General features: G+C 45.7%; 1 protein-coding gene across 1 annotated transcript; it reads right to left on the bottom strand.

Annotated features, from left to right (window-relative positions):
• Positions 1-579: 579 nt before the first annotated feature.
• On the bottom strand, positions 580-34,313 carry CCDC39 (coiled-coil domain containing 39). Its single transcript, XM_056850367.1, is given in 22 exon segments — positions 580-724; positions 825-901; positions 2,811-2,990; positions 3,172-3,312; positions 5,195-5,301; positions 7,367-7,526; positions 9,791-9,914; positions 13,388-13,596; positions 14,646-14,783; positions 16,203-16,367; positions 18,437-18,631; positions 22,268-22,400; positions 24,870-24,973; positions 25,468-25,659; positions 25,860-25,988; positions 26,578-26,670; positions 28,067-28,225; positions 29,988-30,134; positions 31,790-31,909; positions 33,447-33,638; positions 33,640-33,849; positions 34,263-34,313. Coding segments are annotated over 22 exon segments (3,171 nt in total).
• Between the last annotated feature and the right edge of the window lie 26,635 nt (positions 34,314-60,948).

Raw genomic sequence — 60,948 nt, 5'->3', positions numbered from 1 at the left:
CCAAGCTTTGTGGACCAAACCAACTATGGAAATTGTTTTATGCATTTCATCCCCACTCGTTTGGTTGTTTGAATGCAGCCATTATCTATAAAATATTCTCACATGAAGCTGCCTTCTACTGAATCAGACCCTTGATCCATCAAAGTCAGTATTGTCTATTCAGACTGGTTCTCCAGGGTCTCAGGCAGAGGTTTTTCACATCACCCACTTGCCTAGTCCCTTTAACTGGAGATGCCAGGGATTGAACCTGGGACCTTCTGCATGGCAAGCAGAGGCTCTACCACTGAGCCACAGTGAACAAGTGACACTGTCTTACAAATACTTAATCTGAATACATAATGAGTCTTTAAAAATTTGGGGGTTTTAACGCAGCTGCAATAATTTAGTTCAGCTTCCTCATTGAAGAGCTTTATTAAACCTTTACTTAGCTTGTTCAGCATAACCTAAAGTTGCCTACTTACCTACACAGATAAAATGTACCACAGTTTAACAGAAACAGTTCTAAGTAAAATGTAAGTTCTAACTCCTAATCTCTTAAAACTATTAACACATTCCTTTACTTGTTGCAACACTTGAACACTATTTTGAAGACCTGCTGTGCGAAGTTCTGGAGCTGCTGCTTCGGGTTGAAGGGCGTGAAGAAGCCACTGTAGTAGAGGGTAAAGTCAAAGAGACAACTTTAAGGTGCGATTGACTAGAAGATGAAGCAGAGCTCTTTGGGGAGCTGAAAGGCAATATATATATACATATATTTAGAAAGAAAAAAATTAGTGCTGTCCAGTAAGAAATTTTTTTAGTTTAAAACCTATCGTAGAAGCACTTACATGCTCGAGGACGATGAGCTGTGACCAGATAAGCGTGAACTCAGATGGCCACTGACAGTAGGAAAGGGTAAGTCAGCCTAAAAGTTTAAAAAAACAAAACAAGAATTGAGGAATGTGCCAGGCCTCCAACAGAAGTGAACAGAAATACTGACTCTATGGCAGGGGTGGGGAACCTCAGGCCCGGGGGCCGTATGCGGCCCCCGAGGACATTTTTTGCGGCCCTCAGGAGCTCCGGGACCCTGCTGCAGAGGCGGGGCGCAGGGCAGCCCTCCCAGAGGGTGTTCCTGGCGCCACGGCTTACAGTGGTGCTGCGGCGCCCTTTGGACCTCCTCTCACCGACTGTCGGCTGTTGAGCAGCGAGAGGGAGGGGGAAAGAGGCTGGCGGCTTCCAGCGGCAGAGAATGCATGCAGGAGCCAATTGGGCTTCGGGGGGGGGGGCTTTTGTGGACTCTGGGGAGGAAAGGGCATGGAGACTGGGGCCTGGTCGCGTGGGGCTCTGTGTGCCGCCGGGTGTGTGTGTGGGCAGGGGAGGCTGGGGCCCGGTCACGCGGGGCCGGTGTGTGTGTGGGGGGGAAGGCTTTTCTCTCTTTTCTTCCTTTTTCTGTCACTCCTTTCTCTCCCTCTTTTTCTGTCTCTTTCTTTGTCTCCCTCCGTCCTTTTGTCTCCCTTCATCCTTTTCTTTCTTTCTCCCTCTCTCTCCATTTCTTTCTCCCTTTCTCTCCCTCCCTTTTCCTCTTTCTCTGTTTTCCTTCCTCCCTTGCCGATCAACTGTGGGCTGTGCCCCCCTGGCACCTCATTTGCTCGGGCGCACTGCTGGCTGCCCTTCCGCCTGGGAGGGGGGAGTGGGGGCACCCTGCAGGCCTTCTCTGTGTGGCTTCCCCTGGGGTTGCCAACCTCCAGGTGGTGGCTGGAGACCTGGCAATCCTAGCCTCTTTCCCCCCCCCCACCGGGAGATCTACACCTGGTATGGCCCCTAAATGATGTCATAAATGTGCAAATGGCCCTTGGCAGGAAAAAGGTTCCCCACCCCTGCTCTATGGGATGTGATTTTGTACAGTGCGTGCAAATCTTGGACATAAATCCACTGGGTCGGAGCTGAGAAACCATGGATGGAATGAGCTGATGGAACAGATCTTTTCCCCATGCAGCCTCCTACATCCTCATCAAGTGCTGCTGAGGCTAAGGGAAACTTTAGTAACATCATGAGAAGTTCCCCCTCCCCCCATGAAGAGTGGTTTCTGCTCATTTTCCCTTGTGTTGGCTCACTCTAATTCACGGGTCCCCAACATGGTGCCTGTCGGTGCCGGCCAAGTGTTTTCAGATAGTGGATGGGGTTAGGTGGGGCTCTTGCCCAGTGCGGCTTCTGATTGGCCACTGGTGATCTGAGAGCTGGCGTGGTGTAGTGGTTAGGAGTGGTGGAGTCTAATCTGGAGGACCGGGTTGGTTTCCCCACTCCTCCACATGAAGCCAGCTGGGTGACCTTGGGGTAGTCACACACTCTCAGCCCCACCTGTCTCACAGGGTGTCTGTTGTGGAAAGGGGAAGGTGATTGTAAGCTGACTTGATTCTTCCTTAAGTGGTAGAGAAAGTTGGCACATAAAAACCAGCTCTTCTAGGATATGCAGATTAAAATAACATTGCTTTGGTGGCAGCTGCTATCAGTGCCGGTTTTATTCTCAAACTCTTTCCCATTGTATATTTTAAAGTTACCCCTTACCTGCCCTTGGACTTCCTCTGGGTGTGTGTGTGGGGGGGGGCTCTGCCTCCTGTGGCAGCCATTTTGTGGTTGTGCCCTTCACCTTAAGTCAGAGTTATGAAGATGTCGAAAGGCTCAAAAAGGCTGGGGACCCCCAGTAATTCCTGAGCAGCCCAGGAGACTGATGGGAAATGGGGAGGGGGGATCCATTCTGTGTCCCGGCTCCATTTACAATTCACTAGACTCAAGCCACACTGTCACTGAAATATCAAGTGGGCAAGAAATAGTACCTGTTCAAAGTAAGTCTGGAAGACTGTGCCTAACTCTGGATTTGCATCTGAAACGTCGAGCAGCATTTTATCAACAGTTTTGCTGAAGTCTTTCAGCTCACGGAAATCAATATCTTGTTCTTCCAGTGTTTCTGACTCGGTATTCTTTAGTGAGCGGAGGTCTCTGGATAATCGGGAAACCTTTATAGGCGTGAAATAGTTACACAGCTTTGTTGAATAAAAATGAATAGCTGTTGAGGTAACAATGTAAATACATTTTTGTATAGTGCATACTTTACTGATAGCTCCCAATGCTGACCTCTCATTTTAAAAGGCTCTACTTTCAGAACGCTGTACCTGTTCTGTATTAATTTAAACCAACCTGTTTTGCAACTCGTTGTAGTTTAGGCTTCTGGTAATCAATTTCTTTGGTCAGCTGCAAAAGGAGCGCATTTTTCTCCTTGGATTTTTCTTGCCAAACGGCCTCCTCTTTCAAAAGGTTATCGAGGGTATTTTGCATGGCCTGAAAAAATTAACAAGTTCACATGTAAGCTTGTTTGAAAACAGCATTTTAAAGATGCTTACAAAATAATGTGATCAAGGAAAAGGTAGTGTGTATGTATATTTTTTCTCTGTAGTCATTTTCCTTTTGGTAAAACATTCACAACCTGATGCCCCAAGGGGAAATTAGAGCAGAGATTGTGTGTTTGTGTGTAAAGTGCGGTCAAGTCACAGCTGACTCGGCAACCCCAGCAAGGGGCTTTCAAGGTGAATGAGAAGCAGAGGTGGTTGGCCATATGCCTTTTATGCAAGGACATTTCCCCGCGGTCACCCCCACTGACTGCTTTGGGGCTTCCTTTTGCTTATGCACGCCTTTTCTGCCTGTCAGAGGTCGCATTTTCCAGATTCTGGTTGAAACAGCATTTGGAGAACACAGGGAAAATGCACAGGGAGAGCAAGGTGACCTCTGACGGGCAGAAAAGACACGCTTAGTCAAAAGGAAGCCCAAAACAGTCGGCAGGGGTGACCATGGGGAAACGTCCCTGCACAAAAGGCCTTAGTTTTCAAGATCTGACGAGATTGGGCTGTACCATGCCGCCTTCCCTCCCCATTTCATCCAAGTAGACTTCATCAGCCTGTTAGCTTGAAAACATTTTGTTGCAATAAATGAGTTTGAATATAAGCAATACTCCTGAGTGTCGAAGCGTTAGTTTCATCTGGAGTAGTCCAGGACAGGGATTAAAAGGTAAATGGAGTCCCTAGGAATTTCCCAATCTAGACTTGGCAACCTCAGTACAGGGTGACATATTGCGGCCTTGATATGAAGAGCTAATGTGTTAGAACTACACAGGAGAAGTTAATTACAGGGTTGTGTGGGATCCTAAGTACATGCTACTTGGGATAATACCAGTAACACTGGAAAAGGCGTCCGAGGAATTGTAGATATGCGGTCACAGCTGCCAGAATGGTACTAGCCATGAAATGGAAATCGGAGAAAGGTCTCAACATAGACGAATGGAAGAATAAATTGGCAGAATATGCTGTCATGGTGACATTAATTTAGTAAACAAAAGACCTAGAGAAGATTTGTTTCTAAATTGGAGGTTTTATTATGCTTATGTGAAAACAGCTTAAGTTATGAGAAGCTCAATATGGATAATATAAAAATGTGTTTTTAAAGGTATTTTTGTTTAATATAACAAAAACATAGAAATAGAGAATAATATATCACATTTTAGAATGTTAGAGGTTAAATTGGGATAAAAGACATATTCCCACCCAGTGTATATACTTTTTCTTCTATATAATTGAACAGCAGATGTATTATTTTGATGCATTATTGTAATCCCCTATATTCCCCTTATCTTTTATGTTCACTCCTTACTCCTGGGGAAAAAAATTACAAGGGTGTGCAGTTATAAGGGGGAATCAGGAGGCTGTCTTGTCCCCTGAGTAAGAAAAGAGCCCCTATCCTCAACTTCTGCACCACCTAACAACTGATGGGCACTGCGAGACTCCCAGTTTGAAGATACACTTTCCATCTTGACATATTCGTCTTCACGTAATGTGCATTTATTTTGCATGTCAAAAGGGGACCTGTTCATTTTCAGCTCAGGTTGTGCCAAAAAGAAAAGCTTAAGAGCAGGGAACAATGAATCCATGCTCCTCGGAACCGAATTAAAATGCCTGAAATGTTGGATGAGGGCTAGGGGGGAAACATTTGATATTTATTCTGCCCCCACCCCATGGCTGTAGTCAATCCTGCTTAGTCAGAGCAGGAGAGTTTCATCAGAAAGAGAGAGAGAGTAGGTGGAGATGATGACAATGTTCTCCCAAAAGTTTAAATCTGGAGAAGGATTATGCGAGCACTGCCGCACCCGGTTAAAACCCAGAAGCCTCTTTACCTGGATATCTTCCTGGAGCTCCTTGATCTGCCTTCGCTTATATCTGTATTTCTCATCTGCGGCTCTTTTCTCCTTTTCTAGTTGCAGCTTTTCTTCGTATTCTTCACCTATAAAACACTTTGATTGAGGGCTTGATCTCGGACAAGGTAATATGCTCCCCAGGTTAAAAAAAAGGCTGCCTGACTCGTCGTTCTCATACAGCAGAATGGATGTATTTCAAAAACAAGCCCTTCGGTACCAACATATCGAGATTCTTTCAAAAGAAAAACCTACGCTGAAAGCGTGTGCCACTAGCTGAGTTGAATGATAGTGTGCTGCCCACTGAGGTGTTCAATACTTTTAACTAATCCGAGGCCTTTTATGCTTGACTGTTTCCGTTGCGGTCACCCCTCCGACAACTTCAGGTCTTTGTTTTGATTGTGCATGCCGTTTCCGAACGTCAGAGGTCACCTCGCTCTCCCCCTGCGTTTCCCTGTGTTTTGCCCTTGTTTCCAGAGACCTGTTTTATTTCTCATTTGAAAACTTGTATCCTGCCCTTACTCCAAAACCTCCTTCCTTATCCGTCCAACAATCCTTTGAGGAAGGCTGGGCTCATTATGAGGGTGACTTGCCCAAGGCCGTTCGGTGAGCTTCAGAGTTAAGCAGAGATTTCGGCTCGCTCTTCCGTGGGCACAAACCCAGCGCTTTACTGACTGCACTACACGATCGCTAGTCTTCCTAGTCTGATCCCAGAAAGATGACGTAAAATTACTGATGGATCTGATGAGAAAGTCTGATATTAAGGTCTAATCTACCCCCATACTCCAGTATCTATGTATGTACCCAGAATGCTTCGCGTGAACCAAAGAATATATCCATGAGCGTTCTAAGATATTCTGGTCTGTAACAATCCTTATAAAGATATCCTTGTTGGAACAATTATGAAAACATTTCTGGGAAATGTACTTGGCAGTACTGGCGAGAGCTAAAGGCCTGCTAGAGGGTCAGCTTGACATCTAGTTCTAAATGCTCTTAATTATGACTTTGGGGAGAGTCAAGAATTCCATGACAATGGAATGTTGTTTATCCATCTGTATAAGAAGCAAAGCTCTCTGTCATTGAGTAGAGGGAGAGGGAACTGAATTTAAATCCGCTTGGGATCTGTTCCTCTTCTTCCCACCTATAGGTGTATGTGTGCTTTATATGTTAACTGATGTCTTTCTTGGCGTTGCATTGTTCCTTTATTAAAGCTATTATGCCTAGACTTCAGAATTCTCTGATTCCAGTCTTAAGATCATGTTCAGCCTGGAGAATCCCACGACAGATCCAAGACCATTTGCTTTCCCCCTCCTTACTGGAAAGAACTCTGTCAACTGCTTGCAGAAGAGAAGCAAGAGGACGGGCTCCTATCAGTGGCCAGAGGAATGATGGCCACGGGGTGGTTCTGCTGCTTTCCTGCAAGCACCGTCGCCTTGGCAAAATCTGCCTGACCCAGCTGCGTATCGGTTCGAGCTATCAGACTGACCGCTGCCCTCTCCTTCCATTCCCCTTCCCTGGCATGGCTTGCCTTGTCAGTCTGTAATCCTGAGGGCACAGCCTGTCTCTTTTCGCTGCCGAAGTGAGCAGCTCTAGGAGATGACTGAAAACCGGGGTACAGATCTAACAGATAAGAACATTAAAAAAAAAAAAGTATCTTGCCCTCCGTTGCCCCAGATCTGTGCTGCCATTGCAGACTGCCCTGCAACAGCCTCACACATATGGTGCTGCTCTATGAATTCTATGATGAAAACCAGAACAAATACTATTTTCCCTCTGCTTTCTCGTATTAAGCATCTGAACTTTTTCCTGGGGTGTATGGAGTTAGCCCTGGTCAAACTATTGCTTGAGGATAGGGAGGGCTGCCGTATCCCAGGCAATGGCAAAGTTCTGCCTTTTAGCCATTAAGAAGAGAAACACAGTCATACATTATGAGGTGGATTAATGGTCTTATAAACACAGTATTGTAGCTGAGGTTCGCATAATTCACTTATGACAGCTATATAGCTATCCTTGGCTTATTTATTCAATCGGGATTTTTAGTTTTTGATTTTATACAGTTTTTCTCTTTATAACAATTGTAACTTGTACATATGCTGATCTTTGACTGTAACAAGAAAGATTGTCTTGCAACAGCCATCCGAATGTTCTGCTTACTGTTCTCTGTGACTTTCTTTAACGAGTTTCGGTAGTTGCTATTGCAATTATTAAGCACGTGCAGGGTATTTTTGAGGGCAGCACATTCTTTTTCAGCTTGCTGGATAGTGGCATCCAAAGCATCCCCTTCACGCTGCAAGTCCTCCTTTTCCTGAGCAGCCTGAAAATAAAAAGAGATTGCAGTAATCACGCCCCACCATATTGTGGGAATGCTTAGCAGTTAGGGATCTGTTAATAAAACAAATGTAAGGAGGAGGGAAGTCACGTGCAGTTAGATTCCACCATCTCCTAAGCAATACTTCATTTTTTTAAAATAAATTTTTTATTCAGTAAAAAGATAGTTGCATACAATGCTTTACAAGTTTATCTTCAATTCTATAAACAAATCATATCAACTTTAAGTTCAGTTCACTATCTGAGTCAGAATACCATTCTATTTATCAAACTTCTCTTTTTTACCATGCAACATATACAGGTTAGTTTGCTCAACTGTACACATTCCTTTTGTTTCTCCAACCATTCCTCTTTATTTGGAGTTATGTTCCTTTTCCTGTATCTAGCAAAGATAATCTTGTGGAGGTTATGGCATTTAAAACAAGCCCTTGAGTTATCCTTGGGAAGAACGTCTACATAATTCAACAGGAAACATTTAGGAAAGAAAGGTGTTTGTATATTCCTTGAGAAATCGCTCTAGAAATCATTTTCCAATATTATTCGGCTCTATGTCATCTCCCCCGCATATGTATGAAGGTTGCATCCTAAGCAATCCTTCAAAAGAATGCTTCAGTTCAATCCAGGGTCACAACCTGATCACAAGGTCATAGGTTACGCCTACTAGGCTTATGTGAAGCAACGGGGGCTAATATTCTGAGCAGTGGGGTACCTGCGTGCCTCAGCAATCAGATGCTTCTGTCAATCACCCGTACGCATTCTTAAGCTTGAAAAGGATCGCGCACAGCAACAGGGCTTTCCTCGCGAAATGATTACAACCCTTTATAAAACTTGCTCGCAGCTGGAAGAGAAGGCAATTTGGAAAGTTTGCGAGGCGCCCCAGGAGGCCGCCAAACCAAAGAAGTGGGAAGGACTGCAATTACTCAACCTGTGCTTCAGCAAGAGATTAATTTTGTGTTCCAAGCCTGTTCGACATGAAAGAATGGGGGGGAAAAACAAACTGAGAGAAAAGTGGTACATGCTTTCTGAAACGCCTTTACCGAATGACTGGCAGAGGTACCTGGAGCCAGAGCCCAACCAGCAGTGCCCAGTATGGTCTAAATGAGGCACATTAGAAAAGTCGGAGCAAGAGGGCAGACCCAAGGCTAGACAGCCTGAATGGGAAAATAGGGGTTGACAAGATATGGTTAGTATAGCCAATTCAGGAGGCCATTGGATGGATCAGGAAGTTCTAACAGCTCCCAGAGCAATTTTATTGGTCTCCTAGCTAATTTTAATCACAATAGACACCCCACAGTTTCACACCTAAGATGCAAAGGCTGTATTCCCCTCCACATTGTGATGTTAACTCTCTCTCACACACACACATTTTGTGATGACTCTCAGGTAGTGCTGAAAGAATGATCGATCCTGACCACTTGCGAATGGGGGCCAGAAGATGGTGAAATACCCTCCTGCAGCATTAGAGGGTGATTTCTGCAGACTCTCCCCTCTGTGGCAGCCCCTCACTACAAATCCCATGAAATTCCTGGAGGGGCTGCTGATAAGAACATAAGAAAAGCCCTGCTGGATCAGACCAAGGTCCATTGAGTCCAGCAGTCTGTCCACACAGTGGCCAACCAGGTGCCTCTAGGAAGCCCACAAACAAGACGACTGCAGCAGCACCATCCTGCCTGTGTTCCACAGCACCTAATATAATAGGCATGCTCCTCTGATCCTGGAGAAACTAGGTATGCATCATGACTAGTATCCATTTTGACTAGTAGCCATGGATCGCCCTCTCCTCTATGAACATGTCCACTCCCCTCTTAAAGCCTTAAGGACATAAGAAAAGCCATGCTAGCATTCCCCTGTGTTCCACAGCACCTAATATAATAGGCATGCTCCTCTGATCCTGGAGAGAATATGCATGCATCATGACTAGTATTCATGTTAACTAATAGCCATGGATAGCCCCTCTCCTTCATGAACATGTCCACTCCCCTTTTAAAGCCTTCCAAGTCGGCAGCCATCACTGCATCCTGGGGCAGGGAGTGCCACAATTTAACGATGCCTTGTATGAAGAAATACTTCCTTTTATCTGTTTTGATGTAGAAGGACACAATTTTGGTGGGTACAAAGACTGGTGTGGTGGGGAGGGTATTGCTGTTTATGCACTGCAGCTATGTCACAATGGGGTGAATCAGGAGGGAAGGCAGATAATCCTACAGGGAGCTTTCAAGCTGTTGGGCAGCATCAGGGTGGGAAAGTTACCTTAATGACATAATAGACCTGATTTTTGTCCTCCTCTCCTTCTGGGGGCATCATGACGATGGTGATGATCTCGTACCTGCTCTTCAGCTTATCGATTTTACTCAGTCGCTCGTGAAACTCGGTGCTGATAGAGAGAGAAATTCAAAGAGAATCTGTTTGGGGGGGAGAGAACTGGGGTTCTTGTAGCGTGAGGTGTGCCACTGAAAAGGGGACACTGGTTCCGGATTTCTGTCCAAACCAACTGTGAGACAGTTTGTTCTTCTTCAATGAGGCAGGTATTATTTGTGGGGAAAGTAGCAGACTGCTAAACAGGAGTGATACGTGATCGATCCTGGCAGGCGGAACAATCTTCACCCCTTGGTACAAATCAATATTTATTATTTCTTAACATTGTTCATTTATACTCAGCCTTTCTGCCCAATTAGGGTCACCTAATATATAGTATATATCAATATTAGGGGTGTATATATCAATATTATAGTATAGTATATATCAATATTAGGGATGCCAACTCTGGGTTGGGAAATACCTGGAGATTTGGGGAGTGGAGCCTGGGGAGGGCAGTGTTTATTGAGGGGAGGAGGAAGAAGAAGAGTTGGTTTTTATATGCCGACTTTCTCTACCACTTAAGGGAGAATCAAACCAGCTTACAATCACCTCCCCCCCTCCACAACAGACACCCTGTGAGGTAGGTGGGGCTGAGAGAACTGTAAGAGCTGTGACTAGCCCAAGGTCTCCCAGCTGGCTTTATGCGTAGGAGTGGGGAAACCAATCCAGTACCCCAGATCAGCATCCGCTGCTCATGTGTAGGAGTGGGGAATCAAACCCGGTTCTCCAGATCAGAGTCCACCACTGCAAACCACCGCTCTTAACCACTACACCACGCTGGAGGGAGGGACCTCAGCAGGGTGTAATGCTACAGAGTGCCCCCCCCAAGGCAGCCCCTTTCTCCAGGGGAACTGATGCAGATCAGTTGTTATTCTGGGGGAAACTCCAGGCCCCACCCGGAGGTTGGCAACAAGAGGGTTCTTCTCTCCTAAGAAGTCAATTTGCAACCCCCTGCCCTACAGAGAGTCTGGTAACGTTTCATGGGTGGGATGCCTTGCCTCTTTCTGCCCATGACTGCAGCGCTTGGCACTTTATGTCTTTTGGCACCTGGTGTCCCCCCTCCCAGCTCAGGGGGGGGGGCTCTCAAATCCTCCATTGAAGGATGCAAAAGATGGCAATGTGTTGCAATGCAAATGCCTGAATCATGGGGAGCAGCAAGCCAAGGAGCCTCACCAAAATATTGAAAGGTCTGGCATTTCCGTATTCCAGCTGCAGAAGCTGCCCCCTGCTGCTTGTATCTTAATATTGCCACTGGTGGAAGAGAATACGCAACAGCGGGAAACAACCCCCAAATCAAATTATATGCAAGTGCCAATTAGTCATGTAATTATCGAAGGAAAAACATAAGAGTCGGCTCACTTGGCGAGAGGTTAAGCTCCAGTCACGCTAAATCACTCTAATTTCCCGTTGCGTGGGTCGTAGATGGAAGAGGGGGGCGGGAAGGAAAGGCTGCCAAATCCGCCGGGCGAGAACTCATTTCCCAGTTGGGTTGAACCACCCGCTGTACCGAGAAGTCGTCGAAAACAGGCCTTTGCAGTTGCTCCCTGAGTGTTCAGTGTTCTTTTTCTCTGTACACATGAACACATGAAGCTGCCTTGTACTGAATCAGACCCTTGGTCCATCCAAGTCAGTATTGCCTACTCAGACCGGCAGCGGCTCTCCAGGGTCTCAGGCAGAGGTCTTTCACATCACCTCCTTGCCTAGTCCCTTTAACTGGAGATGCTGGGGATTGAACCTTGGGCCTTCTGCATGCCAAGCAGATGCTCTGCCACTGAGCCACGGCCCCTCACAATACTATTTGACTAGCAAGGAGTTCTGGGACCCACTTCTGCTAATGGTAGAAATTGGCTCCGGATAGCAGACCTCCCCTGGAGAAACACGGGAAGCATCAGCTCAGGTCTGCCACTCTTACAGGAGGAGATTCCAAGCATGAACTTGAGTAGCAGCAATGTGAAGCAACTCTGAACACTGAAGGAGGGCTTCATTGTTTGCAGACACCTCCTGGGCAAACAGCACTAAGTATAGAAATTGCAGAAGAAGCTGTAGAAGTGCCTTCACAGTTAACATAAGAAAAGCCATGCTGGATCAGACCGAGGCCCGTGGCCAACTAGGTGCCTCTAGGAAGCCCACAAACTGACTATTCTGAAACATAACAACAGCCAGAATGTTAAATGCCTCTATGCCCTTTTCAGGACAGGGAGGGAACATGGCTCTCCAGGGTCTCAGGCAAACATCTTTCACATCACCTACTTGCCTAGTCCCCTTAACTGGAGATGCCGGGATTGATCCTGGGACCTTCTGCATGCCAAGCAGAGGCTCTACCACAGAGCAACGGCCCCTCCCCGTGTTCATGTGACTTCAGAGGAAAGTGGGCTGGACAAGACCAGCAACAAGGCTCCATGGGAAGTGGACTGCAGGGCAGGGATATGTGGCTCAGTGGCAGATAGGGTTGTCAACTCTAGGCTGGAAAATTCCTGGAGATTTGGGGCTGGAGCCTAGGGAGGGTTGGGTTGGGGCATAATGTCATAGCAGCCTTTTTCTCCTGGGAAATTGATCTCTGTGGCCTGAAGATCAGTTATAATTCCCAGATATATCCAGGCTCCACCTGGAGGTTGGCAATCCTTACCTGGACTCTGGAGAGAAACTGCCAGTCTGGGTAGATAATAGTGAGCTCGATGGACCGATGATCTGATTCAGTATGTGTGTTGTAAACAAAGAGATCTTCTAACCAATTTCAAGGCACATTTGGGCCCCTGAAACATTTTGGTCCTTTATGCATGGGAGTTTTACCTGAGGTTCGTTGCTCGCTGGACCCACACTTTCCTGTTGGGAACCTATGCAACAGCAGTCTCCAAGGTCAAATCAAGTCCCCACCCCTTTAAATGCTGCTTTGTAATTGGCTTACATTGTAGTCTTTACTGTGGAAGAAAATCCCCCCCAAACCCAATTGCTGCATAAAAAAGCATTTTAAGAACATAAAACAAAAAATGGAGCAATCTGAAAGGAGGGGGGAAGAAATCCAAGCCTCAGTTTTAAAAAGCTGTTCTTCTGCTCAGAAGGAGCTCTGAGGAAGCAGGAAGTATTTGAATCCCCGCCTGTGGACATGCAGCTTGGTAACTGGCTGTGAGCAAAACTAAGCTTGCGTATCCCGAACTTTGCCTTATGCATGGAGATTTCACCCGGGCTGAGCTCAGGGGAGCGGGAAGAATTGGGTTAACAGAGGAACGGGAAGGTCCGAGATTTGTGAGGGCTGGCAGCGAGGTCATCACTAATGGAGGGAAAACTCATGCATAACTCCAAGGAATAACCGAGACAGATGGGGGGCGAGCATGAGTGAAAGTACCCATGCATAAACGACCTCACTATGAGCTAGGTGAGGCGGCAAGAATGAAGCCAGCTCTGTGGCTGGGGCCGATTCCTTCAGCAACAGATACGACCTTGCAAAGACAGGCACACCCAGCATCCCACGGCACACACGGGGGCCATTACCTCATCGTCAGACGCTCCTGCTCTGCAATTCTGATCTGGCTCTCAAGCATGGCCTTGTGAACTTTGATCTCAGCCGTCCTTTCTTCCATTGCTGTTCTCAGCTGCTGCTTGCGTTTCTCGAGAGACAAAACTTTCTCTGCCCTGTTGTACAGCGTATTCCTGACACGCTTCAGTTCCAGCTTCAAGAGGTTATCTTCAATCATCAAATCCTTCAGTGGACAAAAACGGCAAGATTATGTTGGGCTGAACCAAGCATCTTAATAAATGTAATAGAAGCTCTGACAATTTGGTTTCCGAAAGAAGAAGAGTTGGTTTTTATATGCCGACTTTCTCTACCACTTAAGAATCATACTAGCTTACAATCACCTTCCCTTCCCCTCCCCACAAGAGACACCCTGTGAGGTAGGTGGGGCTGAAAGAGTGTGACTAGTCCAAGGTCACTCAGCGGGCTTCATGTGCAGGAGAGGGGAAACCAACCCGGTTCACCAGATTAGAGTCTGCCGCTCATGTGGAGGAGTGGGGATTCAAGCCTGGTTCTCCACATCAGAGTCCACCGTTTGCACTGGGATCCTTGTACGGGCAGCATCTGACCACACAAACCCATCAAGCTCCCGCCTGGGTGGTTAGCACCAGTTCAGAGCCACTGATAAGGAAGTGCGCCGCCTGAGAAGTGTGCCCCAGGATTCCTTGCACCATCTCAGAAGATGCCAGCGGCTACTCTCACCCATTACTACAGCTATTTCTACATGCAATCTGAGAGTTGCACCCATCATTCCAACAATGCAAAACAGAGGGAAAATTCACTCATGGCTAGGGTTGCCAGGTTCCTCTTCGCAACCGGTGGGAGGTTTTTGGGGTGGAGCCTGAGGAGGGCGGGGTTTGGGGAGGGGATGGACTTCAATGCCATAGAGTCCAATTGCCAAAGAGGCCATTTTCTCCAGGTGAACTGACCTCTATCAGCTGGAGATCAGTTGTAATAGCAGGAGATCTCCAGCTAGTACCTGGAGGCTGGCAACCCTACTTATGGCTGTACTTTAGTCAACAGTGGCATTTCCTCACTTTCAAATGTGGCACAGGAGAGCTGCGCTTGTGGCCGGCCAATGGGAAGGCACGAGGGAGAGGCTTATAAGCAGGCTCCGCCCTCCTCAAGCGGGGAAGGGCTGCAGATATAATAGTTCAACCCCGATTATTTAACCCGTTTCTTCTTTCTTTCAACAAAGAAGGCTCTCGCTTAAGAGGGGGGAAATCCTCACCCTACCTGCTTATCTGCTCTGGCTTTTTTTAGCAACTTCTCCGATTTGTCGGTGAAAAGGTTTAGTTCATCCACTCTGGTATTCAGGCCAGCCATTTCTTCTCCAGTCTTACTCATAGCCAACTTGGTAAAGTGAATATCGCTCTGGAAGGAAAACAGAAAGGCCCGTGAGGTCACACAAGAATGCTGCTCTGTTGTTGGCGGTGCCTTAGAATCATAGAGTTGGAAGGGACCACCAGGGTCATCTAGTCCAACCCCCTGCCTTGTGACCTAACAGCACCAATCCGTGGCTAAGCAAGGGCCAAGGACATTTCTCCCTCCACAAGCTCTCAGGCATCTGGGATTTAGGGGCAGAACATGTAGGTTGGAGGGCATTGCTTTCAGTAGGTTTGAACTCCCTGTGTTCTTATTTTTTGGAGGGAGGCGGCGAAATGTATCCTGCAATAACTCTGAAAAAACTCAATCCATGGCTTTCAAGACTTCTCATCCTTCCTCTAAATAGATCAGAACTATGTATGCCTTATTTTCAACAACAGAGGGAAAACTCGGGGTTGTTGGCGCCAGACTCAGGGTGGAAAGTGCTGTCAAGTTTCAGCCAACGTATGGCAGCCCCATAGGGTTTTCAAGGCAAGAGACGAGCAGAGGTGCTTTGCCACTGCCTGCCTCTGCAAAGTTGTCCTTGATGGTCTCCCATCCAAGTACTAACCAGGGCACCACGATTTTGGGCACCACAATTTAAGAAGGATATAGACAAGCTGGAACGTGTCCAGCGGAGGGCAATGAAGATGGTGAGGGGTCTGGAGACCAAGTCCTATGAGGACAGGCTGAAAGAGCTGGGTATGTTTAGCTTGGAGAGGAGATGACTAAGAGGTGATATGATAACCATCTTCAAGTACTTGAAGGGCTGTCACATAGAGGATGGTGCCGAGTTGTTTTCTGTTGCCCTAGAAGGTTGGACCAGAATCAATGGTTGAAATTAAATCAAAAGAGTTTCCGGCTAAACATTAGGAAAAACTTTCTGACAGTTAAAACGGTTCCTCAGAGGAACAGGCTTCCTTAGGAGATGATAGGCTCGCCTTCCTTGGAGGTTCTTAAGCAGAGGCTGATGGTCATCTGTCAGCAATACTGACTCAGTGAACTTAGACAGATCATGAGAGAGAGGGCAGGAAGGGTTGCGTCAGTGTTTGGCTATCGTGGCCCTCTCTCACATGCCCAGGGAAATGCCGATCGCCACTTTGGGGTCAGGAAGCAATTTTCCTCCAGGCCAGATTGGCCAGGGATCATGGAGGATTTTTTTGCCATCTTCTGGGCACGGAGTAGGGGTCACTGGGGGTCTAGGGGGGGAAGTAGTTGTGAATTTCCTGCATTGTGCAGGGGGTTGGACTAGATGACCCTGGTGGTCCATTCCAACTCTATGATTCTAGGGCCGACTCTGCTTAGCTTCCAAGATCTGACAAGATCAGGCTATCCTGGGCTACCCAAGTCAGGACAGTTACAAATTAGCCAGGGCTTTAGACGCAGTGAAACCCACCGATGTCCTGTAAGAATCAACAGCCATGGTACCTGAAGTTTCTTCTGCTGATCTTGCAAAACATTACACGATTGTTTCTTCTCATCGGCAATCTTTGTAAGTTCCTTAAGTTTTGCTTCTAAAACTTGCCTCTCATCTGTGTTAAGCTCCCCCTTTAGGCGTGACAGCCTGCGCTCCACTTGCTGAATATAAAAATCCTGTTAAAAATATTTTAAAGCAAGAAATACAATTAGCGGAGAGGCAGGGAAGGAAACAATTTCGGCAACAGCTAAAAAAAAATTAACACAAAAACGCTTTTGCTTTAGGACAGGCACCTAATTAACTGATTGTTGTTTGACAATTGTTTCGGGCCTGTAGGCCTTCTCATTTGTAGACTGCCTTGAAATGGCTGGTGGGCGATGCTGCTCACGAGTAATCCTCTAAAGAGACAACAAAACGGCCCCGGCCCAGATAGAGACTCTGCTCTAGGGAGGCTTACAGCTGAGTGGCAATCTTACCACTACCAGTGGATGATAACAGAAAGGGGTACATTTTTCAAAGTGGTCCACAGGAGTTATGCATACAAATCCCATTAGCAAATAACAGGATTTGAGCATGTTCGTCTCTTGTATCGCTTCAAAAATTTACCCTGAAGCAGCCGCAGTTCAGAGAAGCCAGAGCAAAAGTTGTTTTGGGAGACACACAATCCGATGCTATAAACATATTTACTTGGAAGCAAGTTCTGTAAGGGAATTCACTTCCAAGTCAGTGGATTTTTTTCCCTTTTCTCTTCTTTTTGTTGTTGTTTTAGAAATCGGCTGCACTGAAATAAATGATACTTCCAGGTAAGTGAATGTTATGATATGGTAGCACTGTATCAATTCAGAAACACATAACCAATTCAGAAACACATAAATATGCTCATGTAAGCCATTTATGCGCAAGAGCCCCGTGGCGCAGTACTGCAGTCCAAGCTCTGCTCACAATCTAAGTTTGATCCCGGCGGAAGTCAGTTTTAGGGAGCTGGCTCGAGGTTGACTCAGCCTTCCATCCTTCCGAGGTCGGTAAAATGAGTACCCAGCTTGCTGGGGGTAAAGTGTAGATGACTGGGGAAGGCAAGGGCAAACCACCCCGTAAAGGTCTGCCTAGTAAACGCCAGAATGTGACGTCACCCCATGGGTCAGGAATGACCTGGTGCTTGCACAGGGGACCTTTACCTTTTAGGCCATTTATGCAGGGCTGTTTCCCTTGCCGTTACTCTGCCGACTGCTTCAGGGCTTCCTTTTGATTATGCATGCCTTTCCGACCTTTTGATGATGCATGCCTTTCCAAATGCTTTGAGGCTTCCTTTTGATTATGCATACCTCTCCCGTCAGAGGTTGCCTCCCTCTCCTCCCGCGTTTCCGTGTGCTTTCCGGATGCCGTTTTAGCCAGAATCCAGAAAACGCAGGCAAAACGCACAGAAACGCACGGGGAGTGTGAGGCAACCAGTGACGGTCAGGAAAGGCATGCTTAATCAAAAAGAAGCCCCGAAGCAGTCAGTAGGGGTGACCACGGGGAAACACCCCTGTATGAATGACCGTATTTTGCAAACATGTTTAAAGCTTTAGGATTTTTCTCTGTGTTCTAGAGAGATGGAACTGCATGCTGTTACCAGAAGTAACAATGAAAAAGCTCCCATACACACAAAAACAAAGCCTCGAGATATATATGAACAAGCGAGTGTCTAAACAGACATACGCTTACAATGACTTACATAGGAGTGCCAGCCCTCCACCTTCACTTAGTATCACACCCCTATACCAAACCAGGCCCTGGGAGCCAGTGATTGTTTTTATGAGGAAGGACGGGATTTTCAGGAAGGTGACGTCTGCTTTGTAAGGACAAGAAAGGTTTGAATAAGAATTATAAAACAAGGTATAGGTACTGGATGTTAACAGCCAGGGGACGCTGTGCAATTACCCTCCGAAAATTAAACTTTTGCCTGTGCTTTCTAATTCTTCTTGAAGCCCTCTTGCACTTACAGAGAGGACATCGCCTTCCTGGAATCCTCTTCCTTTTCAGAATGGCCACCTTGGCTCCTCCAAGGCTTGGTTTGGAGTCCAACTGAGTTACTGAGGGTGGAACATCTGGCAGCGGAATTTTAAGCTACTTTCTCTCTGGCGAGTCGCTTGTTCAGTTGACTGGAGACTAGGATCTAACGGCAACTGAATGCCACGCTCTTTCAGATCTGTGCGCACACAAACACATGGGCACGTGCACACACACACAGATGTTATTCTCTTGCCTGAATATACATGATTTCTTGTTGCTTGAGAGTCTCTGCGTCCAACTGGCCCAACCGGCTGTGGAGGTTTTTCATCAGTGCCCGACGTCCATCGATTTCAGATGAGAGGCCCTTCTCTTTGTCCTTCAGTTCTTGTAACTCCTTGGTTTTCTTGAAGTGTGTTTCTCGCAACTGCAACGCCAGTGTTTCCTTTTCCTGTTGGAATTCAAGGCCCAGGTCAGAGTTGCGAAATGTGTTGCTTTACGCATCTTTCCTCCTGGTCCTGACATTGGGGGTTACCGCACTTATATTCCCAGCAATGTATTAAGAGTTTGAAAACGTTATAAAAAATACTGTTTGCACTTTGGCCCCTTTAGCTGTGAAGACGTCTTCCAACCATTTATAAGCCATGGTATCCAAAAAAACCTTTAAAGTGATGTTTTTTATAACATTTTCAAACTCTTAATACATCGCTGGGAATACAAAGTGCAGTAACCGCCAATGTCATGACTCAATGGCCCTGTGATTTTAATTTGAACAGAAGTTTAGTTATTGGGTCACCTTGTACGGTTTTGGTCTGCTGAGAAGCGTGCACCCGCTTCCTTCCCTTCCTACCCAAGCCAAGAGAGGGGCTGTTGATCAGGGGAGAAGGTCCCAGGTTTGATCCCTGGCACCCCCAGCTAAAAGTATCAGGCAGGAGGTGCGGCAAAAGACGTCTGCCTGAGACCCTAGAGAGCTGCTGCCAATCTGAGTAGACAATGCTAACCTTGATGGACCAAGGCCTAACAGTGGCCAATAGCCATGGTGACTAAAGGGAACCTCCACATTCAGAGACAGTAAACCTTTTAATACCAATAACATTAAGGGAAGGCCTTGGGAGGGGAGAAGAGGAGGAGGTTTTTACCTTTAAGGAGTCTCAAACTGGCTTACAGTCACCTTTCCTTCCTATCCCCACAACAGGCACCTTGTGAGGTAGGTGGGGCTGAGAGAGTTCAGAGAGAACTGTGACCAGCCCAAGGTCACCCAGCAGGCTTCATGTGGAGGAGTGGGAATTGAACCCAGTTCTCCAGATTACAGTCCTCCTCTATTAACCACTACACTATGCCGGCTCCTCTAGGCCCTGTAGCTGGCCCTCCGGAGGAACTGGTTGGCCACTCTGTGAGACAGGTTGCTGCACCAGACAGACCTCTGCTCTGATCCAAGAGGACTCTTCTGATGTTCTTAACGGTCTGATTCAGTATAAGGCGGCTTCTTGTCCTCAGGCATGCTCTTTCCCTGAAATCTCCATCCTGAATCATAGAGTTGGAAGGGACCACCAGGGTCATCTAGTCCAACCCCCTGCACAATGCAGGAAATTCACAACTACCTCCCCCCTACACCCTCAGTGACCCCTTACATGCCCAGAAGATGGCCAAGATGCCTTCCCTCTCATCATCTGCTTACAATCATAGAATCAGCACTACTGACAGATGGCCATCTAACCTCTTCTTAAAATCCTCCAGGGAAGGAGAGCTTACCACCTCCCGATGAAGCCTGTCCACTGAGGAACCGCTCTTACTGTTAGAAATTTCTTCCTAATATCTAGATGAAAATTCTTTTGATTTAATTTCAACCCGTTGGTTCTGGTCCGACCTGCTGGGGCAGCAGAAAACAACTCGGCACCATCCTCTATATGACAGCCCTTCAAGTACTTGAAGATGGTTATCAAATCCCCTCTCAGTCTTCTCCTCTTCAGGCTAAACATACCCAGCTCCCTCAACCTTTCCTCACAGGACTTGGTCTCCAGACCCCTCACCATCCTGCTTTCTCCTCCTCTTCAAAAAGCTGCGCCGTTCTCTTCTGGCCTCATCCCTCCCTCCCAGCAGCTGATTCTTGGAGTTCCCTGAACTGCCACCACCCACAATAGTCGTGGCCCTAAATGATTCGGAGGTATGTTTAAAATCTTCATCTTCCAATGAGAAAGAAGAATTTAGCCATTACGGTGACCTACTGAACAGAAAGATATAATTCCCTTTGACTGAAATGGATCACATTTTGTTCCTTCCAACTTATTAAGTTCCTAATAAACTTATCAGAACCATTCAAAGAGATCCGAAAATACAGACAGGGTGTTAAATAAGATTCAGTCCCTGTGACTCTGCTTTTCTACAGATAATGGGTGGAGGGGCTGGCCACTGGGGAAAGGAAGCCCCCGAATGGAAAGAATGGGATTGCGAAGGCATTATTCTTTCCCCATATCTTTTCACAGCAAATTAATAGATGGTGGCAAACAGACACGCGTGTCTAATTTTGATGGAAAGCCTGCTTAGGACTAACACGTTACACACATTGTTCGAGAACTGCTCATCCCAGTGAAACCATCACCCTTGGGTGGTGGAACTGCCACACTCCTCTCCACTCGGGTTATCTGTCCTTCTGGGTAAGGAAAGAAGCTCTGCTAATGGTTTAGACATCATAATAAGACTTTTAAGGATAATCTAATGCAATCTGAAGTCAGGCTGGATCATGGGCATTGCTGCATCTTTGTTTCTTTAAAAAAAAAAATAAGGAAATTCACAATCGCCAATTTACAATTTGAAAAATTCTGTGCTCAAAGCAGGGTTTCAAGTGTATTCTGTCCAGCATCACTTAAGAGCCAATCGTACACTGGGTGGTCAGGTTGCCAAATGGCCTTCAGAAAAATATGTCCTGCCTCCTTTGATAGAGGCTTAATGGGATGCTATTTATTTACAAGGTGAGGTTATAGAGCTCAATTCCACGAAAAGCTTCAATTGCCCATTTCTACACATTAAGCCTCTATTAAAGGACCAGGGCATTTATTTCCAGGCCTGTTGACAACCCTAATCTCTCTTTTTCTCCAAGGAGTTTGGTGTAACATACATGGCTCTTCTTCACTCCCCACTGGGCCCTCACAAGGCAGGGTAGGGATTTGCAGCGGGGTCTCCCCTGTCCTAATCTGACATGCTAACCACTGCACAACACTGGCTGATATTAAAATAGCTGGCCTTCCCCAGCTCTTACCCCCGCATCCAATTGGAGGACGCTTTACATGGCTTATGGGCCATCTACTGCCTGGAAACATTTTATATGTTTCTCTAAGTGGGCACAAACATATTACCCCACAGTAAAAATTCTTCAGAGCTCAAGACGTTTAAATAAACCAGTATGTCTATGACATTTTGCAAAGACAACAAACATTTCTACAAAGCATAAAGATAAGGGTTGTTGTTTTTTAGCACTCCTATCAAAATCATGACTTCCAGGTGTGTGGCAGCAAGACACGAGGTGTGACAACCATCCAGTCAGAAGCTCCTGACCAGAGCAAGGTATGCAAAAGTGGGAGGGGCTGTGGCTCAGTGGCAGAGCATCTGCTTGGCATGCAGAAGGCCCAGGTTCAATCCCCAGCATCTCCAGTTAAAGGGACTAGGCAGGTAGGTGATGTGAAAGACCTCTGCCTGAGACCCTGGAGAGCCGCTGCCAGTCTGAGTAGACAATACTGACTTTGATGGACCAAGGGTCTGATTCAGTATAAGGCAGCTTCATGTGTTCAATCCATATGGCTGCCTTCTCTCACTCCTGAATGTGCGTTATAAAAGAACCAAGAAAGAGTGTGTGTGTGTGTGTGGGGGGGCTAATTCTCCCCACCTGCCAGGAAGGGGGGAGAGGTAAACAACAGAAAACTGCTCAGAGAATACAACACACCCTGAATTATCTTTGAGAGAAGCATTCAATGCAGTTGACACAGACATAACGAATCACAAATTAAGACAGTTGGTTAAACGTGCAACTCCAGCCTCCCTTCAACCACCAGACAAAATGCGCTGCCATGCACGGAAGGGAAAGAGTGCTCGCCTTGTTGGTTCTCTCCTTCTCTTTCAGCATCTCTTCGGTCCTGGCCGCTTTCTCTTCTAACGTCAAAGCGCGGTCCGTCACAGCTTTCAGCTTCTTTGAAAGGATCTCGTTTTGGTCCTTGAAGGAGTTTAGCCTAAAAGGAGATTTAAGGGACAATTCAGGCACAGATCACCCCCAAAGCATTTGAACCCAAGGCCTCCAATTCGCAGGGCTCGCCTCTTGCATCAGCAGAAGGCTCCCTGCACTAGAAGATGGTGCTATTTGCATAAAAGATCCATGCAATCTAACCCAATATATTATAAGAAGCAGCAGTTACCATTTAGAGCAGGGGTGTCGAATTCAATCATTACGAGGGCTGGACATGACATAAATGCCACTTGGTCAGGCTGGGCCATGCCTCGCCAGCCCAGATCGAGGGAGTGTGTGTGGCTGCCTCAACTGGCCCATGGGACGGATAAGAGCTCTCAAGGGGGTGGATCCGGCCTGCAGGCCTTATGCTTAACACCCCTGATTTAGAGTCTTCTTAGCTAGTAAGCAGCCAACATTTCAGCCATGGTTTTCATTTTTAAAAATTTATGACAACAACAACAACAATAATAATAATGAGGAGGAGGAGTTGGTTTTTATATGCCGACTTTCTCTACCAGATAAGGCAGAATCAAACTGGCTTACAATCACATTCCCAACCCCTCCCACAACAGACACCCAGTGAGGTAAGTGGGGCTATTAAGAGAGAGCTCTTAATAGAACTGTGACTAGCCCAAGGTCACCCAGCTGGCTTCATGTGGAGGAGTGGGGAAACCAACCTGGTTCATCAGATTAGCATCAGCCGCTCATGTGGAGGAGTGGGAATTGAACCCGGTTTTCCAGATCAGAGTCCATTGCTTCAAACCACCTCTCTTAACCACTACACCATGCTGGCTCCCTCTACCACTTAAGGCAGAATCAAACCAGCTTACATTCACCTACCCTTCCTCTCCCACAAGACACTCTGTTAGATAGATAAATATATATTAAGTCAGACTATTTGATCCTGTCCAGCATCTGCCATACTGTACATTAAGAGCCAAACTACACAATACTTTTTGGAGAGGGGCTGTGGCTCATTGGTAGAGCATCTGCTTGGCATGCTGAAGATCCCAGTTCAATCCCTGGCATCTCCAGCTATCAGGATCCGGCAAGAGGTGAGGGGAAAGACCTCAGCCTGAGACCCTGGAGAGCTGCTGCCAGTCTGAGTAGACAATACTGCCACGATGGAGCAATGGTCTAATTCAGTATAAGGCAGCTTCATGCATGTTCATGAGGCCGGTTGGGTCCAAGACCGATTTGTTTTTCCCACAGCCGCCCAACAGCCAAAAATTGTACCATGTGGTTGGGCCCGAAAGGCATTTAAAATGGCAGGCCACAAATTCAGTCAGCCAATTAAATGACAACAAATGCCAGTCACACTTTGACAAACTGTGGGTAAATTGCACCAATGGGGGGAAAAAAGCCTTTCCCTTTACTTTTCCACAAGATTTTTATCCCGTTCTGTCTCCAAGGAACATGCGGCAGGACACCTGGTGTCCCCCTCTCCCGTTTCCTCACAACCGCCCTCCAGGGAAAGGCAGGGCAGGCTGAGAAAAGGCAGCTGGTGGCGATTTGACACCCGGGCCCTTGCTAGTCAAAAGCCTTTACTACACTTCACTAACTCAGGTGAATCAGGGAAGACTTATGAAGGGCGATACCCGAACAAGCCTTTTTACCCTACTGGGGCTAACAGCAGGTTGGGGACCCTGATTTCTACCAGGGAAATGGCACCGGGGGTGGGGTTGTAGTTAAAACCGTCTTGCCGAGGGATGTAGCCCTAATCCAACCCACCCCCGCAGCAGCTGCTTTTTGAGAAAACGCCAGAACTGCTCATGATTCCCCACACAAGCAGCCATTAAGGCTTCAGCTTCAATCCAGCTCATGCATACAACTTTCTTCCAACAGCAGCTGTCCCAATATTTCCCAAGACTTAAAAAGAAAGCCACCCATCAACTCCTGTTATAAACACTGAGGAGACCCACCCCCAATTAATGACTCCACTATATGTGAAACTGCCTATGTCCCCGCCTTGTGAAGCACTGCAGAATCACAGAATCATAGAGTTGGAAGGGACCACCAGGGTCATCTAGTCCAAGCCTCTGCACAATGCAGGAAATTCACAACTACCTCCCCCACCACACCCCCAGTGACCCCTACTACATGTCCAGAAGATGGCCAAGATGCCCTCCCTCTTGTTATCTGCCTAAGGTCATAGAATCAGCATTGCTGACAGACGGCTATCTAGCCTCTGCTTAAAAACCTCCGGGGAAGGAGAGCTTACCACCTCCCGAGGAAGCCTGTTCCACTGAAGAACCGCTCTAACTGTCAGAAAGTTCTTCCTAATGTCTAGACGGAAACTCTTTTGATTTAATTTCAACCCGTTGGTTCTGGTCCGACCTTCTGGGGCAACAGAAAGCAACTCGACACAGTTAAGCATTAAGTATCCATTCTGTTTTATCAACTACAAAAAACCCCTGAGAAGAGCCACTGTAGAAACCCCCCCGAAATCACTTCCACCATTTATAATTCCTACCTGAGATTCTTCTCCTGGATTTCCTTCTTCAGGTTAGCTACAGAGAATCTCATCATTTCAAGTTCAGAAGCAGTCCCATCTACAGTGGCTTTCAGCGTATCCAGCTAAATATTAGTTAGTTTTGAAAAGACGTGAAATACAAGCGTATTTAATGCACACAGGTCCAAACTAAACATGACAGCAAACTTCTGGCCACCACAAGGACGTTGCCATTTTAAAGCCACTGAAAATGCCGCAAGTGGGCCCACAGCACAGTGGACTGTGGCAGTCTTGTTTACCCCTAAACTTTATCAAGTGCCTAAACGGCTGCCTCCCCACCCCACGGTATCCTTGAGGAGGGGCTGTGGCTCTGTGATAGAGCACCTGCTTGGCATGCAGAAGGTCCCAGGTTCAATCCCCAGCATCTGCAGTTAAAGGGACTAGGCAGGTAGGTGATGCGAAAGACCCCTGTCTGAGACGCTGGAGAGCTGCTGCCGGTCTGAGTAGACAATACTGACTTTGATGGACCAAGGGTCTGATTCAGTATAAGGCAGCTTCATGTAAAAGGTTACAGGTCTGAAACTAGTTTCAATATTTGCTGTGCTAATGTTCATATTACCTCGTCCTGCAGCTGGCTCCGATTAGCCTCCTCTTTTTGGTACTCTGTCCTCAGTTTGGCAGCCTGCCGATCGGCTACGCCAATTCTCTTCTCGTACTCCATGTTGTTGCCGCTCTCATTCGCCATGAACTGGATCTTGTCTTTAAGCACGCTTTCCTTGGCTCGTATCGCTCGCCTGGCCTGGGCTAAGAGCTGGGTGCAGAAAAGGATGAACATTGTTTTTAAGAGCAGCCTGGTTCATCAACCACCAAATTGAGTTCTAAGATGTACAAGATATCATTGAACACCCAGACTGTAAACCAAAGGGCCAAAGGATGCATGCACAATCGCTCATGAGTATCCAGAAGCCCACAGGCATTACAAGTAGCCCAGATCCAAGAAAAATGGTTTACCAAGCCACAATGGTCTATTTCTTCATCTCTTCTCTGCATTTGCTCTATGGTGTTTTCCCACTGTTTGATAAGCTCTTGCCTCTCGCGATGAACCCTGCGGAAATCTTCGGCCGCCTTATCCAGCTCAATCTGTAATGAGAAGTGGAACCCAAACATTGGAGCTTGTATCCAAAAGCTTACAAACTCATGGAACAGAAGAAGGGTTGGTTTTTATATGCCAACTTTCTCTACCACTTAAGGAATAATCAAACCGGCTACTTCCCTTCCCCTCCCCACAACAGACACCCTGTGAGATAGGTGGGGCTGAGAGAGCTCTTAATACAACTGTGACTAGCCCAAGGTCACCCAGCTGGCTTCATGTGGAGGAGTGGGGAAACTAACCCAGTTCAGCAGATTAGCGTCTGCCGCTCATGTGGAGGAGTGGGGAATCAAACCCAGTTCTCCAGATCAGAGTCCACCGCTCCAAACCACTGCTCTTAACCACTACACCACGCTGGCTCTCCCAGGTTTTCCCAGCCCCTCTCTCCTGCTGCAGCCCACCAAAGTTCTGCTCCAGGGAGTCAGGGGACTCTCAAACAGAACAGGGTGCAAAAGGGCTGTCTGCAGTCCCTGTTCCTTCTCCACCACCACCCCACCAATGGAAAAGCCCTTCCATCAAGTGGCAAATGACAAGGATGCAAGTCATAAAGTAAAACCTCCAATTCCTCCGCGGACGCACCTGAGCAGCAAGGGTTTCCGTCAGCTCGTTGTCAAGAATTTTGCGCCTGTGATTACAGTCTACAGTCAGCATCTCGATCTTCAGAGTCAGTGTCTGTAATGAAAGGATGATGAAACCCGCTGTTAGCTCTCAGCTCAATCAGTTTTAAGGGTTGCCAAAATATTATCTCTGCCATGTTTTGAGGAGGGATGGAATCCCACGGTCATCCAGTCATAACGCTAGAAAAAGCTCACGGATTACCCAGTCCGACTACACAAAGCTCGGTGCCAGGTATTCTCTTCTGCATGGGTCAACCATCTGTGCATCCAAATGACTACGATACTTCATTGGCTATCTGATCTGAATTAACATTTGGCTTTAATTGTTCACCGAGAGAGCTTGAGCAGGGCAGGACAGAATATAAAATTACATTTAATGCTAACTGGATTACTATTCCTTTCCTGGATTCCCTTCTCAGAAAAATTCCTTTGGAATTAATTATTGTGTTTTGACGCAATGTAAACAAGGCATTTAGGGGTGGATGAGTCGTGATGTGGGAGACACATGGAATGGTTCCTAATGTTATCTGGTTTTGCTTTGTGCAGCTGCAGGAACTCTGAATTTAATCAGAGCAATGGGACAGGAATGCTTCCTCCTTACTCCATGGGCTATTCCCCCAATCAAAATTGCCTCTCTTCCCTGGCAGCTATTTATTTATTTGTTTGTTTGTCACATTTCTAACCCACCCTCCCAGGCTGCAGCTGGCTCAGGGTGGGTAACAACCTCTAAAACCATACAAAAAATTCATAATATCCATAAAACATCCATAGGACAGTTAAATAAAACCTTAAGGCATAAAATCATTAAATTAAAAATCAGAACCGAAGATGGCGTGCAGGGCCCCTTGTGCTGATTGTACAGCAGGCAGTCACCCCTCCAAAACCATACAATATATATATGGGAGGGGGAAGGGTAGGGAGGCCAGTGAAGATGGTACCCCGCAGCCATCCTCAACTGTAGGCCTGGCGGAAAAGCTCTGTCTTGCAGGTCCTGAAGAACTCTGGAAGCTCCCATGGGGCCCTGATGGTACCAGGCAGAACCTTCCACCAGGCCGGAGCCAGGGCTGAAAAAGCAGGGCTGAAAAAGCCCTGGCTCTCGTCAAGGACAGCTACACATTCTTAGGGCTGGGAACCACCAACAAATCATCATCTGATGATAGTAATGTCCTTCGGGGAGAGGTTATCCTGAAGATACGAGGGTCCCAGACCATGTAAAGCTACTTTTCTACTTGTGCATCTTTTCCCCTGCAGAGAGAAAATGGGAAAGGAATCCATTTTGCCCCACAGAGGTTGCTTTAAGGTCAAAAGTGTCAGGAGGCGCTCCTCTTATGGAGCCAAGCCAGATGTGACCTAGGAGAGACATCTTTTTCCCATCTGATCCGAAGCTACAACTGATAAGAGATTTGCAGTTTGAAAACCGCACTTAACCTTTCAAGACCCAATCCACATACTCTTAATTTGCCGTCATCTTGCTGGGCATATTTCTGGATCACCAAGGCGTCGTTGTCTTTACGAGCAGACTCTTCTAACCAAGCCTCCAACGCCTGCTGGTCCCAGTTCATTTGGCATCTTAAGGTTTCCAGCTTCTGATTCAATTTGAAGACATTGTTCTACCAAAGAGGGAGGAAGAAGAGGAGTTGGTTTTTATATGCTGACTTTCTCTACCACTTAAGAGAGACTCAAACTGGCTTACAATCTCCTTCCCTTCCCCGTCACCTTGTGAGGTAGGTGGGGCTGAGAGAGCTGTGACTAGCCCAAGGTCACCCAGCTGGCTTTGGGTGTAGGAGTGGGGAAACCAACCCGGTTCACCTGATTAGCCTCCGCCGCTCATGTGGAGGAGTGGGGAAATCAAACCCAGTTTTCCAGATCAGAGTCCACCACTCCAAACCACCGCTCTTAACCACTACACCACGCTGGCTTTAGCATGGAAAAAAGAGAGGCATCAGAAAGGTGTACAAAAGTCATATTCATATGAGAATAACAAGGCTTCCGATAGCCACCGTTCATCCAAAACTTAAGCTGAGCTCAGATGTCGCCAGGCCATTTTTGCATATCATGCAGCTCTCTACTGTCTCCTCTCCAGAGCAATCCCAAATCCTACTGGCCAGTGAATCTACTCTGAAGGCCATGACTTATGGCACAGAGTTATGGGCCCCAATGGATGAATGCAATTGGCTTTTATGACAAGAGGGTGCCATGGACTCATAACGCTGATCGGCTTTTGATGCATGTTACTTCTTTCAAGACAAGTAAAAAGACTGGCTTCTCTCAAATCCTTACCACATCCATGCCTTTTTCTGGAAATAATGGTGAATTAAATCCTATGCTTCGTTCCGCTCGTGGGAGACAGATGGCTTCCCCCCTCTCAATGCAGACCCCCCCTTTGCCCCCCCATGCCGTTCACTGACCTCCAGAAGACGGAGTCTGGCAAGCACAGCAGGCTGCAGCAGGTTAGGGGAGGCAGGAAAGTTCTGTTCTGCTCACAGTACTTATGATCCATCCCCATGTATACTATTATTTACTATGGCAGAGATTCAAACACCTAGATAACTATGTGTTTAGATAATTTCTTCGTGGTTACTCCACAGTGATGTAATAATGTTAAAATAGATTATTAACAATCATAACAATCAAAACCAGGGTCAATAAGATCAATAAAATGAAAGAATGAAGTGACCCACATAGCAGGTAGGGTGATATCCTTTATCAGGGCCAATAGGGAACTCACAGAAGACTAATGGAAAGGAAACTTTCACCTACTTTCAGTTTATTTGCTTTGGACATGAAATAAGTATGAACTTGTCTAAACCCTTTCTTCCACAGACAAGGGCTGGTCCCCATGCAAACAGGAGAATCTGACCCACAGGAAGGGGCCATTGGACTACAGTTAGTGACTAACATGTAGTTTGACCCTTGGTTTCATCCTCCATTTCATCCTCACGACAACCCTATGAGGTAGGCGAGGCTGAGAGTATGTGACGGCCCCACAGTTTCCCAGCAAGCTTCCATGGCAGAGCTGGGATTCAAACCTGGGTTGCCAAGATCCTAGCCTGACACTCTAACCACTGCCACATGCTGTAATGTAACACATGTCATGTAATACAGACTCACTGCTAGACCGTAAGAAGAATTCTGATAGCCATTGCCACATTATATTGGCTTAGGAGACAAGCTGCTTACAGATTTGTGTCGTTAAGATACTGTACAAAAGGACAGCTGCAATCACATAGGCCTAATGGCAACACCGTTGCCATGAGATGTTCTTTGTTTAAGGAAGCCATGCAGTTCATTTGCAAAAATAGCAGTAGAGAAAAGCTATTCCAGCCTAAGCAAGACATCTTCCAGCGATCGGATGAAATCCTGGAAACGTACTTCTTGGCTAATTTTCTTCTCCCTTAACGAAACCATCTCATTCTTCAGCCTCTGGGTCTCGCTTGTCAGGCGGCCCAGTTCTCTTTCCGCAAGGGCTTTAAAATGCAGCTCGGTTTCAATTTCATTCTTTCTGGCTCTGGAAAGAGACTAAAGAGGAAGTTGTTTGATTATTTGGCGAGGCTAATGAGCGCTGAAGATTAAAAGGAATCTTTTACTGTTTGTTTAATTTTTCTCGACAAAAGGAATCAGAGATAAAAATGGATGTAAAGTACACAACTAAGGACTTCCATACGAGTTTTGCTCGAAAGATCTAATATTCTCTCTCAAATCGGTTTTCTATAGCTAGCTACCCAAGTGATGCAACAATTTATTCTTCTGTAATCCAGTTCAGCAAGACTAGAGTTAACAATATTTAAATAGACCCCTCCTCCACCTTGTGTTTGATCCGGGAAGCATAACTGCAATGCACAGCTTATTGTCTTGAGCTGATGCATGAATTGTCTTGAGCTGATTAATTAACTGACACTGATGTGGTCTTTCTGTCTAATCAAACAGCTTTGGATATGTTACCTGTTACATGATAAAAGTTCAAAAGTGTATAATCTAACCAGCTGTGTTAGTTAAAACTTCCAGAATTTTAAATGCCATTATCTTCTAGGATATTCAGTTTAACATGTTAATGTTAAACCCTTAACATGTTAAACCCTTTATAGGCGAAAACGCACGGTCGCTTTAGTCTCCTTTATTCCATTTCAGCCAGGATTTAGCCAGGATCGAACTCACGTTCAGCGAAAATGCATTTGATCCCGGCTGAATCCTGGCTGAAACAGGGAATAAAGGAAGCTAAAGCGACCTGTGCGTTTTCGCCCTTTGTTTCCTGGACTCCCTTCAATTTATGGAATTAACAGGTTGTGTGTGTTTTCTGAGAATTATATCCTTTTTCTTAAAAAAAATTACAAAATACTTGTGTTATAGGTTGGATTCCACAATCATCCAACACAGAGAGCACAGATTTTTCTCATGTTCCCCATAGCCCCATGGATCAAGAGGCTGCACCAGAGAGAAGGAAGAAGAAATGGCTCTTTCTACCTATTATGTCAGCCCAGCTCAGATGGTAGAAGAAAAAGGAGGCTGCAATTTCTCCTCCATCCCACTCCCAACTAGAGTTACTAACTTCCAGACGGGACCTGGAATTCTTCCAGAATTATAGCTGATCTCCAGACTACACAGATCAGTTCCCCTGAAGAAAATGGAAGTAGACTCTACTGCATCACATCCCCGCAGAGGCTCCTCCCCACCACAAGGTCCACCCTCCCCAGGCATCGCCCCTGAATCTCCAGGAATTTCCCAAATCAAAGTCAGCAACTCTACTCCCAACCCATGTGGGCTATCAGAAAAGGCACACCCTTGGAATGAACTTTCTCAGCGTCTGAAACAATTGCTGGGGGAAGGGGAACATGGGAAAGATCCATAATCTTTGCATCCACCCTTGTATGAGCAAGAAGGCATTTTCACAGATACCAAGGGGGATTTCATGGATTTCTCACTTCAAGTGCAGCCCTCCCTCCCCCGGTTATAGCTCCTGAGGGTCCCCCTAAGCTCAGAATCAGCTTTTCGGGTGGTTCAGCCATCGCAGAAGATGCAAAATATATATTCCAGTTCTTTGAAATGAACAGCAAAGTACAGGAGCAAAAGTCTAGTACTGCCTTTTTGCTTCAGACAGCCCAATGCCAAGCATGCAGAAGTCAACGTGCACTCAGGGATCCATGCATTTCAGAAAAGGAGAACTTGCAGCCACATACCTGTGTCAAATTAAACTCCTGCTTGACGTTCTTCAAGTGTGCCGTCATCGCTGCGATGCGTTCTTCATAGTCTGCTACCTGGTTATCCAAGTCGGCCTTTTCTTTCTGCAGACTCTGAAACTGGGGAACAAAACAGTAAGATATTTTCATGTTACTTTGAAGTTGTTAAAAAAGAACTCCTCAACATAAATAGAGGGTGGAATAGGATGGGAGGAGACCTGGGTCTGCATCCCCACTCTACCATGGAAACTTGCTGGGTGACCTTGGGCCTGTCACAAACTCTCAGCCTGGCCTAACTCCCAGAGTGGTTGTTGTGAGAGAATGGAGAAGGGGTGGACAATGTTCTAAGCTGCTTTGAGTTAGGGTTGCCAACTCTGGATTGTGAAATTCCTGAAGATTTTGGGGAGGGTGAGGTTTGGAAAGGAGAGGGACCTCACACGGGTATAATGCCATAGAGTTCACATGCCAAAGCAGACATTTTCTCCAGGGGAACTGATCTCTGGAGACCAGTTGTAAACCCAGGAGATCTTCAGGCCCCACCGGGAGGGAGGCAACCCTATGAGTCCCAACTAGGGAGACAAGCGGGATATAAATGCAAATACACCTTAAAAAGCTAACAACCCCAGTGCAGAACCAAGGTAGTCCACAGCGGAACTACAATAAACGTGTTGTTTGTATTCCCTTGGTGCTCCTTTCTCTTTTCGGAGAACTTAAGAGTAATAAGCTTGCTTCATCAGATGCAACTGAAGGAGTGGAATGCAGAGAAGCGGCAGACAGCCTCTTGTGAGGGTGGCGCTTGCTGGGTTTGCAGAATGGATTTGGAGGCATTTCTTTTGTTTAAATGTTTTGTTTTCAAATTTCTAATCAGACAAACACGTAGACAATACAAAAACGCTACAGAAACTTGAAATCTACAACTTTTAATAACAAGCTTTCTCCGGGTGGACATAACCAAACTTGTTCCCCTCTTATATTTTCCCTATATTTGACTATACCAGCTTGGTCACATCAAATATATGCTATTTGATATAAAATCCTTCGCACGCATGACTGTATACCTTACACTAACACAGTAATTAAACAAAGTTTACGGTCTCATTATTAATTAATAATTATTCAGTTATAATTCAGTTATCGTTATCATTATTAATTAATTAACAATTAATGATTAATTAATAATCATACCGTAAACTGTTTAATTATTGTGTTAGTGTAAGGTATACACTATTATTAATTCCTTATTAATTAATTAATAATTATTCAGCCATTATTATCCAGTTATCATTATTAATTAATTAACCATTAATAAGTTAATGATGATAACTGAATTCTTATTGGGGGCATTTTTGAGCATTCTCTGGGGAGATGGTTGCACTTTCGGGGGGCATTTTTGGGGAGAGGGGGTGTTTCCAAGCTTCTCCGCAGAGGGCCCAAATCGCTAGGGTTGCCAATTTCCAGGTGGTGGCTGGAAATCTCCCCCTATTACAACTACTCCCCAGCCAATAGGGATCAGTTCCCCTGGAGAAAATGACCGCTTGGGCCCCGCCCCGCCCCAAACCCCGCCCTCCTCAGGCCCCGCCCCCAAAACCTCCAGGTATTTCCCAACCCGGAGCTGGCAACCCAACGAGTCACGTGGGCGCCGCCCCCCCCCCTTTGCCTTTTCCTCCAGCCGCTTGTTCTCCTCGCTGGCCACGGGGATGGCGAGCCCATCGTCCCAGTCGAGCTCGGCCAGAACCGAGGCGGAGGAGGAGGCGGCCGCGACTGAGGCGACTGAGGCGGCGGCCCCGCTGGCAGTGCCGCTGCTGCTGCTCCCCCCGCCACTGTCGCCGCCCTCCGGGGAGTCCATGGCGGCCCTCCAGCAGGCCCGGCTCCCCGCTCTGGCGCCCACGGCGGCCCAACCGCCGGCCGCGCCGTTGGTTCCCTTGGCAACGGCCGCCGCCGGGCCTCGGCGACCGCCGCGCACGCGCGCTGGCCCCGCAGTTCCGCGCCGGCCCTGAAGGTGGCGCTGGGCTCGCCGAGGCGGCCGGCTCCCCCGCCCCGACGGGGGCTCCGCAGGGCGGCTGCGCAGTTCACTCCGAGGCCTGCTTGCTTTGCAAAACGTGGGCCACTTATGCATTGGAGGGCCTGCGTTGGGTTTGCTGCGCTCTCGATGCACGTTTTCCCCACCTGAATTATCAGAACTCTGCAGCGGAGCGGGGGGGGGAGTATTGTTGAGTTCTGAGAATCTGGATGGGGAAAATGTGCATGGAGAGAGGGCAAACTCAAGGCGAAACCTCCCGTGCATAAGTGGCCGTGGAGAAAGTGCATCCTGGCCCTTAAGAGTTCTGTTCGCTCGTGACGGTTTTGGCGCTCCAGTGTCCAAGAAGAACACGCGAGCCGCCTTTCCTCTCCATGCAAGCGGTGGCCATGTCGTGTAAATCCACATAGGGGCCCACTTCTAAACTTACTGTATTTTTCTGGATCCGCTTCTTACCTTACTGTCATTTTGGAAGACCCCACTGGCAAAGTAGTTCTGTGCTACCATCCCACAGGCGTTTCTAGGGTTGCCAGGTCCCTCTTCGCCACCAGCGGGAGGTTTTTGGGGAGAAGCCTGAGGAGGGCGGGGTGTGGGGAGGAAAGGGACTTCAATGCCATAGAGTCCAGTGGCCAAAGCGGACATTTTCTCCAGGTGAACTGATCTCTATCAGCTGGAGATCAGTTGTAATAGCAGGAGATCTCCGGCTGGTACCCAGAGGTTGGCAACCCTAGGCGTTTCACATCATTTAGTACCCAGCATCTCCACTTAAAGGGACTAGGCAAGTAGGTGATGTGAAAGACCTCTGCCTGAGGCCCTGGAGAACCGCTGCCGGTCTGAGTAGACAATGCTGACTTTGATGGACCAAGGGTCAGATTCAGTATAAGGCAGTTCATGTGTCCATACTGAGTAGAGGCACCTAGTTGGCCACTGTGTGAACAGACTGCTGGACTTGATGGATCTTGGTCTGATCCAGCATGGCTTTTCTTATGTTCTTATGTAGTCCAATTTGCATTCTACAAACATCAACAATACCATTTGCAACATTTCTGCTACAGGTGGGATATATCTGGCTGTGGTCTGTGTTACCTCCTTACTCAGTTCCAGGTTATTTGATTGACTATGGCACCCAACACGTAACAATACATGTCCACAAAGAATTAATATTCCTGTATTCACAGGTGATTTTCAAAACCGAGTTCATTGAGGAAAAGGGGGGGAAGGGTAAGAAATCATATTTCTCAAAACAAATGAATAAATAAACTTTGTTTCGACCTTAGGAACATCAAAAATAGAATACCACAGATCAAAATATGACATGAAATCATGAGTCATTAGCACAGTATAGTACATTTGCAGAGAAGAACTTGGGTTTAGCACGTCCTGCTGAAAAGCCACCTTTTCTGCTATAAATAGGTTATTGTTGGCAAGCAGGAATCGTATTTTTGTTGATTGGCTTCCAAGAGGCACACAATCTCCAGGGCAGTTGAACATCAGTGGAAAAAATAAAGAAATACAGAGGGTGGAGAAGAAATCGGCTTGACTGACCGTGACATCCGAAGCCCCTCCTAAACCCACTGAGTTCAGTTGACATAAAAAGGGGGTAACTCTGTCTAGAAGAAGAGTTGGTTTTTATATGCCGACTTTCTCTACCACTTAAGGCAGAATCAAACCGGCTTACAATCACCTTCCCCTCCCCACATCAGAACCCTGGGGCTGAGAGAGCTGTGACTAGCCCAAGGTCACCCAGCTGGCTTCATGTGGAGGAGTGGGGAAACAAACCCAGTTCACCAGATTAGCCTTCGTCGTTCATGTGGAGGAGTGGGGAATCAAACCCAGTTCTCCAGATCAGAATCCACCGCTCCAAACCACCGCTCTTAACCACTACACCACGCTGGCTCAGTGCTCTGCCAGCCTTCAGCAGCTCAAATTATAGTAGAAGAGAGGGATTAAGGAAAGAGGATGCACGCCGTCTCCTAATGCAAGGGTCCCCAACATGGTGTCCGTGATTGCCCAGGTGCCCACCAACACTTTTCCTGTCGCCTGGAGATCAGTTGTAAGAGCAGGAGATCTCCAGCCATCAATTGGAGGTTGCCAACTCTACCAAGAAGGCTCTCTCCTGGGTTACCACCCACCTAATCTCAGAAGGTGGGTGCAACCAGAAGTAGGGCTTCTGAAGATGATTGCAGGGGTCAGGCAGGTTCATAAGGGAGTAGATCTTATTTTCCATTCTTGCATGTGAACAAATTTTGCTAATGTGCTCAATGGTCATCCACATAAGATGCAAGTATTTTTGATAGTAGAAGGGGAGGGGCCGTGGCTCAGTGGTAGAGCCTCTGCTTGGTATGCAGAAAGTTCCAGGTTCAATCCCCAGCATCTCCAGTTAAAGGGGCTAGGCAAGTAGGTGATGTGAAAGACCTCTGCCTGAGACCCTGGAGAACCACTGCTGGTCTGAGTAGACAATACTGACTTTGATGGACCAAGGGTCTGGTTCAGTAGAAGGAAGCTTCATGTGTGTTCATGTGAAGTAAAACAAGAAAGAATCCAGGGGCGCTTTAGAGGCTGACAACATTGATTCCCACAAATGCTTTTCTCAGTCGGAGCTCCCTTCACCAAGTGCATGGTGTATGTCTATTAAGAAGATGAATCTGTATTAAAGGCTGCAAACAAGAGAAGGTAAAGAGGGGGGAAACAGTGCAGAGAGATTAGTTTAAAACAAGATCCTATCAGAAGTAATCAACCCACCAAGAGTAGATTTGCTCCAGTTACTCAACTCCAAGAAATCAGAAGGAGATTGGGACTGGGAAGGGCAGCCATGAAGGAGCTAGAAAAGATTTTGAAGTGCAAGGATATGTCACTGGCCACCAAGATTAGATTAATTCATGCCATTGTATTCCCTATTACTATGTATGGGTGTGAAAGCTGGACATTGAAGAAAGCTGATAGGAAGGAAATAGATTCCTTTGAAATGTGGTGTTGGAGGAGAGTGTTACGGTTACCATGGACTGCCAAAAAAACAAATCAGTGGGTTATAGATCAAATCAAGCCTGAACTGATCATAGAAGCTAAAATGACTGAACTGAAGCTGTTGTATTTTGGTCACATCATGAGATGAAAAGAGTCACTGGAAAAGACAGTCATGCTAGGAAAAGTTGAGGGCAGCAGGAAAAGAGGAAGACCCAACAGGAGATGGATTGACTCTATAAAGGAAACCACGGCCCTCAGTTTGCAAGGCCTCGGCAAGGCTGTCAAAGATAGGACATTTTGGAGGACTTTCATTCATAGGGTCACCATGAGTCAGGGGCGACTTGACAGCACTTAACACACACACACTCAGACAGGGCCTCTCTTTGTAATATCCCCCCCCCCACTCCCTGGCCCTCTTTCTGTTGTTTAATACAAATTCAGTAGTTTTATGGATCTCATACGGCCGATGAAAGGAGCTCTAACTCCTGCAAGCTTATGCAGGAATAAATGTTGGTATCCTCTAAAGGGCCACTGGACTCCTGTTTTATTATTCCAGTAGATGGTGCTGCTTGTCTGTATTTTAATGGTTTTATTATCATCATTTTTTTAAAAAAATGAATTTATCTGTTTCTCTCTTCATGCTAAAAACATCAACTCCAGAAGTCTTTGTTGGTTTAAAAGCCATATGAATTCCATGGAAACAAAACAAAAGGAGTTATTGCAAAGAAAATGAGATCATAATAAACGACAATTTAGTATCTCTCTGCAATGAATGAGGGGTGTCCACGATTTATAGAGTTGACACTTGCCTCTGGAAGAGTTCCTGTGCCTTTAGGAATTGCAGGTCTGAAAAAAAACGCACATCAGTTGCTACTTTTCCTTGAACTTAATGGGGAAAGTTGTGCGCTTTACATTTCTGTTCAACATTCAGACACGGATGAGTTGCCAGAAATAAAGAGGCCACCCTAACTGTTCTATCTTTAACTCCATTTTTGGCGTCGAGAGTTTTGGGATTGATTGGCTAAGCAGATAGTAGTTAGACTGGGACTGGGAGGCCCAGATCCGAATCCTCAGACTGCCATGGAAGCATGCTGGGTAACCTTGGGCCAGTCACCCACTCGAAGCGTAACCTACCTCATATTGCTGTGAGGATAAAACAGCGGAGAGGAGAACAATGTAAGCCATTTTGGGTCCCCACTGGGGAGAAAGGAGGGGTATAAATTAAGTAAACAAAGGCTGTTTATGCATGGGTACTGTCACTCACGTTCGCCCTGGTCTGTTTTAGTTGTTCCTTGGAGATATATATGCATGAGTTTTCTGTCCATTAGAGATGGCCTCGCTGCCAGCCCTCACAAATCCCGGGACTTCTCGTTCCTCTGTTAACCCTATTCTTCCTTCTCCCCTGAGCTTAGCCTGGGTGAAATCCCCATGCATAAGGCAAAGCGTGGGACATGCAAGCTTGGCTTCTCTCACAGCCATTTACAAAGCAGTGTGTAAAGTGGTGGGGATTCAAATGCTTCCTGCTTCCTTGGAGCTCTTTCTGAGCAGAAGAAAAGCTTTTTAAAACAGGCTTGGATTTCTCCCACTTCCTTTCAGATTGCTCCGTTTTTTGTTTTTTGTTCTTAAAATGCTTTTTTATGCAGCAATTGGGTTTTTTTGGGGGGAGGGGATTTTCTCTCACAGTTAGCTCTACAAAGTAAGCCAATTACAAAGCAGCATTTAAAGGGGTGAGGACTTGATTTGATCTTGGAGACTGCTGGTGCATAGATTCCCAATAGGAAAGTGTGGGTCCAGCGAGCAACGGACCTCGGGTAAAACTCCCATGCATAAATGACCAAAGTGGACCTCACCATTGGAAATCAGTATCCAAGGAACGCATGCCATGAGCACAAGCCAAATTCTGGAGGTTGTCAACAAATTTCCCAAGGTGACATCCGTGGCTTTGGGGTGCTATCGAGGGCGTGCTATCCGTTTTCCCTGGAATTGTCCAATAATGTCTCATGATCCTGCTGTCTGGAATTCCAGGGTTTACGCCATACTTTGATGATATTCTGATTGTGGGATCAACAGATGCTTAACCTGGGTCTTGTATGCAGGGACATTTCCCCGCGGTAACCCCTGCCGACCGCTTTGGGGCTTCCTTTTGATTATGCATGCCTTTTCCGCCCATCAGAGGTCACCTCGCTCTCCCCGTGCGCTTGGCCTTCATTTTCCAGAGTCTGACTAAAACAGCATCTGGAAAACACGAGCAAAACGTGTGGGGAGAGCGAGGCAGCCTCTGACAGGCGGAAAAGGCATGCATACTCAAAAGGAAGCCCCGAAACAGTCGGCGGGGGTGACTGCAGGGAAACATCCCTGCATAGACTTCATAAAAAGACTTCCTACTTTGCTTGGACGAGTCAGGTCTAGTGTCGCATGGTTGGGCTATGGAACTGATGCTTCTGATATTCACCTCACTAAAGACCAGGGACATGCAGTCTGGGATGCACCAACTCCACAATCAAAGCAGGCGATTCGAACATGCCTGGGGCTGCTCAGTTTTTACCTTGTCTTCCTCCCACAAAAGGCAACCATTGCTGAACAACTGTAGAAGAAGAAGAAAGAGTTGGTTTTCATATGCCGACTTTCTCTACCTTTTAAAAGGAGGATCAAACCGGCTTACAATCACCTTCCCTTCCTCTCCCCACAACAGGCACCCTGTCAGGTAGGTGGGGCTGAGAGAAAATGGCCGCTTTGGCAATTGGATTCTATGGCATCAAAGTCCCTCCCCACCCCAAACCCCACTCTCCCCAGGCTCCTTCCCAAAAACCTTCCTCCGGTGGTGAAGAGGGACATGGCAACCCTAACCACTGAACCAAAGCCACACCCCAAGTTTGGCCCTTGCAGCAATCTCTCTCACAAGAGTACCATCCCAAAGACTGATTCCAACATCCTAGATTTAGCATGTCCTGTCACTGGAAAGAGGGTAGTTTGTTATGATTTGCGAATGCATTTTTTAATATTGTGTGCAAATCTGGTTTGCCAGCCCGGGCATTTCATCTTAGGGATGGCATGGTAGTTAGATCCCCAGCACTACGGGTTTTTTTGTTTAGGAAAAGGCTCCCATCCCATAAAACACACCTTTGTAGTTTTGGGTTAATAACCTCCTAACAGACATAATCAGTCTTCATTCTCCTCCTATTCCTGCTTTCGTCTAATGTCTTTTGCGGCTCTCGCTGCACACAGCATGACCCCGCGGAGCTGCATTCATCAGTGACTCACACCCTGGTTTAGGGTCCAATTTTCATGGTAGCTATACAGGGAGAAGCGGGGAAAGTTCCTCTCCCATGCCGCGCTCAAGACAAAAATCGGTATTCATTACTACTCCAAAAGACTTTATTTCCTTTGGCAGCGTTCGGCCATTAAGGGGGTGCGTGTGTATAAAACTTAGTCACCTTTAACTTTTCAGTGCTTTCAAAATTTAAAAAAAAGGAAGAAGTATCGTAATTATCACGGATACTGGTCAGCTGAAAGGCGGCTGGCAATCCGGTGGAGTACACAACGTCCGGGATCAGGTGCCGAGAAGCGAAAGGTTCGATCGGGTTCAGATTAGAAATATATGTCCTGAACTCACAAGCAAATACCTTGTTATAATTCTTCCTTTCAGCCAGGAATCAGAGCCTTGTCAGAAGTTTTTAGAAAGGGAAAGAAAACTTTGGCACATAGAGGAACTGAACTATTGACAGTTGTGTCTGGGGAAGCATGCTTTAAAAAAAAATGCATTTGTTCCACCAGAAGACAAGCTGAGCTCTGTACAAATACTTGGAAACAGTGAACATTTTAAGAATGAGTGCATTTGTTCTTTGATTTCAAGCCATTGAAAGGCATAGCAGTTAGAACGTTGGACTATGATCTGGAAGACCCACGTTCAAATTCTCACTCTGCCACAAAGCTTGTTGGGGGGATCATTGGACTGGTCACTCTCTCTGAGCCTGACCTACCTCACAGGGTTCTTGTGAGGATAAAGGGAGGAGTGGGGAACTGTGAATCCTGCCCTGAGTTCCTCAGAGGAAGGTCAGGATAAAAACGTACTAAATAATTGAAATAAGGTCCGTTCTCATAAATAACCACAAACAGTGTTACATTGAAGGATGGTATGCCTCATTTCTGAACTGATCTCTATCGGCTGGAGATCAGTTGTAATAGCAGGAGATCTCCAGCTACTACCTGGAGGTTGGCAACCCTATAAATAAATAAAATCCCATTAAACCTCTGTTAAAGAGACAGGGCATTGTTTTGTTTTTCTCCAGGCAGTTGACACACCTACTCCATTTCCAGCTTTTGAGACCTCTAGCCGTATTATAATTTTAAAAAATGATAACACATGATGTGGATGCAAACAAGTTGCAACCTTACCTTTTGCAAAAAAAATTAATAAGTATGTACCTCTGAGCTTAAAAAGTATGTACCTTCTGGATGCATACCTTAACGTGGTGAGGGGGTTTGTGTGTGTCAGGGAAGCTGAGAGCAATAGCGTAAGGGGTCCAGACTCTCATGAGACTAAACTCCTAGCAGAGTCACTCAAGACAGAATGGTCACAGCTGAGACACCAGACAAAGATGCATCCACCCCCTTAAGGGATCAATGGCCACATCCGCAGAAGAGAACAGGCAGTTCCAATGGGGATGGGGGCAGAGGAATCCCTGAAGGTTAGCTACTGGGCAGCAGCAGTAGTGGAAGGTGACACTGGCGGAGGATCTTTCGTAGACAACGGCAGTGCCACTACAGCTAACCCTGGTTAGTACTGCGCAGAAGAAGGCACTGGTAAACCACTTCTGACCAACTTTTACCTTGAAAACCCTATGATGAGACAATCCAAAATGAAAAAAGATATAGTGCTGGAAGATGGGACCCCCAGGTCAGATGGCACTCAATCTGCTACTGGGGTAGAGCAGAGGACAAGTACGAGTAGCGCTGTTCTTAATGATGCGATTGGACTAAAGCCGAAAGGACGTTCAGTGGTTGACATGAATAGATGCAAAAGGAAAGTCCGAAGCTGTTCGACGCATATAATAGGAACATGGAATGTTAGGAGCATGAATCAGGGTAAGCTTGAAATTGTTAAACAAGAAATGGAACGTATGGACATTTCAGTCCTGGGAGTAAGTGAATTAAAGTGGACTGGATTAGGACATTTTCAATCAGAAAATTACAAAGTGTTTTATTCAGGGAATGACAAAAAGAGAAGAAACGGAGTTGCTTTAATAGTGAGGCAAGATGTAGCAAAGGCAGTCAGGAGCCATAATGCAAAGTCTGACCGAATAATATCAATCAGACTTCAGGGAAAGCCTATCAACATAAGCATCATTCAAGTTTATGCCCCAACTACAGATGCTGATGAGGAAGAAATTGAAATTTTTTATGCCAGTGTTCAGGAAGAAATTGATTACACACCTAAACAAGATATGCTGGTAATTATAGGAAACAAAGTAGGAAACAAAGCAGAATCAAATGTTGTTGGCAGATTTGGGCTAGGAGCACGGAATGAAGCAGGAGAACGCCTTGTAGAATTCTGTGAAGACAACAATCTGTTCATTGCAAACACATGTTTCAGGCAACCAAATAGATGATTGTATACATGGACATCACCAGACAGCCAGTATAGAAATCAAATAGATTATATAATTGGAAGCAGAAGATGGAGAAGCTCTATTCTCTCGGCCAAAACAAGACCAGGAGCCGACTGCGGTACAGATCATGAATTGGTAATATCGAAAATCAAGATAAAGCTTAAGAAAAACACCAAAACATTCATAGCACCAAAATACAATCTAAGTAATATTCCGGAAGAGTTTAAAGACCATGTAAGGAACAGATTTGCATTACTGAGTTCAAGTGAATGTAAACCTGAAGAACTATGGGTGGAAACTAGAGATATTATCAAGGAAGAATGTGCAAAGACTATTCCTGTAGCCAAAAGAAAAGAAAAACCTCAATGGATGTCTGAGGAAACTCTTAAAATTGCCAGAGATAGACGGGAAGCAAAAGTAGAAGGTGACAGAAATAGAATCAAAAGTCAAAGTGCAACGTTCCAGCAACTCGCACGTAGAGACAAAGAGACCTATTATAATAACCAGTGTAAAGAAATAGAAGAGAACAACAAAAAAGGAAGAACAAGTGATCTGTTCCACAAGATCTAAGAAATCAAAGGGAAATTTAAAGCACGATTAGGCATGCTGAAAGATCAGCATGGAAATACATTAACTGAACAGGACAAAATAAAAGGTGGGAACAATACACTGAAGAACTATATAGAAGAGATGAAAGGATAAAAGATTCTTTCCAAAAAGAATCTTTTGAAGAAGAACCTACAGTTTTAGAAAGTGAAGTGAAAGCTGCATTGAGAGCAATTGGGAGAAACAAATCACCAGGAGCAGATGGGATATCAATAGAGCTATTCCAAGCCACAGAAATTGAGTCCATCAAAATCTTGACAAGAATATGCCAACAGATATGGAAAACAAAACAATGGCCCACAGACTGGAAACGATCCATTTACATTCCAATTCCCAAGAAAGGAGACATCAAAGATTGCAGCAACTATCGGACCATCGCATTAATTTCTCATGCAAGTAAAGTGATGCTCAAAATCTTACAGCAAAGGCTGTTACCATATATGGAATGAGAAATGCCTGATGTTCAAGCTGGTTTCAGAAAAGGAAGAGGCACTAGAGATCATATTGCAAATATACGCTGGTTACTGGAGCATATGAGAGAATTTCAGAAGAAAATCAGCTTGTGTTTCTTAGATTACAGGAAAGCTTTTGACTGTGTGGATCATGAAAAGCTATGGCTGGTTTTAAAGGAAATGGGTGTGCCACTACATCTGATTGTTTTGATGCGCAACCTGTACTCTGGACAAGAGGCCACAGTTAGAACAGAATATGGAGAAACGGAATGGTTTCCAATTGGCAAAGGTGTCAGACAAGGATGTATTTTATCTCCCTGTCTCTTCAATCTATATGCAGAACATATAATTAGGAAAGCTGGATTAGATTTAGATGAAGGTGGAGTGAAAATTAGAGGGAGGAACATTAATAATTTGAGATATGCTGATGACACTACATTATTGGCAGAAAATAGTGAAGATTTGAAACGACTACTGCTGAAAGTAAAAAGAGAAAGTGCCAAAGCAGGACTACAGCTGAACATCAAGAAAACAAAAGTAATGACTACAGGAGAATTACACAACTTTAAGGTTGACAATGAGGAAATTGAAATTGTTGAAGACTTTCGATTCCTTGGCTCCACCATCAACCAAAAGGGAGACTGCAGCCAAGAAATCAGAAGGAGATTGAGACTGGGAAGGGCAGCCAAGAAGGAGCTAGAAAAGATTTTGAAGTGTAAGGATGTATCACTGGCCACCAAGACTAGATTAATTCATGCCACCGTATTCCCTATTACTATGTTTGGGTGTGAAAGCTGGACAGTGAAGAAAGCTGATAGGAAGAAATTGATTCCTTTGAAATGTGGTGTTGGAGGAGAGTGTTACGGATTCCATGGACTGCCAAAAAAACAAATCAGTGGGTTATAGATCAAATCAAGCCTGAATTGACGATAGAAGCTAAAATGACTAAACTGAGGCTATCGTATTTTGGTCACGTCATGAGACGACAAGTGTCACTGGAAAAGACAGTCATGCTAGGAAAAGTGGAGGGCAGCAGGAAAAGAGGAAGACCCAACAAGAGATGGATTGACTCAATAAAGGAAGCCACAGCCTTCAATTTGCAAGATCTGAGCAAGGCTGTCAAAGATAAGACATTTTGGAGGACTTTCATTCATAGGGTCGCCATGAGCCGGAAGCGACTTGACGGCACTTAACACACACACACCTCTTGAAGAAAATTCTTCATGAAATGGGAATTTACCGGAAGCCCATTGCACATGTCTTCCTTGCTCCGTTGCTTTTTGAATAATAATTTATTATGTATGGAATCCTTTGAATTGTATATGTGAGCGTTTACGCCTGTTGTAACATTTTAACGCAAAGCGTTTCTCCCCTTTTTGGACCCATGTCCCTTTTGCAATTGCGGTTGTCCTTCTGAGGCTTGTCCTCATAATATATTTTTTCAAGAGCATTCACTGTTGTGATGTTTTATTGCCTTTAATCGGGCTTTTCTGTAGTGCTGTTCTTTCTATTTCTACTTTTTGTACAAGCACTTATAGCCTGCTTTGATTACCAACCACCTGGAGATTGGCAACCCTAGTGCCATGCCATCCATGGTGCCATGGGGGAGGGGTCGCTGAACTAGATTCTGCCCGATCTCAAATGCATCTCACTTATAGTGAAAACAGGGTCAAAGCCATGCAAAAATATTTTCAATGTGAGATAACTGGGATATATTTATTGCCTATATTACAATGGAACAATCTTGTGTGAGGCTGGAGTTTCTGCTTAGTTAATTCTGTTTGTTACCTAGAGGTATAAACCTAGGGTTGCCAACTCTGGGTTGGAAAATACCTGGAGATTTTGGGGGGTGGAGCCTGGAGAGGGCAAGATTTGGGGAGAGACCTCAGCAGGGTATAATGCCATGGAGTCTACCCTCCAAAGCAGCCATTTTCTCCTGGGGAACTGATCGTGGTCATCGGGAAAGCAATTGTAATAGCGGGAGATCTCCAGGCCCCACCTCCAGGCTGGCAACCCTGGTTATAGACTGCATGAGCTCTGTTGTCCTGAAACCGGTTGCTCCCTTCTCTGTACCTCCTTGTTAATAAATAGTGGCAAACTGCAAATATACGGGACAAGTAAAAACGGAAGGGAAAAGACCCAACCGTTAATAAATAGTGGTGTTTCGAGCAAACTGCAAATATACGGGACAAGTAAAAATGGAAGGGAAAAGACCCAACCGTAAACAAAAAGATTGAGAATAACAAACCAAATGTATTTTGTTCATTTTTGTTTGTTTTTCTCAACCTTTTTTTTGTTACCAAAATCATTTAGGGTTGGGCCTTTTCCCCTTCATTGTTTTCTTGTTGTTTTGAACACACTCATCTGTGCCGTATAGGGTTACCAACCTCCAGATGGTGGTTGGAGATCTCCTGCTATTACAACTGATCTCCAGGTAGGGTTGCCAGCTCGGGGTTGGAAAATACCTGGAGATTTGGGGGGTGGAGTCTGAGGAGGGTGAACACGGAACAGGGACGCATGACCCTTTGCAAGCAGAACCGTAGTTCCGTGCCACTCATTAAAAACAAGCAAAAAGGCCCTCTTCCTTCGATGAGCTTGGGGCAGCAATGTGATCAGCTCCTCTGGCATTCTCTTCTCACAACAATCCTGTGAGGTAGGGTTAGGCTGACCTAAGGTCACCCAAAGTTGACCAAGATCAAGTTAATTCATTCCATCGTATTTCCTATTGCTATGTATTGGTGTGAAAGCTGGACAATGAAGAACGTTGATAGGAAGAAAGTAGATTCCTTTGACACGTGGTGTTGGAAGAGAGTGTTACGGATACCATGGACTGCCAAAAAAACAAATTGGTTATAGATTAAATCAAGCCTCAACTGACCCTAGAAGCTAAAATGACTAAACTGAGGCTGTACTACTTTGGACATATTATGAGAAGACAAGAGTCACTGGAAAAGACAATCATGCTAGGAAAAGTGGAAGGCAGCAGGAAAAGAGGAAGACCTAACAAGAGATGGATTGACTCTATAAAGGAAGCCATGGCCCTCAATTTGCAAGATCTGAGCAAGGCTGTTAAAGATCGGATGCTTTGGAGGACATTGATTCATAGGGTCGCCATCAGTCGGAAGCGACTTGACGGCACTTAACACACACACAGGGTCACCCAATGAGCTTCAGCACTACATGAGGATTTGCCCCCCAAGTTCCTTCATATTTGGTTACGTTTAGTAGCAGTCCTGAGTAGTGGTTTTAAATTTTGGTTTTCTGTTTTTAATGTTTTTTTATCCGATGTGTTTTATCTATGTTTGTAAGCCACCTTGAGCTCCGTAAGGAAGACAGGCAGCAGATAAACGTTTTAAATAAATCAAATAAGTAAATATTAGTCTAGCGGACTAACCATTCGTACTGCCCTAGTTGTGTTAACTGTAACAACCCAGTGCAAATTCAGAGCGCGCGCATTTTGTCACGCACTATGCCGTGTGAATATATTTTTTGTCTTTAAAAAGAAAATCGAATGGACATACAAGGAAGAATTTTGCATAAAAGTTCAGAACTTTGCACCCCCCAAAGACATTCCTGTTCCGTATATTAGATGCACCCTTGACACATCCGCTTACCTTTTCTTATATTAAAACAGCACATACCGTGCTTCCTTATTTGCACAGATGCAAATAAATATTCCATCAGCTGTATGTGTATGTGTATATATATATATATATATATATATATATATATATATATATATATATTTGTATATTTGTATATTTGCTTTTGTTCCTCTGCAGCAAAATCATATTTCTCCGCACTGAAGTGCTCTCGCTGATGAGGCCTGAAGTGCAGGACAATAGACGCAAATCCATTATCAAACAAATACCGCCGAGTGAGCTTTCTAAAAGAAGTCATCAGAAGGGAACGCTGCCTTTTTCTCTGGCCTTAAGCCACGCTTATGCAGACAGTACTCAAGTGTTGTTTTTGGGATATCGTGCTCCGAGTGCGCGGCTTTGTCAAATATCTGCGAGCTTCCAGTTTTTTGTTTGACAACGGCTTTACGGTTAGAGCTGCAACGAGCCGATTATTGGAGAACGTCCACTCTGCCGAAAACAGACCATTCCAAGGTACCTGCAATAGCCTTGTTTCTCAGCATCCTTTGAGGCTGACTGGTCTAGTACCTCTTGGGGGTAGGGTTGCCAACCTCCAGGTAGTAGCAGGAGATCTCCTGCTATTACAACTAGTCTCCAGCCAATAGAGATCAGTTCACCTGGAGAAAATGGCCGCCTTTGGCAATTGAGCTCTATGGCATTGAAGCCCCTACCCAAACCCTGCCCTCCTCAAGCTCTGCCCCTAAAACCTCCCTCCGGTTGTGAAGATGGCCCTGGCAACCCTACTTGGGGGTCACAGGCATGAGTGGCTATGGGAAATGTGTGAGGAAAATTCTTTTATCAGAGGATTATGGATCGTATAATCATGGCTGGTGAAAGTCAAATAAAGGCACACACACACAATGAATAGACAAAGTCCTTTGTCTTAGCAAAAACAAACTTTACTCACTATAAAATAGGATAAGGTATACTTGAGGTTAAAACAAGAAATCCTTACTACATCTCTAGTTTCCTATACATGCCAGAAAGGATCTGGCAGGATCTAAACTTAAACACATGGCATCTCTAAAATACAGGGTTGCCCCATCCTCTCTGGTTGAGATTCAAAAAGTAACTGGGTACTGCTTTCTCTTCTAAACAAAGGAAGAAAGCAGTAATATGCAGATTCTGGCTACGTGACAAACAACATGTTTACAACTGATCCTCTCTGACCAATAGCTAATTGACACATTGGAGATTACATCACCTTCTTGAACTGGTCAGCATCAATACAATCAATTTTAACCCTTGTCTGTCTGACATGTAACGAAGCTCGCTATCTAATCCTCAACAAAATGTCTTGGCAAAGATGTCTTACAGGGCAGGGGCTGCTTGGGATGACGCAAGCTTTGAAGCAAGGAGGAAGGGAGATCCAGACACTAGATCAGGGGTGTCAAACATAAGGCCGTTAGGCTAGATACAGCCCCATAAGAGCTCTTATCCAGCCCATGAGCCCGCTGAGGCAGCCATCCCCTCCAGTCCCGATCAGGGCTGGCAAGGCATGGCCCAGCCAAGTGATGTATATGTCATATCTGGCCCTCATAACTAGGGTTGCCAGGTCCCTCTTCGCCAATGACGGGAGGTTTTGGGGGTGGGGCCTGAGGAGGGCGGAGTTTGGGGAGGGGAGGGACTTCAATGCCATAGAGTCCAATGGCCAAAGGGGCAATTTTCTCCAGGGGAACTGATCTCTATCGGCTGGAGATCAGTTGTAATAGCAGATCTCCAGCTATTACCTGGAGGTTGGCAACCCTACTCATAACAATTGAGTTCGACTCCCCTGGTCTAGATTGTAAGCACTGAGGGAAATTCCTCATGGTTCCAAAAGATGTCCCTCATGTCATTGCCACAGAATGGGGTTTAGGATCACAGTCCCCCTCAGGCTAAATCTGGACATTGAATCAAGTTTTTGGATGTCCAGGAGATTAATCCAGTTACTCCAGATTAATACTGGGACACACTGGGGAGGGTCTGCACATTGGGTTGCCAACTCTGGGCTGGGAAATACCTGGAGATTTTGGGGGTGGGGCCTGGGGAAGGCAGGGTTTGGATAGGGGAGGGACTTCAATAGGGTATAATGCCATAGTCCACTCTCCAAAGCAGCCATTTTATCCAGGGGAACTGTTCTCTGTCACCTGGAGATCACTTGTAATAGCTGCCAATAACTGCCAGCTTGGAAGGCTTTAAGAGGGGAGTGGACATGTTCATGGAAGAGAGGGCTATGCCATGGCTGCTAGTCAAAATGGATACTAGTCATGATGCATACCTATTCTTTCCAGGATCAGAGGAGCAAGCCCTATTATATTAGGTGCTGTGGAGCACAGGCAGGATGGTGCTGCTGCAGTCGTCTTGTTTGTGGGCTTCCTAGAGGCACCTGGTTGGCCACTGTGTGAACAGACTGCTGGATCTGATGGACCTTGGTCTGATCCAGCATGGCCTTTCTTATGTTCTTATGAGATCTCCAGGCAGCACCTGGAGGCTGGAAACCCTATCCTCATAACCAATTTCAAAAGTTACCCAAAGACTCTTCTAGGTAAAGTTGGATATTGCAAGCAGTTTGAATTAAATAGATTTGCACATTTTGTTTTACTTGATGGACCTTGGTTTGATCCAGCATGGCCTTTCTTATGTTCTTATGAGATCTCCAGGCAGCACCTGGAGCCTGGAAACCCTATCCTCATAACCAATTTCAAAAGTAACCCAAAGACTCTTCTAGGTAAAGTTGGATATTGCAAGCAGTTTGAATTAAATAGATTTGCACATTTTGTTTTACTTTAAAAATTAATTCTGCTTTTGTTAGACTTAGGGGAGGGGTGCAGGGTAGGTTTGTCACCTCTGGGGTGGGAAATCCCTGGAGATTTGGGGGTGAAGCCTGAGAAGGGGGGTATAATACGATAGAGTCTACCCTCCATAGCAGACATTTTTTTCCAGGGGAGCTGATCTCTGTAATCTGGAAGTCATTTATAATTCTAGGAGGTCTCCAGACTGTACCTGGAGGTTGGCAACCAGAGTGCAGGCTTCTGCAGGGCAGTGGTGCTTCCTCTCAGCCACTGGGCTGTAAGGGCGAGGAGTATTGTTTGAGGAACCGAGCCTCAAACCAGTTGGGAAAGAAAAACTGGTTGTGTACGCCTTTAGATCCTGGTGATTAGATAGCTGAATTTATTTGCACAGCACTCAAGGAAAACCGAGCAGTCAAAAACAGAGGGACAAATGTAGTAAAAAATAGAGGGACAAACCTTTTAATGAGAGACTGTTGAACTATCAGTTATGAATTACTAGGATCATTAACTGGAGAACTGCTCCAAGGTTTGTTTGTTCTCTTTCTTTTGCTTTTTACATTTTTTATCGTGGTTTCCAACTGATTATTTTGTTCAGGTTTCACATGTCACTTCATATATTATGAATCACTTGCAAATGTCTTTCGAAATATTTCTGAAGTTATTGATACAGAATTATCTCTTTATGGAGTTAATTAAAAAAAGACAAAAAATTTAGCTCATTTCATCTTGAATAGTCAAAGCAGGTGACAGTAAAATAAAATTCAATTTGAGCTTGAACTTGTAAAACGCTTAGACATTTCAATTCAATTCAAAAACATACATAATGTGCTCCCAGAAGCTATAACCAATGAACCTTGCGTTCTAAAATCCCATCCTCCTATCAAATTGTTGAGAGTTAGGGTTGCCAACCTCCAGATGTTGACTGGAGATCTCCTGGGATTGCAACTGGCCTCCAGGTGACCGAGATCAGTTCACCTGGGGAAAACGGCTGCTTTGGAAGGTGAATTCTATGGCTGAGGTCCCTCCCGTCCCCAAACCCCACCCTCCTCAGGCTCCACCCCAAAATCTTCAGGTATTTCCCAACCCAGAGCTGGCAACCCTATTAGAGTCCATCAAAGTGTTACCTTTGGTTATGGGAAGGCCTCTATAAGGTGACTGAGGACGGCCATTGAGCGTGGTGAATATATTGCTTGAAAGTTCTGTCATGTGAGAGAAGGTATCGTTTCGTGTTCCCCTTTGCATGAGCTATGCGGAGTTCAGGGCAACCCTACTCATAACATAGTTGAACTATATTGAACTATGGGCAAAAACACATGATCACTTTTGTCCTCCTTTAATCGCTGTTTCAGCCAGGATTCAGCCAGGATCGAACGCATGCGTTTCGCTTAATGTGCGTTCGATCCTGGCTAAAACAGGGATTAAAGGAGGATAAAGTGACCGTGCGTTTTCGCCCTATGTTGAATGAATCAAACTGTAAATATGATTTCTTGGCTGCAGTCTCCCTTTTGGTTGATGATGGAGCCAAGGAATAGAAAGTCTTGAACAATTCTCCAGTAGCCATTACTTTGGTCTTCTGGGCCTTTTACGCATCCTCGTTTTCCCTCACCATCACCCCTCCGACAACTTCGGGTCTTTGTTGTGATTATGCATGCCGTTTCCAACCATCAGAGGTCGCCTCGCTCTCCCCCTCCCCGCGTTTTGCCCTCGTTTTCAGGGACTCGTTTTATCTCGAATTTGAAAACGCGAGCAAAACACGGGGAAAGGCAGGGGGAGAACGAGGTGACGGAAACGGCATGCACGATCAACACCAAGGCCCGGAGGTGTGACCGTGAGGGACACAGGCATGCCTAAACGGCCCTTGATGTTCAGCTGTAGTTCTGCTTTGGCCCTTCTTCCTTTAACTTTCAGCAGTGGTCATTTCAAGTCTTCACTATATTCTGCCAGTTCCAAATATTTTGTACACTCGTTGGTTCCTGGGGCCACATTATCAGCAGCACTGGTGCGATTGTGTAGCTTGGACCTAGTGGTGCCAACCTCCTGGTGGAGCCCGGAGATCTCCCAGAGTTCCAGCTGATCACCAGACCACAGTGTCCTGGAGAAAATGGCTTCTTTAGCAGGTGGACTCTGTGCCATCATATCCTGCTGAGGTCTGTCCCCCCTCCATTTGCCCGATTATGGGAAGGGAGGAAAGTGATCCGCACGCGCAACGGGATGACATCACTTCCAGGTTTACCCCGGAAGCGCCAGCATCATGCAGGACACTCTAGCATTGTCCTCCAAAAACTTCATGGAAACCCTAGAGTTGGGGGGCGCAATGGTGGAGTGTCCCGTCACAATGCCGGCGCTTCCGGGGTAAATTTGGAAGTGATGTCACCGCGCTGTGCGTGAGGATCACTTCCCCCCTTCAGCAGGCCTGCTTCAATCCGGCGACCAGCTGACGGGCACAGGCAGCCCAGTTAATTGGCAGGCAGGTGCCCACCATAACCAGGCAAATGGGAAGCCAAAACGCCAGGTATACCTCCTCTTGCTTATGGCCGGAAGCTAACTGAATCCCTCTCTGCAGCGCATCGACACACTCCTCCTTGCGCCATACCTAGGGTTGCCAATCTCCAGGTAGTTAAAGCTGTACAAACAAACTCACTTATGCTGAAATTAACTAAATTATAACAACCATCAGCACGTAGGCTTCAGTGTAAAAATAAAACTATCACAAGCAACGTCCCAACAGGAATTGTAATCTCCTTCAGAGTAAGGTAAGTGAACAATACTGTTTCTCCACAGCAATACAAGTAAATCAAATCAATAGCAATGTACAACTTAAATAAACAACCTTATATTCCATGAGGGGTGTAGGTCAGTCCAAAGTATGCAGGAATAATACTGATAGAACCAATAGGAAGTATTATTCCTGCATACTTATCTTCCTCATGGGGAATATAATTAGGTTGTTTATTTAAGTTGTACATTGCTATTGATTTGATTTACTTGTATTGCTGTGGAGAAAAAGTATTGTTCACTTACCTTACTCTGAAGGAGATTACAATTCCTGTTGGAACGTTGCTTGTAATAGCTTTATTTTTACATTGGCGCCTACGTGCTGATGGTTGTTATAACCGCCAGGTACTAGCTGGAGATCTCCCGCTATTCCAACTGATCTCCAGCCGATAGAGATCAGTCCCCCTGGAGAAAATGGCTGCTCTGGCCATTGGACTCTATGGCCTTGAAGCCCCTCCCCTCCCCAAACCCCACCCTCCTCAGGGTCTGCCCCAAAAACCTCCCGCCAGTGGCAAAGGGGAACCTGACAACCCTAGCCATACTGGCCAATCACTTGGGTGTCTTGGCTAGAGAACGCTCCCTGAAGGAAAGCGATGCATCCTCTTCTCATGATCCTCTTTTTCATGACCTTGAGCAGGGGTCCCCAACACAGTGCCTCTGGGCTCCATGACGCCCGCCAACAACTTTCCTGGCCCCCCACCAAGTGTTTTGAGAAAGTGGGCGGGGCCAAGTGAGACTTCAGTCCAGCTGGCTTTTGATTGGCCATGTGGATTTAAAATGAACATTGCTTTGGCAGCAAGATGTGCCACCACAGCTGAAGAAACTTCCCTGGGTGAGTGAAGGTGAACTGTGTGTAAGCAAGAAAAATATTTTTAAAGGGTACCTTCATTTTAAAAGGCATCCTGTTGAGGACAGAGCCTAGGGTCGCCAGCTCCAGGTGAGGAAATACCTGGAGATTTTGGGGGTGGAGCCTGAGGAGGGCGGGATTTGGAGAGGCTAAGGACTTCAGCGCCATAGAGTCCACCTTTTAAAGCACCCATGTTCTCCAGGAAAACTGATCTCTGTCACTTGGAGGTCAGTTGTAATAGTGGGAGACCTCCAGCCATTGCCTGGAGGTTGGCAACCCTAACAGTGCCTGCCTGAAAGGTTGAAGAGCTATTATGAGAGTTATGCTTAATCTCACTCCCTGACATGTTGTGGCTAGCTAGCGCCGACTCGTGCTGCAGCCATTTGGGGGGTGGCCTCCCACCCCCCTGTGTCAGAATTTCAAAGGTGCCTGCAGGCACAAAAAGGTTGGGGACCCCTGACGTAGAGCTGCACAGCACCTAGGGTTGCCAACCTCCAGGTACTAGCTGGAGAGCTCCTGCTATTACAACTGATCTCCAGCTGATAGAGATCCATTCTTCAGGAGAAAATGACCCCTTTGGCCATTGGACTCTATGGCATTGAAGTCCTTCCCCTCCCCAAACCCCGCCCTCCTCAGGCTCCGCCTCAAAAATCTCCAGGTATTTCCCAACGCGTATCTAACAACCCTATATAAACAGCTGCACAAACTTGTGGAAGTGAAATCACAAGATGCGTTCTTATCTTTATTGGCTCCATCTGCCCCAAAATTTCATGGTTCGATTTATGTATTTTTCTTTTACCTTTGTCAAACCTCTCCTACAATATCAAAGCATTTAAAATTCTTTTTAATTGTGTGTGTGTGTCTCTCTCTCCCTCTCCCTCTCCCTCCCTCCCTCCTTCTCTCTCTTCATGCCGTGTAAGAAAAGACATTCTAAAATGAAATAATGCTCCAAGCGGCATCACAAAAGTGCAATTTGAGAAGGTAATGGGATTGCCGCCGCCGCTCAAACCCATCACACGTAAGTTTGATCCTAAAAAGAGCAAAATAATATCATTAACAGAAATTAAAGTTAAAGTCACCATGAACTATGGACTTGAAAGACCCATGAGAAAATGAAAACCTATTTCTGTTGTAAAGCCACGGGGTCATATAGTCACACAGACTCAGCCACAAGCCGCACCAATTGCCTCGAAACGTACCGCACTTCAAAATCCAATTAACTGTTTCAAGGAGAAAGTCCTCATTTTTTTCGTCTTTCATCAGGAAGGGAAATTTGCAATCACACATTCCAATGAAAGTTAAGTTGTTTTTTTGATCTGATAATTGTCAGATGCATTTATCTTAATTTGTCGGGTTTCTAACGCTCGAGTCTCCAAACGGCAGAGATAGAAGCGAAGTGCAGGGGAAATGAGGTACCGGGGGTGGGTGGGGAGAATGGCTAGGATTCAAATTAACCAATAAATATATTTTAATATATATCAGCAGGGCTCTAGAGGATTCCATTAATGTTGAAAAATAGAAAGGATTTAGGTTAATTTGGTAAGAAGGCAGGTCAGAACATTTACAACAGTGGCCCCGGGATTGTATAGAGATGCAAAAATTTTCAAGAGAGTAGAATTCCCCCCCCCTCAAAAAAAAACGCTGACTCCGGCTGTCACAGCCCTGCCTTGGTTAAATCCAGTGGAGAGATATGCGGACTTTCTAATTTGCGTTCCCTCTATTTTAATAATAGCTGTGCATAAGTAATTTATGAAAGGCCAACCCGGCAGTGGGCAACAGAAAATTAAACTCATTTTATCGGAAAGCAGGTGGATTTCTATATATCATTAGCATGCATTGAATTCTCACAATGTTATTCTCATACTGATGGAATGTAACCAAATAATATATGAGTTTTTTGCTTATGCACGAGTGAAATTTTTAGATAAAAGTGCCGGCACCAATGGCAATTTTCTGCAGAACGAAAACTAATTCTGCGAAGCTTCTTATTGCTGGGAAAGACTCATTTAGCTTCCATTAGAGACTGACATAAGTGACTTTCGGATTTTGCTAACAGATTAGATGAGGGCAGGCTACTGGCTGTATCATTAGAGAATGTTGCAGCAACCGGAGAAGAGGTTTTCTTTCTTTTCTTTTTTTTTTACACTTAAGGATACCGTCCCGAGTAAATTGTTTTCAGGTTTTGACACACTTTGGATAATTCATTTTTACTCTGATGGAACATGATTTCCTTCCCCCTCCCTTCCCCTCCTTCCATTGTCCTTTTCGTCTCTAAACTTTTAGAGATGCTTGAATGCAAGTTCAGTCGTCTGGAATTAAGGGTGCCAATCTCCAGGTGGCGGCTGGAGATCTCCTGCTATTACAACTGCTCTCCAGCTGATAGAGATATGTTCCCCTGGAGAAAATGGCCGCTTTGGCAATTGGACTCTATGGCATTGAAGTTCCTCCCCTCCTCAAACCCCGCCCTCCTCAGGGTCAGCCTCCTAAATCTCCCGCCAGAGGCGAAGAGGGACCTGGCAACCCTATGTGGAATTCTAAACTACTGCTAACTCTACAACCTGGGCTTTGTTTCCCCTTTATTATCCAGACAAGGTACTAGTCCACATTTTAAAAAAATGGTTAGTGTTGCCAACCTCCAGGTGGTGGCTGGAGATCTCCCGCTATGACAACTGATCTCTAGCCCATATAGATCAGTTCCCCTGGAGAAAATCGCCGCTTTGGCCGTTGGACTCTATGGCATTGAAGTCCCTCCCCTCCCCAAACCCCGCCCTCCTCAGGCTCTGCCCTAAAAACCTTTCATCCGTGGCAAAGAGGGACCTGGCAAACCTATTGGGGATCCCTGGCCCTAATGGTTGGAACAGCCCGAGGGGGCGTAATGTTTTCTCCACTACGTTTACATATTTTTAAGAGATAGTTTCAAGATACCTATTAGAAATCGAAAAATGCTGCCTCCGTTTCCGACTGTTTCTACACATTTCTAAAGTTAGCCACATTAAATGAATGGTGTGGAGGAAGAAAAAGAAGAGGAGGAGATATCTGTGATTATTTCTTCCCGCCTGTAGCCTCACGGCTTCCGTCTCCAATTACATCTTATTTAAGAACAATTGGCACGTGTCATACTGCATTTCTCCCCAAAGCAAATGAAAGAACATGATAGCACTAATTTCCATAACGAGCACGTCAGAACCGAACAGTCAAAACCGTTGTTACAAAGTGAAGATCCTTTCAGCAGCCTTTTTCCTCCATGAAAAAGTGGTGTCGCTACACATTAAGGATGCCAGCTCTGGGTTGGGAAATAGCTGGAAATTTTGGAGGTGGAGTCTGAGGAGGGTGGGGTTTGGGGAGGGGAGGGATTTTAATGGGGCATGAGAAGAGAAGGGGCGAAAACGCCTTTATTCCCTGTTTCAGCCAGGATTCAGCCAGGATCGAATGCACGGTCGGCGAAACGCATGCGTTCGATCCTGGCTGAATCCTGGCCGAAACAGGGAATAAAGGAGGCTAAAGCGACCGTGCGTTTTCTCCCAAGAGTCACTGGAAAAGACAGTCATGCTAGGAAAGCGGAAGGCAGCAGTAAAAGAGGAAGACCCAACAAGAGATGGATTGACTCAGTAAAGGAAGCCACAGCCCTCAATTGGCAAGACCTGAGCAAGGCTGTCAAAGATAGGACATTTTGGAGGACTTTCATTCATAGGGTCGCCATGAGTCGGAAGCGACTTGACGGCACTTAACACACACACATAATGCCATAGAGTCCACCTTTCACAGCGGCCATTTTCTCCAGGTGACCTGATCTCTGTCTCCTGGAGATCAGTTGTAATAGTGGGAGATCTCCAGCCACCACCTGGAGGTTGGCAGCCCTACTACACATGCACTCATGCCAGGTATCATCCTGGACGTCAAAGGGCCACGTCAAAGATCAAAGACTGTTAAATTTTGCAAGAGGATTTTTTTTTCTTTTGCAAGAAACCCAGGGTGGTGTTAGTGATTAGAATATCAGACCAGGATCTGGGAGACCCCAGCCTGAATCCCCCACTCTGGCATGGAAGCTCACTAGGTGACCTTGGGCCAGTCGCACAAATTCAGCCTAGCCTCCCTCACAGGGTTTTTGTGAAGACAAAATGGAGGAAGGATAATGAAGTTGGGACCCCACTGGGGATAAAAGCAGGGTATAAATATATCTAAAGAAAAAAATATAGTTCTCTTGTACCGAGAGAGAGAGCAGCAGGTGAAGCCCTGGCACCATTTCAGGTTTGTGTTGGCTTGAACTGAACACAGGAAAGGGTGTTCAGTCCCTGTATACATCGCTGAGGGAGGAGAAAATCAGAGACTCGTGGTATGAGTCAGCAGCAGCCAGCAGCTCTTCTGCACAATATAGACGGGACCATTTTGCTGAGCACCAGGAACGAGGATTTCCATTTTGAACTCATACAAGCATCTGTTTCCTAGATAAAAGGACATAGAATTGGAAGCATATCTCAGGTGTGGAAATGGCTACTTAAATCTTAAAGGATGATGAAATATTCACATGAAACGGTGGAATGATCTAGACACCCTGTCCCTGCCTTGGAATTACATATTTCTTCATATGACTCCACTGATGTTGCTTTCATGGAATCACAGAGTTGGAAGAAGGCGAGAGGAGCCTTCTTAAATATTCTCAGCCCCACCCCTCAACAGCAGAGCAATTAACTTCAGCCACACATGCCCTTCCTGACTCAGCAACAGCTAGATAAAAGAACAAAGACAACCACGATCCTTGAAATAACTAAGACGGTGGCCCAATATCTCGCAGAAGTGCTTAACATTAAAACTGCTTTTAATTATTATATTTTATAATATCTTAGTTTATATGGAATTTTATTGTATCCGTCCAATCTATATTATGCTTTAAGTGTATCTTATACGGATTTATGATTATGGCATCGTAATTATGCCAATAAAGGTTTGTGTTTGTGACAACTACTCAGAACCCCTCTGCAGTAGGCTCCAACCAACCAACCAACCACTCACTCTCACACACAACAACCTCAGTACTGCTCCCCAGCCTAATAAAAACTTGCACTGACCTTTCTCTAAGCTCCTGCTGTGTCTCTCAGCTCAGCTGCGCCTCTGGCCAGAGGAGCCTTCTTAAATACTCTCAGCCCCACCCCTCAACAGCCAACAGCAGAACAATTAACTTCAGCCACACCAGCCCTTCCTGACTCAACAACAGCTTTCTCTAAGCTCTTGCTGTGTCTGTTCACTATATGGACATTGATGGTTTGATTATTGAACCAGTTGATATTGGAATGTATTTGTTTACATCTTCCACCATATAACAGTACATATCATTGTTTTTTGAGTATCTTGTCAATCCGTATTTGCCACTCTGTAGCGTGGTCTTTGCATGTTTGAGCATACAATATGAGTCATCAGTAAAATTGCTCATAATTAATCATTTATTGGATTTTTTTTTTTGGTACAGTATCTTTTTAGTTGCATATGCGGTCGCTTATGTTACATTTACTTTAATCTGGTGTCTGTGGGCCAGGTGCACAAACATCTAAACTCTACATGAAAGAAACTGAATGTGCGCTACCCAAATTATGCAACGAGCCCCCATAACATTTGATGATCTGTTTCAACCGCGCATTCTTGGATAATTTTCTTATATTTCTTTGTTTTCTATAGTTCGTTCTTGGGACCGCTAGTTGCATAAAGACATTTTACTCGCTTAAACAGATATTATATCGGCATAATTTTGCATTGCAATGTATAGTGTTGCCAACCGCCAGGTACTAGCTGGTGATCTCCCACTTTTACAACTCATCTCCAGCCGACAGAGATCAGTTCCCCTGGAGAAAATGGCCGCTTTGGAAGGTGGACTCTATGGCATTGAAGTCCTTCCCCTCCCCAAACCCTGCCCTCCTCAGGCTCCACCCCAACAATCTCCGGGTATTTCCTAACCCGGAGCTGGCAACCCTAGCAATCAAACAATATTTCTGAAGGAAAATACATTATTTTGTAGTTCTGTGATATGTATGTCATAGCAAGCACCTCCTCTGAAGAGGTATTCCCTTCTATGTGAGAGAGAATGGGAATGCCTCTTCTAAGATAGTATGTGTGAGACATGGAAGAATACAACTTCTGAACTGGAATTAAGAGACATTCCCTCCTGTATAGGAGGAGGAGGAGGAGGAGGAAGAGTTGGATTTTATACCCTGCTTTTCTCTACCTTTAAGGAGTCTCAAAGTGGCTTACAATCACCTTCCCTTCCCCTCCCCACAACAGATACCTTGTGAGGTAAGTGGGGCTGAGAGAGTTCTGAGAGAACTGTGACTGGCCCAAGGTCTCCCTACAGGCTTCATGTGGAGGAGCGGGGAATCGAACCCGGTTCTCCAGATTAGAGTTAACTGCTCTTAACCACTACTTTGCAGCCACAAGGACTAGAAACTTGATAGCGTTTTTAAAAGGTTGTGTTCGTAAGGATACTGGTGTTCACAGCTCTCCGGATTAGAGTGCACCACTCCAAACAACCACCCTTAACCACTACACCACGCTGGTTCTCGTGCTCTGCCCTACACTCTCTTAAGAATTCACCAGGCATTTTCCTACACATTCTAAAACTTTATTTGCAGCCACGAGGACTAGAAACTTGATAGTGTTTTTAAAAGGTTGTGTTCGTAAGGATACTGGTGTTCACAGCTGATGCCAAATCCAACGTTTGTGCTACACAGCCACAAAATATATTCAATCCTTTGTGTGCACTTTCTCCTAATAAGGAGATGTGTTAATCTGTTGCTGGTAGATCAGAAGTGATACTGCATGATAAAGAATTCCCAGGACTGCTTCTCCTATGCCTACCCCTGAGGGTTTGCCTGCGCTCCATCATTGACACCTAGTTCTGAACACATGGCCCCGATCCACATACAAATGGACAAACTGGAGGCTAGCTCCTCCAGTCTAATGAAGGGAACTTTTCTGTCTCGCAGTGATCTGTTTGAGCCTTACCCAACAATTAGCCCCTCAGCTACAGCCTCATTTTTCTCTATTTTAAACAGACAGATTAGAAATGTCGAAGAACAGAGTTTGCAAATAAGCGCTGACTTTAAAAGAAGTGAAGGGCAGGTAATTAAACAACATTGAGGCGCTAATCACACACACACACGAGAATAAGCCTTGTTGAATTGAGTGGGATTTTCTAATTGACCTCCATTGATTTACTTCCAAGAAGACCTGCACGCAGGATCAGGCTGCCTAGTTCACTGGGTGGTTATTTTTTAAAGCTATCAACAGGTGGCACTATTGCTTTGTCTAACCTACCTTTGAAGACTGCTCTGGTTAAAAGAATGCCAAAATAGCTTCTGTTAGGGGTCTCCATTATCTAGAGTGGTGTTCCAAGGAGTGTTCCTGTAGCTTGCCTATGAACTGGGCGTGAAGGCCATCAATGGGACATGTTTAACATAAGACATGATACAAGATTTGCAGATAAGAAATG

This window comes from Euleptes europaea, chromosome 5 (assembly GCF_029931775.1).
Source record: "Euleptes europaea isolate rEulEur1 chromosome 5, rEulEur1.hap1, whole genome shotgun sequence".
NCBI lineage: Eukaryota > Metazoa > Chordata > Lepidosauria > Squamata > Sphaerodactylidae > Euleptes > Euleptes europaea.
The sequence above is the reverse complement of the archived record's forward strand: the minus strand, read 5'-3'. Positions and strand labels throughout refer to the sequence as shown.